Here is a 72,089-nt window from a genome sequence, read left to right on the forward strand (position 1 = left end):
TTCCCTCTTGCCCATAACCTGAAAGCATGATGAATATAATCTTTTCAAGGTAGAGGGGAAGTTATCGAGCATGTTACCACACAAGGGTTTGTCACCCTTACTCCGTTCTTAAACATCCCCATTAGCCTTGGGGCGTTTCATGTGGTGTCTCCTTGCTCGCTTCATCTTTTGGATCATCTTCTTCATGATCCCTGGGGTAGGTTGCACCTTGTCCTCTAGAATAAGCATCAAAACTTCTTCATCCTCCATTTCTTGGTTTAGTAACCCCTGCTACGGGTATGTACACATCATTTCCTGCACTTATTCATCTATTAGTTCATCGGTAGTGTCAAGAAAGTAAGAGTATCATCAAAGTCTAAAGAATGTCTCATAGCTTTGGCGAGGCGATTGTAAGCTTCTTCTCCCCAACCCGTAAAGTCAACTCCCTGACATCCATATCAATAAGAGCCTTGGAAGTGTGCAAGAATGGCCTCCCAAGTATTAAAGGAACATCAACATCCTCATAAACATCCAACACTGCAAAGTTTACCGGAAATATATACTTGTCAACTTTCATAAGTACATCCTTGATGATGCCCCTCGGATTTCTCACCGTTCAGCCCGCAAATTAAAGTGTCATCCGAGTGGGCCTAGGCTCTCCTAAGCCTAGCTTTTGCAAGAGTGAGTAAGGCATGACATTGATCCTAGCCCATGAATTCACCAACACTTTCTTTTCACCCAAATTACCAATGTTGCACGGAATGATGAAGCTTCCAGAGTCTTTCTTCTTATTCAGCATATTTTGTTGCAATATCATTGAACATGAAGCATCTAAGATCATAGATTCACACTCCTCCAACTTCCTCTTGTTGGTTAAAAGGTCCTTCAGAAACATTCCATAGCGATGCATTTGAGACAATGCCTCTACAAATGGAATGTTGATATGTAACTGCTTGAATAGACCCAAGATCTTCTTGTATTGATCATCATTTAGGTTGTTCTTCAATCTTGAAGGATAAGGGATTCTTGGCTTATAGGGTGGGGGTACCACCTCCTTCCCTTTGGCTCTCTCCTCAACCTCCACGACCTTGGGTACTTCAACATTGGTCTTCTCGCTTGGAAGTCTACCCTCAACTTCACGATCACTTCTCAAAGTGATTGCCTTCACATGTTCTCTCAGATTTATCTCTGTATTACTAGGCAAAGTTTCTTTAGGTCTCTCCAATAACAACTTCGCAATTTGCCCCACTTGATTCTCTAGATTGTGCAATGACGCGGTGTGGTTGCGAAGTGTAGCTTCGACCTACTGAAACCTTGTATCCGATAATTGGATGAACTTTGTCAAAGTTTCCTCTATATCGGTCATCCGGGTTTCCAAACCTTAAACTCGATTCTCCATATTTGGGACTTGTTGTTGTTGGTTGTGGAAACCCAGTGGTACCATGGCTTTTTGTTGCCCTTGATTATTCCATGAAAGATTCGGGTGGATCCTCGAATTCGGATTATAAGTGTTGCTATATGGATTACCTTGGCTTCTTATTGCATCACCCACAAAATCTAATTGTTCTACCGAGGATATACCACCAATAAAAGTCAGGCAATAAGACAAAGCATATCCTCCCCCACACCTAGTGCAACTAGTCAAGGCTACCATTCTAGGAGAAGTTAGAGTATCTAACTTCTTGCTCAATGACTCAACTTGGGTAGCCAATAAAGTGACTGCATTAATTTCATGAAGTCCAGCTACCTTTTCTCTGTCTCTTGTGTTCCACTAGTAGCTATTCATGGCTATTTCTTCAATGAGATGCCGGGTTTCTTCAGGGGTCTTGCTTCCTAAGGTACCTTCTGCTGCTGCATCAAGGAACTACCTTGTACTTGGGTTTAACCCATTTGATAAGTGCTTGTGCGTTAAGAATGTAAAGTGTTCTTTCCTTACAATGAGCATTACTTTTATCATGTTTAAGTGCTAATACATGTGTATTTGTGTTCTTTTGCGTATGTAGGGTTGTGAAGCTATGTTTTGAGAAAAAAAGCCAAAAGTAGATCATGAATGCACTATTTGGTGAAAATCTTGGAAGGAACAAACGAGAAGACACAAGTGGGGCTCTAAGATACGTGAATGTGTGCCAACCTCCATGAATTCAAGCCATTAAAATGAGTTGGAGGGGCACGAAGGCAGTCACATTTGCGTATCTCGACTTGTGCAATGATAGCAAGATCTTCACCAATGAGGCTTTTGATTGAAGAAGAGTTGTGATATACGGCATAAACGTGTGCCCGTTTATGCTGCCTCGATAAAAAGTATGCAATTTGGACTGTTTCGGTGGAGTACTGTAGCAGGCTACTATAGAAAATAATTGTAGCAAGACATTGTAGTAGTTAGTGTTCACAGTCTGCCGAAAATCAGATTTTCAGAGAATCTACACAGGCGTGTGGAAATTCCACAGGTCGTGTGGAAATTCCACAGGCCCATGTGGAAAAAACCACAGGGGCATGTGGATGCCCGATTCCATCCCAATTTATGCCGAGATTCAGCCTGATTTTGGGGATCTTCTTTCCCCCTTCTCTCAAACTTTCTCCATCTTTTGAGAGCCTGTCGGCTATTGTTATGAGAGGCTTTTTGCACGTCTTAGGAGTGGTTCTCCAGATTTTTCACTGTGCTTCACTTAGAAGAAGGTTATTGGGGGAGCTTTCGTCAGCAACGATCAGGCGAGGTGTGCCGTAGGCCGGACAAGGGGACCTTTTGAGAAGATGAGGCTACTCCACAAGACCATTGACATGAATACTGAGAGGGTTTACCTATGGATTGCTTATCTTTACTTTCGATTTCATTATTGATTGTATTGTTCTCCATCAAGAGCTAAACCCCCTAGTTGGTACTTGGATTTTGTAAACCCTGGGATGTTATTGTTTCATTGACCTTCCATTATGCTTTCCTTAATTGATGCTTTTAATTGAGTTCCAATCTTGAATGCTTGTTGAATGATTTCTCCCTTAGAGTGACACTAGTGTTAAGAGTCAATATTGGTAATTTGTGGATGGGTGACACGCCATGAGAGTTAGACAAAGCTACATTGGAGAGGGTTGAGAGGGTGAGTCGAGAGGTAGCGGAGAGTCCCCTTTCCCCTATTGTGTGATTTATCCTATCTCCATTTCCTAGAGTTCTTTGCAGCTACAATAGAGTGAAATGATAAGGGATAAGCTCCACTAGGGCTTAGTTACGCGAGCAATAGAGTGAAGCGTTGAAGTGACTTTAGTATCTGGGGCTTAATTGTAACTAGCGGTCTTTCGCCTTTACCAAAGGGTTAGATCTACACATAGTAATAGGGTTTATCACTTGGAATCCCTAGAACTCCATGCAACTTTGTGCAGTGTGAGTTATTGAGACTGAGCGATTTTTCCATAGGGACATAATATAGGGTTAGTCACAGTTGACCTTAGGTTCGGGACCGTGTACTTTAGGATTTCCACGACTCATTAAGCATTAATTAGGAAGTATAATGGTAGGTCTTGCACTTGAAGCATAAGTCCTAGGGGGAGCATTGTCCGAGTACCCCACTTCTATGGATTGCCTTACCTCTCACTTACTTGTGCCTCTAATTCTTGTTCATTTTATTTCTGTTTACATCACATCTTATCAACACAATCATTATTCATCTTCACTTGGTTTAGTAGCAATTTAGCTATTTTTTATTCCCTACTCTCTGTGGATATGATACCCCACCCACTTGGGATTTATTACTTCGATAAACCTATGCACTTGCGGGTCAGACACAATGGGCGTTGTCACCATTATAGAAAGTCTGAATGATCTTCCACTTGGGGAACCCATGTTGAGGACATTTCTGCAGGAGCTCTTTTAACCTATACCATGTCTCTAAAAGAGACTCCAATTCCATTTGCATAAAGGAGGATATATCATTATGGAGCTTCGCAGATTTTCCAGGAGGGAAATATAGGGCAAGAAAAGCTTCTACCATCACCTTCCAAGTAGTAATCGATGCTCTAGGTAATGAATGTAGCCATTGCTTTACTCTCCTTTTCAAGGAAAATGGGAAGGCCCTCAATCTGATAGAATCATCTGTAACACCATTAATCTTAAGCATGTCGCACACTTCTAACAAATTCTCAATGTGGTTGTTCGGATCCTCATCGGCCAAACCATTAAACTGTACCGACTGCCGTGTCATCTAGATGAATGCTGGCTTTAGCTCAAAATTCTAAGCTGTAATTAGTGGCTACACAATACTAGACTGTGTGCCCAGAACTGCAGAGCTGGCATAATCTGATAGTGTGCCAAGAACTGCAGTGCTTTAGCTCATTCTATTCTGCCACATTATCTGACCCTTCACCTTCTACCTCAGCTTGATTTAACTATTCTTACACGGGTTCTTTTCCTCTTCTACGAAGTGTTCGTTCAAGTTCAGTATTTCCTTCAACCAATGTCTAAGGGTTCTCTTGGGTCATAACCTAGAGCTGTAACCAAAGAAAGAAAAACAAATCAGAACGATGAGGAATAAGAAAGTGTAAAATAGAATAAATGGTGAATAGCTAAGATAGCAAAGTGCAAAGTGTTTCTAAAATACCTATTCCCCTGCAACGGCGCTAAAAACTTGACAAAATGCCTTTTACGTATGTACCGCAAGTGCACGGGATTGTCGAAGTAATAATACCTTGGCGAGTGGATAGTCATATCCATAGGGAATAGTGATCAGAAACACAAGGATTGCTATTTAAATAAAGTGAAGATGGATCGATAATAGTGTGAACAATATCAATATGGAAAGAAATAAAAAGAACAAGTAAGAGAGACGCTAAAAAAATTAGAGGAGAGGCAATCAATAGAAAGTGGGGCACCCGGACATTACTCCCACTAGGACTATTGCTTCATGTGGAAAACCAACTAATTTGTCTCGTAACTGATGCTTAATGATTCATAAAAATCGTAAAATACATGATCCCAAACCTAAGGTCAACCGTGACTAACCCTACACTATACCCCGGCAGAGAAATTGCTCAGTCTCAACACCTCACACTGTGTAAAGTTGCTTAAAGCTCTAGGAACTCCAACTGATAAACCCTACTCCCTAACATAGATCTAACCCTTTGGTCCAGGCGAAAGACCTCTAGTCACAATTAAGCCCTAGGTATTAAGCATTACTTCAATGCTTCTCTCTGTTGCTTGTGCAAGTAAGCCTCAGCGGAGTTTGTCTTTTTGTACTTCACTCTGTTATGACCGCAAGGAACTGTTGGAACATGGAGGTAGGATAAATCACACCGGAGGAGAAAAGGGACGTTCCGCTACCGCTCGACTCACCCTCTCGACCCTCACCAATCTTGCTTTGTCTAACCCTCATGGTGTGTCACTCACTCACAAGGATTACCAATGTAGGTTCTTAACCCTAGTATCACTCTAAGGGAAAACCCATTCAACAAGCATTCAAGATTAGAACTCAAATAAAGACATCAATTAAAGAAAAATAATAGAAAGGTCAAAGAAACAACATCATCCTAGGGTTTACAAGTCCAATTACCCACTAGGCATTTAGCTCTCCATGGAGCAAGATACAATCAATAATGAAATCCAAAGTAAGAACATACAATCCATAAGTAAAAGCCCCTTGGTATTCATGTCAATAGTCTTGTGGAGTGGCCGCATCTTCTCCAAAGGTTCCCTTGTCAAGCCTAGGGCATGCCTTCCCGATTCGATGCAAACGGAAACTCCCCCAATAACTATCTTCTAAAGGAACACAGTGTTGAAGGCTGTAGAACCACTCCAAAAACCTTACTAAAGCCTCTCCAAACCCTCGCCACAAGCGTCACCAAAGATGGAGAAAAGATGTGAAAAAGATAGGGCCCAAAAGATCCCAAAAGAGGTTGAAGTTGCGACTTTAAATAGGATGGAATTGGGCATCCACACGGACATGTTGTAATTCCACACGCCTGTGTGAATCTACAGGAATTGATTTTTTAGCGGCTTGTAAACAGTAACTACTATAATAATTTGCTACAGTAATCTGCTATAGCACTCTGCTAAAATACTCTTGAATCCACACTTTAATCGAGGCCACATGAATGGGCACACATCCATGCGGTAGATCGCATTGCATCTTCAATAAAATTAGATCTGACGACAATCTTCCTAGCATTACACAAGTTGGAACACATAAGTGTAACTGCCTTTGTGCCTCTCCAATTTACATGTTCACTCGAGCACAACGGAGGTTGGCACACACTCATATGTTTTTGAGCATAACTTGTGACTTCACATTTATTCACTCAAAGACTTCTTCAACAAAGTGCATTCACAATCTACTTTGGCTTCTTTCTTCCACACTTGTCTCCACAACCCTACATGCACAAAAGTAACACAAATACACATGTATGAGCGATAAAACCTGAGAAAAGTAATGCTCATTGCAATAAAAGAATACTTCGTATTACTAATACACAAGCACTTATCAAATATACATATTCATTCATAATTATATTTACTATAAAATAAAAACAAAAGGCCCAGACATTTTAATAAGAAAGGTTTGCTCAGGTTTGCTCACATTAATTAAGAATCTGTGGAAACCTTAACTAGTTTGGTTTTGAAAAAATAAATTACAGGCAAGGAGATTTGAACATAAACTGATGAATGTAGTCCACAAGCTAAGGATCCCTTGTTTTCAATTCCAACGATTCATGCAATATTGTCCAAACATCACAACAATTCATACTTATATATATGAAAAACAATATAAACACATCACAGGGTGGCAAGTATGTGACAAGGTCCCCTTGCGTATATCCCGCAAGTACACGGGTTTGTCGAAGTAATAACCCAAGGTGAGCGAGTATCGAATCAACAGGGAGTAGGGAATAAAAACACTTAATCCGCTTCTTAGCTATGTGAAAGATTAATAGTGATAAGTGTCACAATGATTCAATTCTCAAAAGTAAAATCAACAAGTAAGAGAGCACGAGTAAAGGAGAAGGTAAGGCAATCGATAAAGATGAGGTACTCGGATAATGCTCCGCCTAGGACTATCGCTTCAAGTGCAAGAACCCTCTATTATGCTTCCTAATGAATACAATAGTGAGTCATGGAAATCCTTCATTAAATAGTCCCAAATCTAAGGTCAACTATGCCTAACTCCATACATGTCCCGGAGGAGAAATCGAACAATCTCAACACCTCACACTCGCATAGAGTTGCAATGAGCTCTAGGGATTCCAAGTGATAAATCTCTTCCTAATTATAGACCTAACCGTTTGGTATAGGTGGAAGGTCCCTAACCATGACTAAGCCCTAGATACTAAGATCACCTCAACGCTTTACTCCGTTGTGCGCACAACTAAGCCCCAACGGATGTTCATCTCTTAGACCATTCACTTTATTATGGCCGCAAAGAACTCGAGGAACAGAGGTAGAATCTATCATGTCGGAGGGGAAAGGGGATGCTCCTGTACCTCTCGATTCACCCTCTAGACCCTCTCCAACCTACCTTTGTCTAACGCTCGTGGTGTGTCACTCACTCACAAGGTTACCAATGAGAACTCTCAACCCTAGTGTCACTCTAGGGGAAATGTTCATACAATCAAGCATTCAAGGTTGGAACTCACAATAAACAGCAATTAATTGAAAGCATAATAAAGAGATTCAATGAAACAAATACATCATAGGGTTCACAAATATCCAAGTACCCACTAGGGGTTTAGCTCTCCATGGAGCTAAGTACAATCAAAGAAATAGAATGTAAAAGCAATGAATCCATAGAAAACCCCATCGATGGTCGTGTCGATGGTCTTGTGGAGAGTCCTCTACTCATTATCCAAGGATTCCTTCATCCGGCATAGGATAAACCTCGACGGAAATACCCCTCAAAACCATATCCGAAGCCCTCTCCCAAGTTGGGGAAAAGATGGAGAAAAGAATACTAAAATCGGGGCTGAATCAGCTTTAAATAAGGCTAGAATCGGGCGACTACACGGGTGTCTACACAGGCGTGGATACTTCACACGCCCATGTGGAATTTCCACATGGGTGTGAATAATTTCCACATGCCCGTGTGGACTCTCTGAACTCCTGTTTTCTCGGCCGGCTATGAACAATGCTGCTACAGTACTTTACTACAGTGTCCTGCTACAGCACCCTGCAAGTCGGAATGCTCGAGTGTGACTGCCTTTGTGCCCCTCCAAATGAATGTGCCAACTAGAATATGCGGAGGTTGTCACACACTCTAGCATCTCACACCCGAGCTATGTCTTCTTGTTTGAACCTTAGCAAAATTTCCTCCAAAATCAGTGTATTGTGCTCCACATTGGCTTCTTTCCTTCATACTCGGCCTCACAACCCTGCCTGCACGAAAGTAACATAAAAACACGCATATTAGTGTAAAAAACCGAGAAAAGTAATACTCAACATAAGGAATGAATGCTTCGCATTCATATCGCACAAGCACTTATCAGTATGCAAACCCAAGATACAACTAAACATACATATATATAACCAATCTATAGTTTAGGCATGGAAAACTAACTAAAGCTTATGCATGCATCCTTGGTTTTAGAGGTAATGCTTGACATAAGATCATCAAGCTAGTTTTACATATGTTGATTAACCACAAGACCTACATCTCAACCTACCGATGAGCTGCCGGTGGAAAGTTTTCTTCTTCCGATACCAGGAGCTTCAAGAAAATGTTGAGCTATTGCCTGATAAGTGTCTAAATGTAGGTATTTTCTTATATGTATTTTATACACTTTACATGTATTTTATTGAGGATTGATGCCCGTTTTGTGCTTAATTATGTACTATTTACTTTGTAGGGTATGGGAAAGCTATGGAGAACAAGAGGATATCATTTAGGTGAAAAGAAGAAGAAAACAGTCCCAAAATTACCACAACATAGTTACTGTAGTAAACACTATAGCAGCACGATTGTTTGAAGCAGCCTGTCTAGAATTTCATGCGGCCCCCATATAGCCCGTATGGAGGCTGTATGAAGGCCATTTGAAGGCCGTATGCAAGCTGTATGCAGGCTGTATGCAGGCCGTATGCACCCTCGCATGAAACAAAATCTAGGTTTTGAGTGGCATACGACCCCCATACCATATGCTGTGAAGGGTATAAATCCAGATTTCTAGGGCAGAATAAAAAAAATGTTTTGGACAAATTTTGAGAGGGCTTCTTGGAGACTTATTGAGAGACCTTGGGCAACCTTGGGAGGAAGAAAAAGGGCAAGGAAATGAGGAGGTCAACCAAGGGCAAGGGCAAGGGCAAGGGCAAGGGCAAGTGCTCTCAAGGCAAGAACACATCATCATTCAAAGGGGAAATTGACAACTATTTGAAAGAAGGAGACCTGCGGCTTGAGGAAGCATCATTCGGCATTCTTTTGGTGGGGGAAGCATCATTCGACACATTTTCTACCTCCTCCTTCACCATTTCATTGAGGGAGTGTCATTTATGAGTTTGCTTTGTGTTTTACTTGACTTTGTTTCTTGTTGTAGTATGATGACACACTAGACCCCCAAGGTCACCGGATGTCTATGAACCTTGGGGGGTTTTATCATGTATTTTGGATGATTGTTTGTTAATTCCCTGCTTGGGTTATTTTTAGATTTAATCCATTGTTTTTATTCTAAGAGCTACACTAAGGAGAAATCCGTGGTTTTTTTATGAGTTATACATGTAAATGTGACCTATTCGCATTTAGGTCATGAATGGATTAGAAGGGGATACTTGTATTAACACGCCTAGAAATTGGGTGTTAGTAGCCCTCCGTGTTTTAGGGGTAAATTTAGGATGAGTTTGTCCCTATTTTGATATTTCCTAGTTCTTAATGCAATCGTAGGAATGTGGATTCCGAAGAAATTCCTATCAACATTCGTATGGGATTAGGGTTCAACACGCCGAGAAATTGGGGTTTGATAAGTGCTTGTGTGATAAGAATACAAAGTGTTCTTTCCTTATGATGAGCATTACTTTTATTGGGTTTTAACACTAATATGTGTGTATTTATGTTACTTTCATGCAGATAGGGTTGTGAAGCTGAATGTTAGAGAAAGAAGCCAATGTAGATCGTGAATGCACCATTTGGAGGAAATCTTGAGAAGGTTCAAACGCGAAGACATAAGTCGGGTTTAAGATGCGAGAATGTGTGCCAACCTTCTTGTATTCAAGTTAGCACAATGATTTGGATGGGCACAAGGGTAGTCACACTCAAGCATTTTGGCTTGTGCATGTATAGCAAGATCTCCACCAACGTGTCCGTTTATTGAAAAAGCAAAGCGATCTACGGCATAAATGTGTGCCCATTTATGTTACCTCAACGAAAACATGGATTCAATAATGTTTCAGGCCAGTACTGTAGCAGGATATTGTAATGAATACTGTCGTAAACACTATAGTAGTTATTGTTCATAGCCGGCCGAAGAAGGAGTAAAACAGAGAATCCACATAGACGGGTGAAAATTCCACACGCCCATGTGAAAAATCCACAGGGATGCACAGATGGGCGTGTGGATTCTCGATTCAAGCCCTTATTAAGGCCGATTTGAACCCCGATTTTAGAATTTTTTTCTCCATCTTTTTCCCAACTTGAGAGAGGGCTTCAGCTAGGGTTTGGAGATGTATTAGCTAGGGATTTGGAGAGGTTCTATGGCTCCAACATCACGTTCTATTTGGAAGAAGGTTAGTGGGAGAGCTTTCATCGGCACCGATCTGGTGGGTGTATCCTACGCCAGATAAAGGGATCCTTGGACGAGTAGAGGACTCTCCACAAGACCATCGCCATGACTATCGAGGGGGTTTTCTATGGATTCTTTGCTTTTACATTTGATTTCATTGATTGTAATTAGCTCCATGGAGAGCTAAATCCCCTAGTGGGTACTTGGGTATTTGTGAACCCTAGGATGTATTCATTTCATTAAACCTCTTTATTATGCTTTCAATTAATTGATGTTTTATTTGAGTTCCAATCTTGAATGCTTGATTATATGAATACTCCTTTAGAGTGACACTAGGGTTGAGAGTTCTTGTTGGTAACCCTTGTGAGTGAGTGACATATCACGAGAGTTAGACAAAGATAGATTGGAGAGGGTTGAGAGGGTGAGTCAAGAGCTAGCGGAGCATCCCCTTTCCCCTCCGGTGTGATTTATTCTACCTCCATTTCCTCAAGTTCTTTACGGTCATACTAGAGTGAATGGGATAAAGGATGACCTTCCGCTAGGGCTTAGTTGCGGGTGCAACGGAGTGAAGCGTTGAAGTGATTTTAGCACCTAGGGCTTAATTGTGGCTAGTGACCTTCCACCTGGACCAAAGGGTTAGGTCTACATCTAGAAAGAGGATTTATCACTTGGAATCCCTAGAACTCATTGCAATTCTATACGAGTGAGAGGTTGAGAGGTTATTCAATTTCTCCTCCAGGACATGTATAGAGTTATTCATGGTTGACCTTAGATTTGGGACCATGTATTTAAGGATCTCCACGACTCATTATTGCATCAGTTAGAAAGTATAATAGAGGGTTCTTGCACTTCAAATGATTGTCCTAGGCGGAACAATATCCGGGTACCCCATTTATATTGATTGCCTTACCTTCTCCTTTACTTGTGCTCCCTTTCTTGTTTTTTATTTTTGTTATTTCACATCTTGTCACACATATCACTATTCATCTTTCACTTAGTTAAGAAACAATTTAAGTGTTTTTATTCGCTACTCCCTATGGATACGATACGCCACTCATCTGGGATTTTATTACTTCGACAAACCCGTGCACTTGCGGGACATACGCAGGGGGCGTTGTCAAGTTTTTGTTGCCATTGCCGGATAGTAGGTGTTTAGAGATACTTTGCTCTTTGTTTTCTTAGCTATTCATTCATTCATTCTAGTTCATTTCTTAGCACCAGGTTATGACCCGAGGTAACCCCTCAATATTGATTGAAGGAGATTCCGAGCTTGAATGTAAACTTAGAAGAAAAGGGAAAGAACCTCTGCAAGAATCATCTAATCTAGCTGATTAGTAAGTAGAAGAATATGAAAACATGGCAGAATAGAATGAGTAACAACGGACATTATCCGATTATGCCAGACCTTCAGTATTAGGGACACAATCGAGTATTGTGCGTCCCCCGATTATAGCTCAGAACTTTGAGCTAAAGCCGGCATTCATCTACATGTTAAAGCAATCCATACAGTTCAATGGTTTAGCCAATGAGGATCCCAACAGTCATGTAGAGAACTTTCTCAAGGTGTGTGATATGCTTAAGATAAATGGGATGATGGATGATACCATCAAGTTCAAAGCCTTCCCATTTTCCTTAAAAGGGAGAGCGAAGCAGTGGCTACACTCATTACCTAGAGCATCGATTAGCATATGGGAGGAGATGGTAGAAGCTTTTCTGCCCGTTATTTCTCTCATGGATAATCTGCAAAGCTTAGAAATGAGATCTCATCCTTTGTACAGTCGAAATTGGAGTCTCTATTTGAGATGTGGGAAAGGTTCAAGGAGCTCCTGAGAAAGTACCCGCAACACGGATTCTCGGAGTGGATGATTGTTTAGACCTTTTACAACGGGTTGAATCCGAATACAAGGCAACTCTTGGATGTGGCCGCAGGAGGTACCTTAGGTAGCAAGACCCCCGGTGAGGCCCGTCAACTAATTGAAGAAATGGGGTTAAATAGCTACCGATAGAATACTAGGGAGAAGAAAAAGGTGGCCGGGCTCCATGAGATAAATGCAGTAACTTTATTGGCGGCTCAAGTGGAATCATTGAGTAAGAAGTTAGATCTTCTAACATCAAATAGAGTGGCGGCCGTGACTACTTGCACCGTGTGTGGTGGAGGACATGTTCTCTCTGATTGCCCTATCTCTATTGGTGATGCATCTTCGGTTGAGAATGTCGATTTTCTGGGTAATGCAATGAGGAACCAAGGGAATCCATATGGCAACACCTATAATCCGGGTTGGAACAATCATCCCAATTTTTCCTAGAGCAACCAAGGTGCACAAAAGGCCATGGGGGCACTGGGTTTACAACAACAACAAGCCCCAAACATGGAACACAGAGTTTCAGGTTTGGAGACCAGAATGACCGATTTGGAAAAGGCCTTGACTAGGTTTGTGCAATCATCAAATACAAGGTTTCAATCAGTCGAGGCTACACTTCACAACCACACCGCCTCTTTGCACAATCTTGACAATCAAGTGGGGCAGATTGCGAAGTCTATATTGGATAGGCCACAAGGAAGCTTGCCGAGTAATATCGAGACCAATCCTAGAGAGCATGTGAAGGCAATCACTTTGAGAATTGGTCATGAGGTTGAAGGTAGGCTTCTGAGTGAGAGGCCCAATGAATACGCACCCAAGGTTATAGAGGTTGAGGAGGAAGCAAGCAAAGAGAAGGAGTTGGCACCCCCACCTTTCAAGCCAAGAATCCCTTATCCCTCTAGATTGAAGAATGATCAAGGGGATGAATAGTACAAGAAGTTCCTGAGTTTGTTCAAGCAACTCCACATCAATATTCCTTTTGTTGAGGCATTGGCCCAAATGCCTAAGTATGCAAAATTCTTGAAGGACTTGTTGACTAATAAGAGAAAGTTAGAGGAGAGTGCTTCAGTGATCTTAGATGCGTCTTGCTCAACGGTGTTGCAAAAGAACATGCCGAACAAGAAGAAAGACCCGGGAAGCTTCATCATTCCGTGTAATATTGGCAATTTGGGTGAAGAAATGGCATTGGCAGACTCAGGGGTCATTATCAACGTCATGCCATACATCTTCTTTAAGAAGCTAGGCTTGGGCAAGCCTAGACCCACTCGGATGACTTTGCAATTCGTGGATCGAACGGTGAGACATTCGAAGGGTATCATCGAAGATATGCTTGTCAAGGTGGACAAGTACATTTTTCCTGTAGATTTTGTGGTGCTAGACGTCGATGAGGATGAGGATGTACCTTTCATACTTGGGAGACTATTCTTGCAGACTTCCAAGGCATTGATTGACATGGACGATGGGGAGCTAACATTGAGAGTTGGAGATGACAAGCTCACATACCGCCTTGGTGAAGCCATGCGACATTCTCTTGATTTTGATTATATTTTGTATTTTCTAGACACCATTGATGAGATTGTTGATGAATATATACAGGAAATGTTAAATCTAGACCTATACCACGGTTTGTTCGATCAAGAGGTGGAAAACGAACAAGTTATGATGCTTGGTCCAACTGAAGAAGTACCATCTACTCCGGGGATCCTGAAGAAGGTGCTCCGGAAGGTGAAGAGGGTGAGAATACACCACTGAAAATGCTCCAAGGCTGTTGGAGATGCGCGTGAACCGAACAAATTAGATGCAACATTGCTAGGTGGTCCCAAGCCCGATAACTCCCCTTCTACATTTAAGAGACTTTGCTCATCATGCTTTCAAGCTATGCGTAAGAGGGCAACCTTCATCTATAAACCCCTATGATGTAAGACAAGGTACGTCAAGCTTAGTGACATAAAACAAGCGCTTCTTGGGTGGCAACCCAAGTGTTACTGTTTTCTTGGTTAGAAGTCTAGTGTTTGCACGAATAAAGTGTTGAGTGTTGGTGTCTTGATTTTTAGATGCCTTTGATGTGCTTTTATTGTGGGTTTTAATTTCATTGTGTGTTTTTATGTGGATTTAGTGAAGTTTTGGTTGTTTGAGCTATCTCTCATGTTTTCCGCTAGTTTAGTTTGCATAATAGGGTAGGCTCTGAGTGTGTAAACATGTTCAGGAATTTTCGGCAGAGCCTGCAGAGTTTTTAAGGCATCCAGGGAAAACGCATGGGCGTGTGGAATTTCCATACGCCCGTGGATCTGTATTACGAGCTCATCAAGAGAAGGCACAGGTACATGGACTAGCCCCTGTGAGCGACCTCGTGACTTTCACACGCCTATGGGTAATTTCCACATAGGCATGCATTTTCCAGCAGAGACTTCTCAACTTATCCTAAGAGCACACAGGGGCGTGGACTCACCCTTGTGGGTGAACTTGTGAAAAACTCACAGTCCTAGGTAATTTCCGCACGCCCGTGCGAAACTCTGCAGAAGAGCTCTCTCCATCGCGAGAAGGCACAGGGCATGCACTTGCCCCTGTGAGTTGGGCTTGTGAATGTCCACGCCCGTGCGGAATTTCCACACAGGCGTGCGGAATACTTAGAGATTTTTCTAGCTTGGACAGAGAAGCCAAAAGGGAATGCGGCTGCCCCTTTGGGTCGGGCACACGGGCGTGGGTATTTTCAGCATAACCGTGTGGTTGTGTTCAGAGAGATTAAGTGTTATCTCGAGAGCGGACAGGGCGTGTGTCTGTGACAAGGTCCCCTTGCGTATATCGCGCAAGTGCACTGGTTTGTCAAAGTAATAATCCCGGGTGAGCGGGTATCGAATCCACAGGGAGTAGGGAATAAAAATAATTAATTCAATTCTTAGCTATGTAAAAGATCAATGATAATGAGTGTGACAATGATTCAATTCTCAACAGTAAAAGCAACAAGTAAGAGAGCAAAAGTAAAGAAGGGGGTAAGGCAATCGATAAAGATGGGGTACCCAGATAATGCTCAGCCTAGGATAATTGTTTCAAGTACAAGAACCCTCTATTATGCTTCCTAATCAATGTAGTGGTGAGTTGTGGAAATCCTTAATTACATAGTCCCAAATATAAGGTCAACTATGCCTAACTCTATACATGTCCCGGAGGAGAAATCGAACAATCTCAACACCTCGTACTCGCACAGAGTTGCAATAAGCTCTAGGGATTCCAACTGATAAATCTCTTCCTTATAATAGACCTAATCCTTTGGTTCATGTGGAAGGTCCCTAACCACAATTGAGCCCTAGATACTAAGATCACCTCAACGCTTTACTCCGTTGCACGTGCAACTAAGCCCCAATGGAAGTTCATCCCTTAGACCATTCACTCTATTAAGACCGTAAAGAACTCGAGGAATGGAGGTAGAATCTATCACGCCGGAGGGGAAAGGGGACGCTCCTGTACCTCTCGACTCACCCTCTCAACCCTCTCCAACCTAGCTTTGTCTAACGCTCATGGTGTGTCACTTGATAAGTGCTTGTGCGATATGAATGCGAAGCATTATTTCCTTATGTTGAGCATTACTTTCCTCGGGTTTTTACACTAATATATGTGTTTTTATGTTACTTTCGTGCATTTAGGGTTGTGAAACCAATTATGAAGGAAAAAAGCCAATGTGGATCACAATGCACCGATTTTGGACGAAATCTTGCTATAGTTCAAACGCGAAGATATAAGTCGGGTGCGAGATGCTAGAGTGTGTGCCAACCTCCCCGTAGTTGAGTTTACACAACCATTTGGAGGGGTACAAGGGCAGTCACACTCAAGCATTCCGACTTATGCACATAGAGCAAGATCTCCATCATCTTATCCGTCATTGAAGAAGCAAAGCGATTCACGGCATAAACGTAGCCCGCTTATGTTACCCTCAATGAAAAAGTGGATTCGGGAGTATTTTTTTGGCATAGTACTCGAAAGCGAGTTACTCGTAGCAAAATCACCGTATCTAGTTATTGACACCGACACTTAAGGCATCTTTTACCTTCTTTGTTCTTATTTTTTTCGCATTTTATTTTTCTTCATTTTATTTTTGGATTTGTATACTCGTAAAAGGATTTTTCCCTCCGAGTTTAGTTTCATTTTGTTGTCTCGAGTTGTATTCATTGCTCTATATTTTTGTATACTCGAGTTGTTTTTGTTTTATTGAGCTTCACTGAACCCCCTCGTGTATGCGTGCAGATGGTCTTGTCATCATGGGAATTAAGACTTTGTCATGGGCATGGTGTGTGAGCTTCACAACCCGTTGGAACATTACGCCCAAGTACTTAGCTCTATCAAACGCCACACTAGGAGTCAGGGGAGTATTGTTTTGATTGCTTCCCCCACATATATTCTTCATTGATATACATTATGAGTGGGCTTGCATGTGTACATTGAGGACAATGTACAACTTAAGTGTGGGGGGGGGGGGAGTTTCATAGTGCACACATCTTTTTTATTGTTCTTGATTGTTATATGCTCACATAGCCAATGGCGGTTCACCTTAGTTGCAATGATTGTATTCTTAAGTCTGGGAGAATTGTTAACATTGAATGGTTTCATTCTCTAGTTCTTGCTTGAATTTTTAGGAATTTTTGCCCGATTTACACTTAGTGCACTACTCATTTTTTTTTTAAACTCCTTTGGAAACTCAAGTTCGATGTTAAAGGGACTAGTTATAGTTGTTTCTTGTGTTAAATTCAAAAGCTACTCTCATAAGTCGGATACTAGTTATGCCCTAATGAGAGAAAGAACTATCTCATGGGATGAGTGAAAGCTACCACCCCGGTAGAAAGAGCTACCACCTCGAAAGTGTGAAAGCCACCTTAGCGGCCGCTTGGGAAAGGGCTACCTTAGAGGATGTGTGGAGCTACTACTGCTTTTGAAATGTTCGTTGTTTTCTTGTTGTAGATAAATAAGTCCCTTATACTTAGAGCTTTGAGGTGTATACTTTGGGTTGACTTGAGTGAGTTCACACACTTACACGATTTCGGGTTTGTTGTCCTTTTTTATTCAAGTTTTTTTAGCTAGAGCATTGATTTTTTTCGTATTTAGTGTTGAAATTTCCCTTTCTTGTAGAATGCTCTCTTTGTATGCTTTGGTGAACCTAAGGCCAAGCACTTCCAATATTTCCTTCTTCCATACGCATAACATTTTAATTTTTGCTTGAGGACAAGCAAAAGCTTAAGTGTGGGGGAGTTTGATAAGTGCTTGTGCGATATGAATGCGAAGCATTATTTCCTTATGTTGAGCATTACTTTCCTCGGGTTTTTACACTAATATGTGTGCTTTTATGTTACTTTCGTGCATGTAGGGTTGTGAAATCAATTATGAAGGAAAAAAGCCAATGTGGATCACAATGCAACGATTTTGGACAAAATCTTGCTAAAGTTCAAACGCGAAGATATAAGTCAGGTGCGAGATGCTAGAGTGTGTGCCAACCTCCTCGTATTTGAGTTTACACAACCATTTGGAGGGGTACAAGGGCAGTCACACTCAAGCATTCCGACTTATGCACATAGAACAAGATCTCCATCATCTTATCCGTCATTGAAGAAGCAAAGCGATCCATTGCATAAACGTGTGCCCGTTTATGTTACCTCGATGAAAAGTGGATTCGGGAGTATTTTTGGCATAGTACTGTAGCAGTTACTATTCACAGCCGGCCGAAAATCACAAAAACAGAGAATCCACACGGGCGTGTGGAAATTATCCACGGCCGTGTGGAAATTCCGCACGGGCGCGTGTTCCGTACACGCCCGTGGAGTCGCCCGATTCCAGCCCTATTTAAAGCCGATTTCAGCCCCTATTTCAGTATTCTTTTCTCCATCTTTTCCCCAACTTGTGAGAGGACTTCAGCTAGGGTTTCGAGGGGTATTGGCCAAGGTTTTGGAGAAGTTCTACGGCTCTGACATCGTGATTCCATTAGGAAGAAGGTTGGTAGGGGAGCTTCGATCGAGGCGTATCCTATACCGGACGAAGGAATCTTTGGACGACGAGTAGAAGACTCTCCACAAAACCATCGACACAACCATCGAGGGGGTTTCTTTATGGATTCATTGCTTTTACATTCGATTTCTTTGATTGTATTAAGCTCCATGGAGAGCTAAACCTCTAGTGGGTACTTGGATGATTGTGAACCCTAGGATGTATTTGTTTCATTGAACTTCTTTATTATGCTTTCAATAAATTAATGTTTATTATGAGTTCCAACCTTGAATGCTTGATTGTATGAACATTTCCCCTAGAGTGACACTAGGGTTGAGAGTTCTTGTTGGTAACCTTGTGAGTGAGTGACACACCACGAGCGTTAGACAAAGCTAGGTTGGAGAGGGTTGAGAGGGTGAGTCGAGAGGTACAGGAGCATCCCCTTTCTCCTCCGGCGTGATAGATTCTACCTCCGTTCCTTGAGTTCTTTGCAGCCATAATAGAGTAAGTGGTCTAAGGGATGAACCTCCGCTGGGGCCTAGTTGCACGTGCAATGGAGTGAAGCGTTGAGAGGATCTTAGTATCTAGGGCTTAATTGTGGCTAGGGACCTTCCGCCTGGACCAAAGGGTTAGGTCTATATTTAGGAAGAGATTTATCACTTGGAATCCCTAGAGTTCATTGCAACTCTATGCCAGTGCGAGGTGTTGACATTGTTCGATTTCTTCTCCGGTACTTGTATAGAGTTAGGCATAGTTGACCTTAGATTTGGGACTATGTATGTAAGGATTTCCACGACTCACCATTGCATTGATTAGGAAGCATAATAGAGAGTTCTTGCACTTGAAGCGATTATCGTAGGTGAAGCATTATCCGAGTACCCCATCTTTATCGATTGTCTTACCCTCTTCTTACTTTTGCTCTTTCACTGGTTGATTTTATTGTTAAGAATTGAATCAATTTCACACCTATCACAATTGATCTTCCACATAGCTAAGAATCAAATTAAGTATTTTCACTCCCTACTCCCTGTGGATTCGACCCCGCTCACCCGGGATTATTACTTCGACAAGCCCGTGCATTTGCGGGATATAAGCAAGGGGAATTTGTCATCACTCACTCACAAGGTTACCAACAAGGACTCTCAACCCTAGTGTCACTCTAGAGGAAATGTTCATACAATCAAGCATTCAAGGTTGGAACTCACAATAAACATCAATTTATTGAAAGCATAATAAAGAGGTTCAAAGAAACAAATACATCCTAGGGTTCACAATCCCCAAGTACCTACTAGGGGTTTTAGCTCTCCATGGAGCTAAGTACAATCAAAGAAATAGAATGTAAAAGTAATAAATTGATAAAGAAACCCCATCGATAGTCGTGTCGATGGTCTTGTGGAAAGTCCTCTACTCGTCGTCCAAGGATTCCCTAGTCCGGTATAGGATACGCCTTAAAGGAAGCTCCCCTACCAACCTTCTTCCTAAGGAATGACGATGTCAGAGCCGTAGAACCTCTCCAAAACCCTAGCCAATACCCCTCGAAACCCTAGCCGAAGCCCTCTCTCAAGTTGGGGAAAAGATGGAGAAAAGAATACAAAAATCGGGGCTGATTCGGCTTTAAATACGGCTAGAATCGGGCGACTACACGGGCGTGGATGCTTCACACGCCCGTGCGGAATTTCCCCACGGGCGTGGGTAATTTCCACACGCCCATGTGGATTCTCTGAAACTGCGATTTTTTGGCCGGCTGTGAACAGTAACTGCATAGGTCAGAATGCTCCAAATGGATGTGCCAAACTCGAATACGAGGAGGTTGGCACACACTCTAGCATCTCACATCGACCTATGTCTTCGCGTTTGAACCTTAGCAAGATTTCCTCCAAAATCGGTGCATTATGATCCACATTGGCTTCTTTTCTTCATACTTGGCCTCACAACCCTACCTGCACGAAAGTAACATAAAAACACACATATTAGTGTAAAAACCCGAGAAAAGTAATGCTCAACATAAGGAATGAACGCTTCACATTCATATCGCACAATCACTTATCAGTCTGCCCTGTGGTTCTCCCCTGTGGAGGCGCACGGGCGTGGGTAATTTCCGCACGCCCGTCCGAATGTACAGAATGCCAAGAGGCGTGAGTTCCTTTTAAAGGATCACCGTTCCTCTTCATCCTAACATTCTCCATTCTTCTGAGAGCACTCTCACATCGTTTCCCGACCTCGCATTGCCTATTTTTAAGGATTTTTACTTGGTTTTTGACCGATTCAAGGTTTTCAATCTCAACTCATCAGTAAGCCCTATCTTTTGTTTTGTTTTCTTTGCCAATTTTTGATCTTAATCAATGAAACTAGTTAATAATGCTTCGTTTCTACAATTAGAATGATTATGCATGTTAAGAACAAACTTAGAAGCGATTTAAAAGTGTATTTTTGGATTTTTGAGTCACGACCATGCGTTTTTCAAGCCCCGTGGATCCACACGGGCGTGCGGATCCACACAGGCGTCTGGAAATTCCTCACGACTGTGTGGATTTCTGCAGCATTACTTAATTAACTGATTTAATCGATTTTCTTTCAAATTTTTACAGATTATGGCAGCTCGGGATATCAAATTCAAGATCACCCGGGACCTCAGATTCGTTAATCTAGAACTGCTCATTCTCGGGCAAGCCCACTGCTAGAGATGCGTGGGAGACCACATGTGATAAAGAAATTAAAAAAACTGGGGCTCGCTCATATGGTCCAGCATCATACCCCCTAAATGGTATGTTGTACCATAGCTGATTGCCCACTAATGAAAACGTTAAGAGTATCTCCATGGCATCAAAATGCGACATATGTAACGGTAATGTGGAATCATCCAATCGATCAAAGAAGCAAGCCAAGAAATGGCCACGTGAGTCGTCCCCTGAGTCCTAGAGCAAGAGATTCACTATCCCCAGCATCAGGCTCATTTTGACGTCTGTGGAGATGAGTTCGTAGATGAGGTCGAGGATCTAGTTTCGGTGGATGGATGTAGGCAGTTATTGTCGACTAGGGAGCCAGCCATTCGTGAGCTTACACTTGAGGTCTTATCGTTATTCGAGTTCGATAGATTTTATGCCAGATTCGAAAGCCTCGATGCCATTCAGTTTAGAGCATTTTTACATTACCATAGCATGAGCATCACTCAGGTTTCAATTTGGCTTGGCTTGTACGAGGAGGCATTTACAGACAGATTACCGACAGATTACTTCGGAGCGTTGACCCCATAGAGAGCTTACCGAGTGTTGTGTGGTCAGGGCAAGTATGAGCCGGGGGTGTCCAAGGCCATGTGCCTTTCCTGACCTACGTACCGATATTTACATGCCATTTTGAGCAGGTCGGTGAATGGCCATGGTGATAGCACTGGCGTTCTGAGCCAGTAGGAGCTTCTGTACTTGTATTCGATGGTGCAGTGCATAACGATTCATCTACGACACATCATCGCAGAGTATATCCGATATTAGGGGCAGTATGCCAGATTGGAGCGATCTTCTCAAGTCCCTACATTGCAAGACTAGTTTTGGGCATGGGTCTCTTGGATGCGATTCGCGGGGCCGAGAAGACGAGTACACCTACGCCCCTAAGCCTGGAGACGATGAGATTGATGGGTATGGTCTGCAGGGTTCGGACGGGAGTTTATGCTTTGGTTCTACGAGCTCCAGAGATAGCTGAGGATGAGAGTGATGATGTCGAGGCTTCTTAGCCTGCTCCTAATCCTCAGCTAGGACCGATGGAGAACGAGGCACCTCTGGTGGCAGAGGACTCACCCCCAATACGCATGTTTTCACCATCTCGAGCACATGATCGCTTTGAGAGGCTCAAAAGTACTGTGGGGGTGATACGGATAGAGGTCACTGAGGTCCAAGCAGAGATTGCTGAGATTTGGGCTGCGCAGGCCGCACAGTATAAAGAGTTCATGGCACGTTTTGACATGTTACAGCATATTTTAGAGCAAGACGTCGCCTGGTTATTTATCTTGCAGCCAAGGACTCCTCAGGCCCCTCAGGCATCACCATCACCACCTCTTCCAGCACCCTTCGATCTAGTACCCGCAGTAGCAGAGGAGCCAGAGCGCGGTACTGACACTTGATTTATTTCCTTTCGTCTTATTACTTCTGCATTTTTATTCCGTACATGTATACTCAGAAAGGACTTTTCTTCTGAGTTTATTTTCATTTTATGTTCTCGAGTTGTATTCACTTCCTTATCTTTTATATACTCGAGTTGTTTTTGATTTATTAAGCTTCATTGAACCCCCTCGTATATGCGTGCAGATGGTCTTGTCATCATGGGAATTGAGACTTTGTCAGGGGCACGACCAATGGTGCTTCTGCACTTAGCCGTGTGTGCTTCACAACCCGATTGGAACATCACTCCCAAGGATTTAGCTCCATCAAATACAGCACTTGGAGTTAGGGGAGTATTGTTTTGATTCTTTCTTCCACATTTGTTCTTTATTGATATACGTTATGAGTGAGCTTGCATGTGTACATTAGGGACAATGTACAACTTATGTGTGTCTGTGTGGGGGGGTGAGGGAAGTTTCATAGTGCACACATCTCTTTTATATTAATTTTGATTGATATACATGCTCACATAGCCAATGGCGGTTCACCTTAGTTGCAATGATTGTATTCTTGAGTTTAGGAGAATTTTTAACATTGAATGTTCTCATGCTCTTGTTTTTGCTTGAATTTCTAGGAATTGTTGCCCGATTGACACTTGTTGCACTACTCACTCTTTAAACTCTTTTGGAAACTCAAGTTTGATGTAAAAGGGACTAGTTATATTTGTTTCTTTTGTTAATTCTTAAAAAAATGGTGAAATGAAAGAAAAGAACAAAATAGTTTTATTGTTTATTTGTGTTTGTTGGGTGGAAAGAGCTACCAGCTATGAAGTATGAAAATACTCTCATAAGTCGGATACCAGTTATGCCCTAATGAGATAAAGAGCTATCTTATAAGATGAGTGAAAGCTACCACTCTGGTAGAAAGAGCTACCACCTTGAAAGTGTGAAAGCCACCTTAACGGCCGCTTTAGAATGGTCTACCTTACAGGATGTGTGAAGCTACTACCATCTTTGAAATTTTGTTACTGTTTGTAGATAAATAAGTCCCTTGTACTTAGAACTTTGAGGAGTATACTTTGGGTTGTTTTGAGTGAGTTCACACACTTACACTATTTCGGGTTTGTTGTCTTTTTTGATTCATGTTTTTAGCTAGAGCATTGATTTTTCATATTTAGTGTTGAAATTCCCCTTACTTGTAGAATGCTCTCTTTGTAAGCTTTGGTGAACCTAAGGCCAAGCACTTCCAATATTTTCTGTCATCTATGCACATATGGTTTAATTTTTGGTTGAGGACAAGCAAAAGCTTAAATGTGGGGGAGTTTGATAAGTGCTTGTGTGATAAGAATACGAAGTGTTCTTTCCTTATGATGAGCATTACTTTTATCGAGTTTTAACGCTAATATGTGTGTATTTATGTTACTTTCATGCATATAGAGTTGTGAAGCTGAATATTAGAGAAAGAAGCCAATGTAGACCGTGAATGCACCATTTGTAGGAAATCTTGAGAAGGTTCAAACGCGAAGACATAAGTTGGATTTAAGATGTGAGAATGTGTGCCAACCTCCTTGTATTCAAGTTAGCACAATAATTTGGAGGGGCACAAGGATAGTCACATTCAAGTATTCCGGCTTATGCATGTATAGCAAGATCTCCACCAACGTGTTCGTTTATTGAAGAAGCAAAGTGATCTACGGTGTAAACGTGTGCCCGTTTATGTTACCTCGATGAAAACATGGATTCAGGAGTGTTTTAGGCCGGTACTGTAGCAGGATATTGGATCAAACACTATAGCAAACATTGTAGCTCTAAATACATCTCAAGAATTAATCCCAAGAAAAAAGTAAATTCATTAATCAATCTCTAAGATAGAATTAATTTCAAAACAAAAATCTGAAGCAAATGAATTAACCAGATAAAACAATATATATCTGACAACGCCCCTTGCGTATGTCCCGCAAGTGCACAGGTTTGTCGAAGTAATAAAATAGCAGGTGAGTGGGTATCGTATCCACAGGGAGTAGGGAGTAAAAATAATTAAATTGTTTCTTAACAAAGCGAAATATGAATAGTAATTTGTGTGACAAGTTGTAATGCAAACAAAAGTCAAAGAGACAAGAGAGAAAGCACAAGTAAAGGAGTGGTAAGGCAATCGATATAAATGGGGCACTCGGATATTGATCCGCCTAGGACAATCATTTCAAGTGCAAAAACCCTCTATTATGCTTCCTAACTAATGCATTAATGAGTCATGGAAATCCTTTAATACATGGTCCGAAATCTAAGGTCAACCATGCCTAACCCTATGCATGTCCCGGGGGAGAAATTGAACAATCTCTCAACCTTGCACTCATATAGAATTGCAACAAGTTCTAGAGATTCCAAGTGATAAATCCTCTTCCTATATGTAGACCTAACCCTTTGGTCCAAGCGGAAGGTCCCTAGCCACAATTAAGCCCTATATGCTAAAATCACTTCAACGCTTCACTCCCTTGCACTCGCAACTAAGCCCCAGCGGAAGGTCATCCCTTAGCCCATTCACTCTACTATGACCGCAAAGAACTCAAGGAATTAGAGGTAGAATAAATCACAACAGAGGAGAAAGGGGACGCTCCGCTACCTCTCGACTCACCCTCTCACAACTCTCCAATTTAGCTTTGTCTAACTCTCATGGTGTGTCACTCACACACAAGGGTTACCAACAAGAACTCTCAACCCTACTGTCACTCTAAGGAAGTATTCATACAATCAATGCATTCAAGATTGGAACTCAATAAAAATATCAATTAATGAAAACATAATAACAAGGTTCAATCAAACGAATACATTCTAGGGTTCACAATCCAAGTACCCACTAGGGGGTTTAGCTCTCCATGGAGCTAATTACAATCAATGAAATCCAATGTAAAAGCAATAAATCCATAGAAAACCCCCTCGATAGTCGTGACGATAGTCTTGTGGAGAGTCCTATAATCATCCAAAGGTCCCTTTGTCCAGCCTAGGATACACCTCGCCGGATCGGTGTCGACGAAACCTCTCCCACTAACCTTCTTCCAAACAGAGCACGATGTCGGAGCCGTAGAACCTCTCCCAATCCCTAGCCAATACTTCTCAAAAACCTAGCCGCAACCCTCTGTCAACTGGGTGAAAAGATGGAGAAACAAAATGTTGAAATCGAGGCTGAAATTGACTTTTAAAGGGCTGGAAACGGTAATCCACACGCCCCTGTAGATATTCCACACGGATTTCTGGAATTAACACATGGGCGTGTGGAATTTCCAGACGTCCGTGTGGCTTCTCTGGCCAACTCCTTCTTCGGTCGGCTGTGAACAGTATCTCTATAGTATTTTGCTACATTGTTGCTACAGTACCGGCCCAAAACACTCCCAAAACCATGCTTTCATCCAGGTACCATAAACGGGCACACGTTTACGTCGTAGATCACTTTACTTCTTCAATAAACAGCCACGTTGGTGGAGATCTTGTTATACATGCACAAGCCGGAATACTTAGAATGTGACTGCCTTTGTGCCCCTCCAAATCATTGTGCTAGCTTGAATACAAGGAGGTTGACACACATTCTAGCATCATGAATCCGACTTATGTCTTCGCGTTTAAACCTTCTTAAAGTTTCCTCCAAATGGTGCACTCACGATCTACATTGCCTTCTTTCTCTAAGATTCGTCTTCACAACCTTATATGCATGAAAGTAACATAAATACAAACATATTAGTGTTAAAACCCGATAAAAGTAATGCTCATCATAAGGAAAGAACACTTCGCGTTCTTATCACACAAGCACTCATCAATATCTAGAAAGGTCATCATGATGAGATAATAAAGAATCTCTTTAACCAAATTGATAAACTCATCATCCCATTTCTTGAGTGCAACAGGGTGGACATCTTCAATGTGCTTCTTACAGTATGCCACAACCTTGGAGAGCGTTTGCCATTAACCTCTGGAATCATCATCCCACCATCTCTGACTTTATAGGACATGGTCAAGAACTTCTTCGCCGTCTACTTCTCCAGTTCATACACCTCTCTGTCGAAGCTTTAAAGCTTGATTATCACCTTCTCCTGCTCCTCCTCAGCCATTACTAAACCCAGCTGAAGTGCGCTCCAATTGAATATTTTTTTTCCTTTAATGATTTGCCTAGATAGAAAAAATTTAAAAAATTATAAATTATAGTTGATATATTGAGTTATGAATAATATATATATAGATATACACACTACATATTAATGCTATCCCCTGAAATTCACTAATTTTGATAAACTTTTCTTTGATGGACATTTGGCTTCCTATGATAGGGGGTTTTTGATTTTTTAAAGAATTTGAGAAAACCAAAATATTACATCAACTCCTAATATGACTCGGACCGAAACCCTATCACCGAAACCCTAACTTTAAATCTCCAAATCCCTGACATTCCCCTTGCTTCTCCCACCTCTAATCGCTATCAGTACCTCTCTCTCCTCTCCTCCCTTCCAGTGACGTCCTCCTCCTCCTCTTCTTCCACTAATGCCCACATCACTGACTTTAAGAAGCTCTCCGTCCTTGGCAATGGCGGCACTATCTCCAAAGCTCGGCACCACCGCACCCTCGCTCTCTATGTCCTCAAGCTCCCATCCGCTTCCTCTTACTCCGCATCTCTCGGCTGCAAGCTCAACCTTCACCTCCGTGCCTTCCCTTGCCCACAGCGACGTGCTGCCGAATAGGAATCGTAGGCCGGAGCATGGTATCCTCCTTGGCAATGGCAAAGCCAAGCTCATCACAGATCATATCAAATGTAAGCAGGGAAAGAAGTAATAGCGTCCTGGAAGTAAGAGTATTAGAAGGAATACTCACTCCTCTTGCTCATCCTTCTCCTTCTTCTCAGCCTTCTCATCATCTTAGGGAATCCCTTCCTATGACTTTCAATTCTAATTATCTTCCTTTGAATCCAAGACATGATCCTTGCCATCCTCTTTCAAGCAATAATATCCCCAGATTCAATTCCTTGCATGATTTCTTAATTATTATTATCATTACATTCACTTCTAATGATCTTCCTTTATATCCAAGACCTGATCCTTGGTCTCCTCTTTCAAGAAATAATATCCCTAGGTCCAATTCCTTGCATGCTTTTTTAATTATTATTATCATTACACACATACACACACAATAGATCAAAAGATGTATTTTTCATGCATAGTTGGTTATGTATATGATCTATTTTATTGATTGGTTTTTTATAGGTCATGGGGAGAGGAAGAAGGAAGAGTGGGAAGAGAACAATCACAACAACAACAATAGCAATAATAATAGCAACAACAACATTAAGTGTGGAGAGGCAGCAGAATTAGAAGATGATGAATATTATTGGTGGGAATGGATTGTCAGTGGCTTACATAAGGATGAAGAAGGTGAAGCCGTGAAGGCAAGGAGAAAGGTGAGAGAACCAATGTTTTGTTTCAAAGCTATGAGTGAGATTGATGTTCTTGATGATGGCTATAAATGGAGAAAATATGACCAAAAAGCTGTCAAAAAAAACATAATTATTTATCTTCCTTCATCTCCTTCTTCTTTTTCATCTCTTTGATGATGTTTTTTGCATGGTAAGTAGGATTTGTTATGGTGTACTTGATTTACATGAGATCTTGATTATTGGTTTGGCCATTGTTTTATTAGTTAAACATGCATAGCTTGTGTATATATATGTGTGTGTATAAATGAGTTGTTTTGATAGATAAGAAGGATTGTACAGTTGTTGCAAGTGATTTTGTAGAAAGAGTCAATGAAACCTGAAAAGAACATTTATTGTGGAACTTTGAGCAACACTTGAGAATCCTAAGTCTACAGCTTATAAATGTAGATAATCATTTACTTAAAAAGATAGATTTGTGTGTGTGTGTGTGTGTGTGTGTGTGTGTGTGTGATGAGTTTAGTAAATCAAATGGGTAATAAATGTATGAGAAGAGATTATAGTTCAATTATTTCAGCAATCATGTATGTATTTGCTCTTCATTGTGTTTCTTACTCTTTTAACAGCAAAATTGAAGATCCAGAACAAGCATCAATAACTTTTGGAATTGGTAAATCAAATGGGTAATAAATGTATGAGATTATAGTTCAATTATTTTAGCAATCATGCATGTATTTGCTCTTCATAGTGTTTCTTAATCTTTGCAATTATATATTCCTGCACTTATATTCCTTCTTAATTTAATTGTACAGTTGTATTTTGGGCTGTTAATACATAATGATTTTGCAAGAGAATTCCATTATATCACTTCATTCACATGTATGTGTAGTCTATTAAACATTATTAATCCATGTAACTTAGAAAAGCAGTCCTCTTGATCCTTTTGTTAATTTTTCTTAAGGTTTTTATTTGGGAAAAAAAAACATACTAAAAAATCTCCTACAAGGTAAAAGGATTATTCTTCTTGCTAGATACCTTAGGCCCCATTATCGAGATAGTAATTTGCTCCAGTGATAAGAGACGAGTTAACTGATTTAACTGAACTCAAATTCAATGTACAGCAATGATACATAGGGACATTATTGGCCAGCAAAGGTTGTATTGCTCGTACTGGTTTACATACTTTCTCCATTCATTGGTAATGCTATTTTGTTTTCATAACCAAAGTAAGCCTTATGCCACCATTACATGTACTAATGCACAGTGAGCCTTTATTTTGAACGAGTATGAAGCTGAATAACATGTGCTGGAGAGAAGATGGTCGGACCTATACAATTAGGATGATTAATAGACACGTTAGTAGGTTAGTACTCTTTTGATAAGAAATCCGTTAAGAAATTAGTTAAGCATTTTGAAAATCCAGTCCTTTTCGATAGAGTTGATTGATTGAAATTTTATTTCCCAATTGAATTAATGTGTACATGTCCCACGTTTGGATGAAGATAAGCCACAATTGTTGACTTTGGCCATATATAATTGATGTTATCCTGCCACTCTATTAGCATCTTCACATCCATTGAATTTTTTTAACTTTTTATGTACTCTTATATAGGAAACTAGAGAAAAACCAATTATTGCTCCTTGGTTATAAAAGTATGTGATGCATTGTAACAAAGTATTAATTAGATTTGGTTCATTGTATGTAATACTTAAATATTATATATATTAGTCCTAATTTTCTATGTTGGGTAAAACTATTAATGATATATATATATATATATATATATATATATATATATATATATATATATATATATATATATATATATATATATATATATATATATGTTTCCTAAGAATATTTACTACATTATAACTTAAATATCAATTCATCATAGAAAGACAATGTAGAAATGTTAACATGTATGTATTCTATCTAAATAAATATAACTACTACAAAATTTAAGTTTCTAAATAAAATAACTAAACCATTATATGAAATATATATTTAAAAAACGAATTTTCTAAAAAAAATAAGTAAACCACAAATCCATTTTTTCCTAAAGAAATACTTAAACAAAATACATATTCCAATAATATATTTCACAATCCTTCATATCATACAAATATACTTCTCATACTGAAAATGATTTAAAAAAAATTGACATTAACAATGTTTTTTCCCTCAAAATTGATACTATTTTGAATATATTCGACTCGCGAGGTTCTTTAATCTAGTATATATATAAAAAGATTTCTAGACTTCCATGATATATATCTCTTAGTGCATCTTAAAATAAATATAGAATTATTTTTAAAATTATTTATTAATATAAATTTGCTTAATTTTAAAATTTAAATTTTGTAATTTTTTTATCCTATTTATTTAAAATTTATGTTTTTTTTTATTATAATCTTCATTTATACTATGATTATGACAATACAGAAGTATACATAGTATTTGAAGTCATATGAGGATTACACTGGAATGGAGATTCCCGTTGCCAGATCAGTATTGAACTAATATTTCACACTATCTAATTGTTTTGACATAATAAAATTATTGACAATCTAAATTATAATGTTGAATTGAATTAAGATTAAATTTATGGAGGCGTTTGAAATATACAGGACATGGACATCTCTCGTGTGAAAAAAATATTGTATAACATCATGTATTATTTTTATTTTATATTGTTTTATTTTATTTTATTTTTTTTTTGAGAAAGGCGACAAGCACCGGAACTCTGGGGGAGCACCGCTCACAACCAAACCGTGCTCTTACCTTGCGTGAGATAGAGATCAAACTTGGGAAGTCACGCTTGACACTCGAAGCAAACACCCTACGCAAGGGAGACCAAATGGTCGTTGGCTCAGGTATTATTTTTAGCTATATTAACAATTTCTAAATATCTCATCAAATAATTCAGAATTATGATGATAATTTTATGAAATTGTTTATATAGTTCGTTTTGAAGGATATAATAAATTTGAATTCTAGAAGAAGTTGGGTTTTATCTGATGCAAATAATAAAGGATAAAGAAGAAAAAAATAGAGAAAAAAAATATGATTGATGTAAAAAGGGATAATTTTAAGAAAAATAAAAAATAAAAATAAAAAAGTGATTGATAGGATAAACATGAAATGAAATACTCGAGATTTTTTTAAAAATAAATTCATATTAGACATCAGATATGTTTTCGGATTAAAAAAAGAAATAATTTAGATATCCGATGTATTTTCGGATTAAATTAAAAGATAAAAAAAACAATGATACATATATATAATAATTTAAAAAATAGATCTGATATATTTTTGGATAAAAAATATTAAATAAAAATAAATAATTAAAAAAATCAGTTAGCGATATGATATATATTGATGATGTCTTCTGAGTTATCATACATATAGTATTATATTACGGTATGCCAATTAGGTTTATTTTATTCTCTACTTTAATATAGATCTATTATCATGCTTTATTAGCAAATACTTTTTAACGAGTTCATGAGTTTTCGCGTTCATGAATGCGTTGCCATAGTTGATATCCGATAATTAATATAATCAAAGTAGAAACTCAAGTTAGCAAAGATTATGTTCTTTGGTTGTGCAAGGAAAAAAAATCAAAAAAGGTGAATTTGGGAAGGGATAAAAAAATATATAGGGTCTGATACGCAAAATTTTGAAGTACAACATAAATTTTTTTAATATTTCTATCCAAAAATTAAAAATTTAAATTATATAAAAAATAAATATAAATATCTTTATATCTTATATTGTTGAATCATAGATATGATTTTCATTAGCAATCTCATATAAAAAATAATATTATTTAACCGATTGATATATTTACCGAATTTATCATGTATTTTTTTAACAAAAAAATAATTTTACATATATTTTGAAAAATTTAAAAAAATATATATATAATTATGATTTACTAAATTGATTGATTATAAAAAAATTAATTAAAATATTGAACATGATAGAAGTTGTTTATTGTAAAACAAACATAAGATAATATAAAGAGTATTAAAAGTAATTTTATAATATTTTTGTCCAGAGAAGCTATCCATAAAATATCAAATATCGAACAAGACAAATAGTTATGCTGTACCACAACTACTTGTTCTGTTTTATAATGCTTGTGATGTACTTAGCTGCGTATCAAATGCACCCATAGTTTTCACAGAATTTATTTAAAAAAGATGGAGAGTCAAATGAGAATGTTTGCCGATTTGCATGAAAGAATTCATGAAAAATTGTGAGAAATGAAGGTTCTAGAGGCTATTTGCCAAATAAATAAATAAAAAATAAATAAATAAAATGAAATTTCGGGTTTGTTGGCAAAATCCTTATAAAAATGTAAGAACCATGAAACATTTTGGGTATATTGGTGAAAAATATGAAAAATAAATGTCTCGGGGTTCATTTGTGAAAATTAAATAATAATAATAATAATAATAATATTAAATGGGAAGAGCAAGAATTTCATAAACTTATTTGCAAAATTGTGTGAAAGTGTAGAAAATATGAAAAAATGGGTTTATATGCAAAATTGTGAGAAACAAGGACAAAATAATTAAAATTAAGGAGTCTACGGAAAATCTGTCAAAGGAGAAGAATTTAGGATATAACACGAAAAAAAGAAGATTTAAAGGGAAAAAAAATGTAAAAGAAAAAGAAATGCAGAGGAAAGGGATAGAATGGGGGTTTTAATAAAGATAGACAGTATTTTGGTAAATTTATAGAGATTTAGCCCAAAGTTTAATGCCTAATAGATTTCCATTTTTGAGATAGCTCGTCACTACTTATTGACGCTCACATAAGGGTATCAAGAGTCTCATGTATCTTGATGCTCACAGAAGGCTATCAAGACTCATGTTGAAGACAAAGACTCCATGTGATGTACAATGCATGGGAGCTCTCAATAAGAGTCTCATCATGTCTATTGTTGCTCACAAAAGGGTCTCAAGTAAAACAAAGACTCCCTGTGATGTATAATGCATGTGATCCATCAATTAGAGTCTCTCTCTTGATGCTCAGAGAAGGGTCTCAAGACTCATGTTGAAGACAAAGGCTCCCTATAAGATACAATGCATGGAAACTCTTAATGAGAGTCTCATCATCCCTCTTGATGCTCATAAAAAGTTCTCAAGAATATGTTTAAGACACACTCCTATAAGGTACAATGCAGGAGAGCTCTCAATGAAAGTCTTATCATGCCTCTTGATGCTCACAGAAGAGTCTCTAGACTCATGTTGATGTTCAAAACACATGTTATGTCAGAATTAATTATACTCTATTTAAATTGTTTGTACATAGTCTACAAGCTATTATGCAAAGTAAGCTAAAGAGTAAAAGTTTACCTCAGAATGATTTCTTTTAATTAGACTTACCTAACTAACCCTCTGGTTGTCCTACATTAAACGCTTCCAAGTACTAGCTGCACTGAAACCTCTCTTATCAAGTTTCCAAAAAATGCAACCCCTTATCCCCTTATTAATTACAATATTACTTGCAACAAAATCCCATAATTTGCTCAAATGCCAACTCCATGCATTTATTTTATTCATACATATGAAGTGAAAGGAGACGAAGGAGTTATGAATATTTTTTATGCAAGTTCGAATTTGCAACTGGTACAAATGGAAATGAGTTGATAAAACATTCCAAAAAAATATTTTTGGTCTTCTAATATCAAGATTTTGAATTTGGGAAAGTTCGGAAAAAAACGGATTATTTGACCTTTTTTTATTCATTCAAAGCAATTGTATTTTTCCACAAATCTCTTACTATATCAATCCTTTTAACATAGGATTCTTTAAAATTAATTCCAGGGAATTTATCAACCAATGAATGTCTCTGGCACCATGGATCAAACAAAGAAGAAAACCTTTATCCATGAAAAACATTTCTTAATATAAATACAGAAGACATTTTTAATGCATTTAGTACTTTTCTTAAAATCAAAGCTTCCAAAAAGTGTGTCCACATAACTTATTAGTAAAACCTGAAGTGAAGATAATTACAAGAGAAACTGCATATGTATGGATGAATTATCATTGTTTGGGTGAAGGGTGTCATATCAATGATATAATATAAATAAATATACTAATTTAATATATGAGAACTCAAATATAATATAAATATGCAATATATTACATGACTATGTTGGAACATAGGGAAGATATTTAGGCCCTGTTTGGATTAGCTCAAAAAAAAAAAAAAATCAATTTGATAGAAAAAATTTAAAAAAAAAGGGCTTATCAAGTGAGTTAAGTGCATGCCCGTATTTTATGTTTGGATAAATTAATGGAGAAGTAATTTAATATGTGTGAAGTTGTTTGAATGAGCATTTTTAAAAGGACTTTTCTAACATCAAATTATTAATATGGGCATTTATTGAGCTATTATATTATCTCAACTATTATGCATTCAGAACATAGTAATGTTATTGATAATGATAATAACAACAACACTGATAATAACAATGATGATGATGATGATGATGATGATGATGATGTTGTTATTATTGTTATTGTTATTGTTTAATAAGAAACAAAACATAAGACTAAATTTTAAACCCCAAGCATGAGAATAAGAACAATAATATTTTCAACATCACAACAACAACAAAAGCAACATTGTCATGACTATTACCACAACAATTTACAACAACAATTTACAACAACAACAACAACAACAACAACAACAACAACAACAACAACAACAACAACAACAATAATAATAATAGGGCTAAAGGCAGAGAAAACAATTAGGGGTATGAAAAGATTGGGAGAAAAATTTATGAACACCGTCAATTATTTATTTCATAAGGCTAATTTAGTAATCTCATAACCTAAAAACAGCTTTTGAAAAGTATTTTTCCTAGAAGCACCACATGGCCAGCTTTTAAAAAAAAACAGTTATTCAATTTTTTTATCAACTTTTACTTCTGCAAAAAAGGCAATACAAATAAATTTTTCTGAATCCAGAAGTGCTTAACATATAAAAAAAATATTTTTGGGCTTTCCAAAAGCTATTCCAAACGATCTCTCAAAGTAAGTGCTAATAGTTGTAGTGGTGTCAAGTAGGCTGGCCCGGCCCGGCACGATCCCACCACAACACGAGAACTATGCATCATACCACTAAGGTAGGCCCCGCTTGTGGCCTAGCTTGGTTATATTTTATTTATATTTTTTTTATTTTAAACCCAAAAATATAAAAAAACTTTTAAAATTGCTAACAAATTGTTAGAATAAAGGGAAAATTTTACAAACATTAAAGTGAAGGTCTCATTAAATAAATTGAAAATATACCAAAAAATAAAATAAAATAAAATAAAATAAACCTTGTGGGATGTGCCGACCTGCATAGACCATGTACCGGGCATGGTCCGCAAACTGCAAACCCCCACCCAGCACGACCCAGGGGTCTATGAACTGTCTGACCTGGGCATATTACTGTAGCACCATGCTTGGGCGAAGCACGGCCCATCTTGTGCCAGGCTGTGTTGGGCCCGGGCCTATTTGACACCTCTAAATAGTTGATATAGAATAATTTCTTCAAATATTAAATTAAATTGTTAAATAACTATGGTGCTAAGGCCAAAAATACGAGGAAAAAAGACATAAAAAAGATCAAATCTCAACTTGTCTTGAATTAAACATTTAATAAATTATTTACAAGGTTTTATTCCACTATCTAAATGAATTTACTGACATGAAACAATAGTCTTTGGGTCAATTGTTATTGGGTCCTTTGATTTGTGCGTTCGTTTTGGGGAGAAACAGAGATCGAATCTCATGTCTACTCAAGGTGAGGGCATTTGTGGTATTGAGCTTGTGGTTGCGCTCCACACAACTGGACGTCCCTTATAGATGCTTGTCGCACTTTTCAAAAAAAAAAAATACTGACATGACTTATTTACAAACACTGAAGACGATATGAAAAGGCTCTCACATATATATAAGTTTGGGATTCAATCAACAGAACGTAAAGCCAATGAAGAGTGATTTTTTTTGTTTGTTTGCGGTATTTCTATTCAAATTGGAAATAGTTGTGTTGCAAGTTTTTATTTGGTTATATCTTAATTAGCTGATTAACAATAATGTATTACATTTGCCACATTATGATTGCTTCATATTTATATTTTGTATAATACCTGAATTAGTCTCTCTAGTTTTCTTTCTCTTCCCTTTTGGTATCTCTACTTAGAAATGCGCCCCAGTAATCCCTCTAATCTTGAAAATGCCCAATTTAGTCCCTCTACCTTTAATCCCTTTCCATCTAATCCTCTACCCTTAAAAATACAGTCAATAATTGGCCTATTTTAGAGTAGAAGGGACTAAGTAGAACTATTTTTAAGAGTAAAGTGACTACTTGGGAGCATTTCTAAGTAGAGGGACGAAAAAAGAAAGAAAAATAAAAGGGCCAATTTGGTTATTATACCTTTATATTTTCATTTCTTAATTTCTTTAAAAATTAAAAATTTTAGTTAAATTCAATCAATTTAATTAGAGAGCAAAATTCCAGTGATTTGATTAATTAAGAATCTTTAATTCATACTTAGACATAAGCAAGATGGTCAAATGATTCAACAACCTCAATGCAGGCCATGCGTACTTGCCATGAAATCATTTGGAACTATTCATTTAACAAGTTATTTATTAAATAAACAAATTATTATTATTATTATTATTATTCTTATTATTCTTATTATTATGAATAACTGAACCCAAATTTATACCAAAAATATATCAGATTTTTCTCATATGAAAAATACGAACATTGCATTTTTCTAGTGGCTAACACTGTATTTCTTTTATAATAGTATTTATACTTGTATATTTTTATAATACAAAATAAATTTTAAAAATGCATCCTAACTTTCTGATTGTTTTCTCATCATCAGTCTACGGGTTTTTTTTAATTATTGTAAAAAACAATACGGAATTATGTAGTTTGTGGATTATTTATGAAAATTCTTGGGCGAAAACGAGAAACTTTCTGATTGTTTTTTTCATATATTTTTTTATTTTTTTATTAAAAAAATTGAAAAATGAGATTCTTTCCAGTTTTCCTTTTGTTTAAAAAAACATTTTACCGGCAGCTAAGCAATTACAGTTAAGAATTTTTAAATTTTTTTAAAACTTAACTTTTAAAATTTTCTAAAAATTTATACTATAAACTAATAGTCCAATTATATTTTTTTACATTTTATTTCTAAAAAAAATATGAATCCCAAAAATATGAGGAAATTGGATGGTCAAACCTGCAACGATCAGAAATTATTATGAAGTTGGACTGTTCAATCTGTACTAGTCAGTAATTATTACGAAGTTGGGCGATCGAATCGGCGTCGGTCAGACGGTCAAACTTGCACCAGTAATTAGTACAAAATAGGACAGTCAAACCTGCACCGGTTAGTATTTAGTATAAAGTATTGCGGTCAAACTTGCACTAGTCAATACTTAGTACAAAATATGACGGTTAAATCTACACCGGTATGTAATTAGTACATGCGTCGGTGAGTATTTAGCACAAAATAGAACAGTAAAACATGGACCGGTCAATAATTAGAAAGGTCAAATTTGCACCAATCATTAATTAGCACAAAGTAGGATGGTCAAACTTGCATCGTCCTAAGAGTTCCCAAAGAGTTTCTAAGGGTATTAGCATCAATCCAAACCAAGGAGGCAAGAAAATGAAGGAAATTTATTGGTGTTATAGTAACAAAGTTTCCTGCTAAAGATGGGTTCAAGGTTGTTCATATAATAATAATAATAATAATAATAATAATAATAATAATAATAATAATAATAATAAAATAAATAAATAAATAAATAAACTAAATGCATCTCCTGATTTAAATAATAAAAATTATTATTACAAAATACTCAAATCTTAGGATCAGCCGAGAGCACCAATCTCGAGGCGCTCTAAAGTACTAAAATCTTAGGATCAGCTGAGAGCATCGATCTCGAGGCGATCCAAAATATTCAAGATACACAAAATCTCAAGATCAACCAAAAGCACCAATCTCGAGGCGCTCTAAAATACTCAAATCTAAGGATCAGCCGAGAGCACTGATCTTGAGGCAATCTAAAATATTCAAAATACACAAATTTTTTGATCAGCCTAGAGCACCGATCTCGAGGCGGTCTAAAATACTCAAATCATAGGATCAGGCAAGAGCACCGATCTCAAGGCGATCCAAAACATTTAAAATACACAAATATCAAGATCAGTTCGAGCGCCCCGATCTCAAGGCGATCCAAAATATTTAAAATACACAAATCTCAAGATCAGCTGAGAGCACCGATCTCGAGGTAGTCTAAAATACTCATATCTCAGGATCAGCCGATAGCACCGATCTTAAGGCGATAGAAAATATTCAAGATACACAAAGCTCAAGACCAGCCCAGAGCACTGATCTAGAGGCGGTCTAAAGTACTCACAATCAGCCGAGAGCACCGATCTCGTTGTGATCCAAAATATTCAAATCATAGGATCATCCGGGAGCATATATCTCGAGCCGATCCAAAATATACAATTCCCAAGATGAGCCAAGAAATATCGATCTCAACGCAATCTAAAATATCCAAATTTCGACATTACCTGTTAATGCAAATCACGAGGTAAAATAATATAATAAGATAAAAAATAATCATAATGATGATGAAATAAAATAATTTAAAAAAAAATCAGTCAAATCCGACCATATATATATATATATAATAAACTCAAATCAAACCAAATCAAATATAATAATACTAAATAAAAATTAAATTATATTAAACCAAATAAAAAAAACCATATATGTATAAATCGAATCGTATAAAATAATATATATATATATATGCATATATATATATATATATATATTAAATTAAAATTAAAAAAAATCAAAAAGAAATAAAAAAAATCAAAAGAGATAAAAAATATAAATATAATAAATCAATTAAAATTAAATTAAAATAAAATAAAATCAAATCAAATAAAAATAAATAAGTATATAATAATAAAATCAAATCAGATAAAGAAATATCATAAAATTAAAATATATATATACATAAAAGAAAATCAAATCAAGATAAAATAATAATAATAATAATAATAATAATAATAATAATAATAATAATAATAATAATAATAAACAAATAATAATAATAATAATAATAAACAAATAATAATAATAATAATAAAACAAATAAAAATATAAAATATAAACTATATAAAATATAAATAGAAAAGTGGAAATTGTCAAAAAGACCCCTAAGTTTGCAATATTACCTAAAACACCCCCTTAATTTGGGAATCCCTAAAACCCCTTCCTTTTAAACTGAATGTTTTTCAAACCCCCAAAGCATCTAACGGTGGTTAACGGAGTGATTTTTAAATTTTATGGACAAAATTTTATGTAACTGTAATCATTTTGCCGGTTTGAGAGGAAGTGGGGGATTTTTCTTAGGATAATTCCTAGAGACAACTTTACTGGAGCCATATGCTTGTTTTTTCTCAACTCGCTTCTTTAGTTTTTCCCTTTCCAAAGTTGTCTCTCCGGCACATCCTCTGTAATTTCAGCTTTTCAATTTCCACCATTGTCTCGAAGGACAAGTCCCGCGCAAGTATTCGGCATTTCATCAGTTTGCAATCTAAGGTATTGAAGAAGTTGTGATTATGGTTTTATGTTAACTATTATGGTACAAATAAACATTTTTCGGTTTTGTTTTTTGGTTCTGTTTTTATTGGAAAATATTGAAGGCTGCAGTGGATTTCTCGGTTGGGGTTTGATAAGTGCTTGTGTGATATGAATGCGAAGCATTCTTTCCTTATGTTGAGCATTACTTTTCTCGGGTTTTTACACTAATATGTGTGTTTTTATGTTACTTTCATGTAGGTAGGGTTGTGAGGCCGAGTATGAAGGAAAGAAGCCAATGTGGATCACAATGCACCGATTTTGGAGGAAATCTTGCTAAGGTTCAAACGCGAATACATAGGTCTGGTGCGAGATGCTAGAGTGTGTGCCAAAATCATTGTATTTCAGTTAGCACAACCATTTGGAGGGGTACAAGGGCATTCACACTTAAGCATTCCGACTTTTGCACATAGAACAAGATCTCCACCAACTTGTCCGTCATTAAAGAAGCAAAGCGATCCACGACGTGAACGTGTGCTATTTTGCGTCACCTCGATAAAAGTATGGACTCGGGAAGTATTTTAGGCCGAGAAAATAGGAATTCAGAGAATCCACACGGGTGTGTGGAAATTAAATACGCCCGTGTGGAAATTCCACATGGGCGTGTGAAAAATCCACACGCCCGTGTGGTCACCCGATTCCAGCCCTATTTAAAGCCGATTCAGCCCCGATTTCAGCATTCTTTTCTCCATCTTTCCGCAACTTGAGAGAGGGTTTCGGCTAGGGTTTTGAAAGGTATTGGCTATGGTTTTGGAGAGGTTCTACAGCTCCAACATCGTCATTCCTGAGGAAGAAGCTTGGTAGGAGAGCTTCGGTCGAGGCGTATCCTATACCGGACAAAGGAATCCTTGGACGACTAGTAGAGGACTTTCCACAAGACCATCGACATGACTATCGACGGGGTTTTTCTATGGATTCATTGCTTTTACATTTTATTTCTTTGATTGTACTTAGCTTCATGGAGAGCTAAACCCCTAGTGGGTACTTGGGTATTTGTGAACCCTTTGATGTATTTGTTTCATTGAATCTCTTTATTATGCTTTCAATTAATTGATGTTTGTTGTGAGTTCAAACCTTGAATGCTTTATTGGATGAACATTTCCCCTATAGTGACATTAGGGTTGAGAGTTCTTGTTGGTCACCTTGTGAGTGAGTGACACACCACGAGCGTTAGACAAAGCTAGGTTGGAGATGGTTGAGAGGGTGAGTCGAAAGGTACAGGAGCGTCCGCTTTCCCCTCCGACGTGATAGATTCTACCTCCGTTCCTTGAGTTCTTTGCGGCCATAATAGGGCAAATGGTCTAAGGGATGACCCTCCGCTGGGGCTTAGTTGCGCGTGCAATGGAGTGAAGCGTTGAGGTGATCTTATTATCTAGGGCTTAATCGTGGTTAGGGACCTTCCACCTGGACCAAAGGGTCAGGTCTATAATTAGGAAGAGATTTATCATTTGGACTCCCTAGAGCTCTTTGCAACTCTATTCGAGTGCGAGGTTGAGAGGTTATCTAATCTCTCCTCCGGGACATGTATAGAGTTAGGAATAGTTAACTTTAGATTTGGGACTATGTAATTAAGAATTTCCACGACTCACCATTGCATTGATTAGGAAGCATAATAGACGGTTCTTGCACTTGAAACAATTGTCCTAGGCGGAGCATTATCCGAGTACCCCATCTTTATCGATTGCCTTACCTCCTACTTTACTCGTGCTCTCTTACTTGTTGCTTTTACTTTTGAGAATTGAATCATTGTCACACTTATCACTATTGATCTTTCACATAGGTAAGAAGTGGATTAAGTGTTTTTACTCCCTAGTCCCTATGGATTCGATACCCGCTCATCTGGGATTATTACCTCAATAAACCCGTGCACTTGTAGGACATACGCAAGGGGACCTTATCAAGTTTTTGGCGGTATTGCCGTGGAGTAGGTGTTTGGAGATACTTTGCACTTTATTTTTTTAGCTATTTCACCATACATTCTATGTCATATCTTCTTATTCTATCATCGTTCTGATTTCTTTTACTTTCTTTTTGGGTTCAGCTCTAGGTTATGACCCGAGTGAATCTCTCAATATTGATTGAAGGAGATCCTAAGCTTGAACGTACACTTAGAAGAAAAGGGAAAGAGCCTGTGCAAGAACAGTCTAATTTGGCTGATTTGGAAGTGGAAGGATCTGAAAACATGGCAGAACAGAACGAGCAACAATGGACATTATCTGATTATGCCAGACCTTCAGTGTTAGGGACACAATTGAGCATTGTGCATCCCCCGATTACAACTCAGAACTTTGAGTTGAAGCCGGCATTCAACCACATGTTGCAGCATCTGCACAGTTCAACAGTTTGGTCGATCAGGATCCAAACAGTCATATAGAGAGTTTTCTCGAGGTGTGTGATATGCTGAAGATAAACGGAGTGACGGATGATGCCATCAAGTTGAGAGCCTTCCCATTTTCCCTAAAGGGGAGAGCGAAGCAGTGGCTACACTCATTACATAGAGCATTGATTACCACATGGGAGGAGATGGTAGAAGCTTTTCTTGCTCGTTATTTCCCTCCAGGAAAATCTGCAAAGTTGAGGAATGAGATCTTATCCTTTGTTCAGTTGGAATTGGAGTCTCTATTTGAGACATGGGAAAGGTTCAAGGAACTCCTGAGAAAGTGCCCGCAACACGGATTTCCGAAGTGGATGATTGTTCAGACCTTTTATAACGGTTTGAATCCGAGTACAAGGTAACTCTTGGATATGGCAGCATGAGGTACTTTAGGTAGCAAGACCCCAGATGAGGCCCATCAGTTAATTGAAGAAATGGGGCCAAACAGCTACCAATGGAATGCTAGGGAGAAAAAAAAGGTGGCCGGTCTCCATGAAATAGATGCGGTATCTTTATTGGCGGCTCAAGTGGAAAATTTGAGTAAGAAGTTAGATCTTCTAACTTCAAATAGAGTGGCAGCCGTGACTAATTGCACCTGGTGTGGTGGAGGACATGCTCCCTCCGATTGCCCGATCTCTATCAGTGATGTTTCTTCGGTGGAGAACGTTGATTTTGTAGGTAATGGCATGAGACCTCAAGGAAACCCATATAGCAATACCTACAATTCTGGTTGGAAGAATCATCCCAATTTCTCATGGAGTAATCAAGGTCCACAAAAGGCCATGGGGCCACCGGGTTTCCAACAATAACAACAAGCCTTTAAGTGGAAAACAGAGTCTCAGGTGTGGAAACTCGAATGAATGACTTAGAGAAGCACTTGACTAGATTTGTGCAATCTGCAAATACAAGGTTTGAATCAGTCGAGGCTACACTTCGCAACCACACCACCTCTTTGCATAACCTTGAAAATCAGGTGGGGAAAATTGTGAAGTCTCTCTCTGAAAGGCCACATGGAAGCTTGCCAAGCAATACAAAGACCAACCCTAGAGAGCACATGAAGGCCATCACTTTGACAAGTGGTCGTGAGGTTGAAGGTAGGCTTCCGAGTGAGAAGCCAAAGGAACACACACCCGAGATTATAGATGTAGAAGAGGGAACAAGCAAGGAGAAAGAGGTGGCACCCCCACCATTCAAGCCAAGAATCCCTTATCCCTCTAGATTAAAAAATGACCAAGGGGATGAACAGTACAAGAAGTTCCTGAGTTTGTTCAAGAAACTCCATATCAATATTCCTTTTGTTGAGGCATTGGCCCAAATGCCTAAGTATGCGAAGTTCTTTAAAGACTTGTTGACTAACAAGAGGAAGTTGGAGGAAAGTGCTTCAGTGATTTTAGATGCTTCATGCTCGGCGGTATTGCAAAAGAACATGCCGAACAAGAAGAAAGACCCGAGAAGCTTCATCATTCCGTGTAATATTGGCAATCTAGGTGAGGAAATGGCATTGGTGGACTCAGGGGCCAGTATCAACGTTATGCCATACACCTTCTTTCAAAAGCTAGGCTTGGGTGAGCGTAGGCCTACTCGAATGACTTTGCAACTAGCGGACCGAACAGTGCGACATCCGAGAGGCATCATTGAAGACGTGCTTGTCAAGGTGGACAAGTACATTTTTTCGGTTGACTTTGTAGTGCTAGACGTCGACGAGGATGTAGATGTACCTTTGATACTTGGGAGACCGTTCTTGCGGACTTCCAAGGCAATGATTGACATGGACGGCGGAGAGCTAACTTTGAGGCTTGGAGATAACAAGCTCACATACCGCCTTGTTGAAGCCATGCGGCATTCTCTTGATGTCGATGATACTTTATACTTTCAAGACACTACTAATGAGATTGTTGATGAATACATGCAGGAAATGTTCAATCCGGACCCATACGAGGGTTTGTTCGACCAACAGGAGGATTATGAAGAAGTAATGATGCTTGGTTCGACGGAAGAAGTGCCATCTACCCCGGGGATCGTGAAGAAGGTGCTACGGAAAATGAAGAGGGCTAGGAGACGCCACCGGAAACACTCCAAGGCTGTTGGAGACGTACGTGAACCGAAGAAGTTGGACGAACCATTGTTAGGTGGTCCGAAGCCCGATAATTCACCTTCTACCCTCAAGAGGCTTTGCACATCATGCTTTCGAGCCATGGGTAAGAGGGAAACCTTCATTCATAATCTCCCATGAGGTAAGACAAGGTACGTCAAGCTTAGTGACGTTAAACAAGCGCTTCTTGGGAGGCAACCCAAGTGTTTACTGTTTTCTTATCTTCTAGTTTAGTTTGTTTGCATGAATAATTTGTTAAGTGTTGGTGTCTTGATTTTTAGATGCTTGTGCTGAGATTTTCTTGTGGGCTTTGAATATTCATCGAGTGTTTTCATGTGGAATTGGCGAAGTTATGTCGTTTGAGCTTTATTCCATGTTTTTCGCTTGTAAAACTTGCATACTAGGGCAGACTCTGAGTGTGTAAACATGTTCAGAAACTTTCTGCAGAGCCTGCAGGTTTTTCTAAGGCATTCAGTGAAGACGCAAGGGCGTCTGGAATTTCCGCACGCCAGTGGATTTGTATTGCAAGCTTATACAGAGAAGGCACAAGGGCGTGTGGCTGCCCTTGTGAACGACCATGCGAATATCGCACGCCCGTGGGTAATTTCCGCGCGGGCGCGTGAATTCCTGCATAGCTTGGCCGATTATCCCGAGAGCACACAGGGGTGTGAACTCGCCCCTGTGGGCGACCTTGTGACAAGTGCACGGGCATGGGTAATTTCCGCACGCTCGTGTGAAACTCTGCAGAGGAGCCTTATTCATCCCGAGAAACACAGGGGCATGTGGGTGCTCTTGTGGGTTGGGCATGTGAATGTCCACGGGCGTGTGGAATTTTCGTACGGGCGTGTGGAACACTTAGCGACTTTTCTTGGATGTCCAGAGAAGCCACAGGGGTGTGCGGCTACCCCTGTGGCAAGGGTGCACAGGCGTGGGTATTTTTTGCACGCCCGTGGGAGAGTGTTCAGAGACATTGAGGTGTTTTCCCGAGAGCGCACAGGGGCGTGTGTACGCCCCTGTGGCTCTCTCGTAATGAGGCACACGGGCGTGGGTAATTTCCGCACGCCCGTGTGGATGCACAGAACGCTAAGGGGCGCGATTTCTTTTTAAAGAAGAATTGTTTCTCTCCTTCTTCACGTCTTCCAATCGTTTGAAAACACTCTCACATCATTTCCCGACTTCATAGTGCCAATTTTGTGGGATTTTTTGCGAGGTTTTCCGGCCGGTTCTTGATTTTCTCATTCCATATCATCGGTAAGCCCTATTTATGATTTTCTTCGCAAATTCATGGTTTCCATCTATGAATTTAGAGAAAAATGCTTCGTTTCTCCAATTAGAAAGATTATTTGTGTTTTAGAACGAAGAAGAGGTAATTTCACGGTGTATTTTTGGAGTTTTATGGCCCGGCCGTGCGGCTTTCACGCCCGTGGATCCACATGAGCGTGCAGAAATTCCACACGACTGTGTGGATTTCTGCAGCGTTAGTTTATCAACTTGTTTGATCGATTTTGTTTCAAATTTTGCAGATTATGGTACCTCGGTCGAAGAAGAAGCTGATAAGAGGCTACGTGAGTCATCCCCTGAGCCTGAGGGCATGAGTTTTGCTATTCCAGAGCATCAGGTTCGCTATGAGCGCTTGTCGAGACTCCGGTTCCGACAGACTCGATTCCTGGACATGAGTATACTGAGAGATCTGCAGCAGGGAGATGAGCTCACTGATGAGGTTGAGGATCTCATTTTAGCAGGTGGTTGGAGGCAGTTATTGACGATTACAGAGCCAGCCATCCGAGAGTTTGCACTAGAGGTGCTATTATCATTCGAGTTTGATAGATCTTACGCGAGTTTCGATAGTTTGGACACCATTCAGTTTAGAGCACTTGGATACAACAATAGCTTGAGCATCACTCAGTTTTCAGTTCTGCTTGGCTTGTATGAGGAGTCATTCACTGACACTAAGGAGTACACTCAGTTACCGACTGATTACCCTGGAGCCTTGACCCCGCAGAGAGCTTACAGAGTACTATGTGGTCAGGGTCAGTATGAGCCGGGGGTGTCCAAGTCCACGTGCTTTTCCCGACCTGCATACAGATATTTACATGCCATCATGAGTAGGTCGGTGAATGGCCGTGGTGATAGCACTGGTGTTCTGAGCCGGCAGAAGCATCTATACTTGTACTCGATGGTGCAGCTCGTACCGATTCACTTAGGACACATCATGGTAGAGTACATCAAACATCAGGGGCATTATACTAGACTGGGAGCGATCTTCTCGGGCCCCTACATTACAAGATTAGTGCTGGGCATGGGTCTCATGGATTCTATTCAGGGGGCTGAGAAGACGAGTATACCTACCCCCATGAAGTTAGAGACACTGAGATTGATGGGCATGGTCCGCAGAGTTCGGACAGGGGTTTATACTTTGGTGCTACCAGCACCAGAGATAGCTGAGGATGAGGATGATCAAGCTGAGGCTTCCCAGCCTATCCCCGAGCCTCAGCCAGCACTTATGGAGACTGAGGCACCTCCGACGGCAGTGGATGCACCCCCAGTGCGTATGTTTTCACCATCTCGAGCCCATGATCACTTTGAGAGGCTCGAGAATACGGTGGGAAAGATACGGGCAGAGGTTCGAGCAGAGATTGCCGAGATTAGGGTTACGTAGGTCACTCATCACACAGAGTTCATGGCACGTTTTGACGTATTACAGCAGATCTTAGAGCGAGACGTCGCCTCATCATTTATCTTACGTCCGAGGACTCCTCAGGCTCCCTCGGCACCTCCAGCATCCCCATCACCTATTCTAGAACCACTTGATCCACCATATGCCTCTCCACCACCATCAGCAGCAGAGGAGCCGACAGAGCGTGACACCGATATTTGACTTTATTTTTCTGCATTTTCTTTATTTTAGACTTGTTCACTCAGAAAGGATTCTCCTTCTGAGTTTATTTTCATTTTGAAGTTCGAGTTGTATTCATTGCTTTATCTTTTATATACTCGAGTTGTATTTTTGCTTGAGGACAAGCAAAAGCTTATGTGTGGGGAGTTAGATAAGTGCTTGTGTGATATGAATGCGAAGCATTCTTTCCTTATGTTGAGCATTACTTTTCTCGGGTTTTTACACTAATATGTGTGTTTTTATGTTACTTTCGTGCAGGTAGGGTTGTGAGGCCGAGTATGAAGGAAAGAAGCCAATGTGGATCATAATGCACCGATTTTGGAGGAAATCTTGCTAAGGTTCAAACGCGAATACATAGGTCGGGTGCGAGATGCTAGAGTGTGTGCCAACCTCATCGTATTTGAGTTAGCAGAACCATTTGGAGGGGCACAAGGGCATTCACACTCAAGCATTCCGACTTATGCACATAGAACAAGATCTCCACCAACTTGTCCATCATTAAAGAAGCAAACCGATCCACAACGTGAACATGTGCCCGTTTGCTTCACCTCGATAAAAGTATGGACTCGGGAAGTATTTTAGGCCAGGTACTATAGCGGAACACGGTAGCAAAAGTACTGTAGCATTGTTGTTCACAGCCGGCTGAGAAAACAGGAATTCAGAAAATCCACATGGGCGTGTGGAAATTATACACGCCCGTGTGGAAATTCCACATGGGCTTGTGAAAAATCCACAGGACCGTGTGGTCGTCCGATTCCAGACCTATTTAAAGACGATTTAGCCCCGATTTCAACATTCTTTTCTCCATCTTTTCCCCAACTTAAGAGATGGTTTCGGCTATGGTTTTGAGAGGTATTGGCTAAGGATTTTGAGAGGTTCTACAGCTCCGACATCGTCATTCCTGAGGAAGAAGGTTGGTAGGGGAGCTTCCGTCGAGGCGTATCCTATACCGGGCAATGGAGTCCTTCGATGACGAGTAGAGGACTTTCCACAAGACCATCGACACGACTATCGAGGGGGTTTCTCTATGGATTAATTGCTTTTACATTCTATTCCTTTGATTGTACTTAGCTCCATGGAGAGCTAAACCCCTAGTTGTGAACCCTAGGATGTATTTGCTTCATTGAATCTCTTTATTATACTTTCAATTAATTAATGTTTGTTGTGAGTTCCAACCTTGAATGCTTGATTGGATGAACATTTCCCCTAGAGTGACACTAGTGTTGAGAGCTCTTGTTGGTAACCTTGTGAGTGAGTGACATACCACGAGCGTTAAACAAAGCTAGGTTGGAGATGGTTGAGAGGGTGAGTCGAGAGGTACAGGACCGTCCCCTTTCCCCTCCGATGTGATAGATTCTACCTCCATTCCTCGAGTTCTTTGCGGCCATAATAGAGCCAATGGTCTAAGGGATGACCCTCCGCTGGGGCTTAGTTGCGCGTGTAATGGAGTGAAGTGTTGAGGTGATCTTAGTATCTAGGGCTTAATCGTGGTTAGGGACCTTCCACCTGGACCAAAGGGTTAGGTCTATAATTAGGAAGAGATTTATCACTTTGAATCCCTAGAGCTCTTTGTAACTCTATTCGAGTGCGAGGTTGAGAGGTTATCTAATCTCTCCTCCGCGACATGTATAGAGTTAGGCATAGTTGACCTTTGATTTGGGACTATGTAATTAAGGATTTCCACGACTCACCATTGCATTGATTAGGAAGTATAATAGAGGGTTCTTCCACTTGAAACAATTATCCTAGGCGGAGCATTATCCGAGTACCCCATCTTCATCGATTGCCTTACCTCCTCCTTTACTCGTGCTCTCTTACTTGTTGCTTTTACTTTTCAGAATTGAATCATTGTCACACTTATCACTATTGATCTTTCACGTAGCTAAGAAGCGAATTAAGTGTTTTTACTCCCTACTCCCTGTGGATTCGATACCCGTTCATCCGGGAATATTACTTCGACAAACCCGTGCACTTGCGGGATATACGCAAGGGGACCTTGTCAGGGTTTTGTTAGTCTGTTGGGAGATTTCTCGGCCAGGGTTTTGATTTATTTTACATTTTTGTCTGTGTACACGATCGAAATAGTTTTTCGATTATTATGATTTGTGTAATGTTTATAATGTACGCTTCCCCTTTAATTTGATATGGTTGCAGTTTTACAAATGATCTTTCTGTTTAAAATATGAGTTTTAGTTAAAAGGGATGTCTCCATTTAAATATTGTGGTTACCGTTTAAGAAACTAGATCACTGTTTACAATATTATATCTATGTTTAATAATTTAGGCTTCCATTTAAAATCTTTTATTTCAGCTTAAAACTTTGTGAATACTGCTGAATGTATTTTTATTGTCATAGGCTTGTGATTATGGCGGTCAACCTAGTTAATGGGCGATGTTACTTAACACTGGTAGTGGAGACCTTCGCTGAATTGAAAGTTCACATGACCCTGAACAGTGGGAGATCTAGAAGGACACCATTTGCAGTATTTACCGAGTTGGAAGCTGTATTACAAGAAATGGCCCTTCTTGATTCTCTATTGCAAAGGTACGATGGCCGCACCAATAAATTCAGCATCGGGGAAAGCCTACTGAGTTTCAGGCCGAAAGATGTGTCCTTCGTTCTTGGTCTGTGTTGCGATGGAGATGCAGTCCTGTTTGAGAGGAAGTAAATACGCTCAGCTTTCAAAGAGAGGTATTTATCGAAAACCTACGAGAGACACAGAGACTCCATCAAGAGAACTCTTGAACAACTTGTTCGACAGAGGTGAGAAGAAGAAAATTTTGTCAAACTTCTGATGGTGTACCTCATGGGTACAATCCTCTTCCCAAATACCACATGCTCGGTTTTGAACTGGATCGTTCATTATGTTGATGATTTACCTGGTATGGGGCGATACGCATGGGCGCAGGCGACGCACAAATGGCTTATGGCGGACATTCCACAAGCAGCCGCTCGAGTGCAAGCTAGATGCACGGGGAAGAAGATCAACACAGGGTATATTAAGGGTTGCTCGGTTGCGCTTAACATCTGGTTTTATGAGCTGACCGAAACCGGAGAAAAAGTCCGTTTCGGCAAGATCCCAATGATGCTATGCTACGGTGAAAATACTTACAGGAATCAAGTGACGATAGAAACTAGTTTGTCATCGCTCGAAGGAAAATAGGTAATAAATCATGAGCAATATCTTTAACAGTAGTTGTTAATATATTTTAATATAGTATTTAGTGTTTGATGGTGTTTATTTTGTGTTTAAAAGTATTTTTTAAAGTTTAAACATTTTGTTTTCTGTTTAAGTACATTCGATACCGTTTAAATGCATAAGTAAAATATTTAAATATATTTGTTATTGTTTAAACTAAATGATTTTGTTGATATTGTTTGGTTTAGAAATGTTAGTTTCCTAATATGGTCCCGTTGAATGCTGATGAAGATATATTTGTTTGGGCCAACCGCCGGGTGGATGCTATTGCTCCGGAACCACTTGCTCGAAGGCCAGATGAGAGTCCAACCTCTTCCGTGTACGCTCGATGTCGTTTTCCTACTTCCAGCCCAACACGCGCACGTATTCCTTGACCCCAGAGAAGCCTTCCTCTACCCCACCCGATTACAACACCCCCTCCGACCATGACAATAACGTCCCCCCGATCGCCACAACCCCCCGAATTGGGCAGTCCCCCGACAGCACTAGGCGATGATGTCACTATAAATTTTTTGCAGGCGTGCTAGATTTTGATGACCAAATTCCATCAGTTTGTCGCTCAGGTTGAGGCATTGAAAGGATGGTCACAATCGACTGTGCTGTCTTTTCGAAACAAATGAAGCACCCGGGACGGACAAGGCGTCGGAATTTGACGACGAGGACTTCATCGGGATGGCCATTCCAAGATAGCCACGTTTGAAGAGACTTGCAAATAAAAGGAAAACATTAATGCCTATGTATCCACCACCGGCTGATGACCAAACAATAGCAGCACCATTAGAGGCTGAATATGTTATTGAGTCTGTTGCCATTGATGACATGCCTGATAAGTGCCTGTGCGGTATGAATGTGAAGCGTTCATTCCTTATGTTGAGCATTACTCTTCTCGGGTTTTTACACTAATATGTGTTTTTTTATGTTACTTTCGTGCTGGTAGGGTTGTGAGGCTGAGTATGAAGGAAAGAAGCCAGTGTAGATTGCAATGCACCGATTTTGGAGGAAATCTTGCTAAGGTTCAAACGCGAAGACATAGGTCGATGTGAGATGCTAGAGCGTGTGCCAACCTCCTCATATTCGAGTTTGGCACATCCATTTGGAGGGGCACAAAGGCAGTTACACTCGAGCATTCCGACTTATGCACATAGAACAAGAGCTCCACTAACTTGCCTATCATTGAAGAAGCAGGTGATCCACGACTTGAACGTGTGCCCGTTTGCATTACTCCAATGAAAGTATGGATTCGGGAAGCTATTCAGGCTGGATACTGTAGCAGAACACTGCAGCAAGCACGACAGCAGCACTGTTAACAGCCGGCCGAGAGAACAAGAGTGCAGAGAATCAGCCCCGATTTTAGTATTCTTTTCTCCATCTTTTCCACAACTTGAGAGGGGGCTTCGGCTAGGGTTTTGAAGGGTATTGGCCAAGGTTTTTGGAGAGGTTCTTTGGCTCCGACATCATCATTCCTTAGGAAGAAGGTTGGTAGGGGAGCTTCCGTCGAGGTGTATCATATACCGGACGAGGGAATCCTTGGACGACGAGTAGAGGACTCTCCGCAAGACCATCGACACGACCATCGAGGTGGTTTTCTATGGATTTATTGCTTTTACATTCTATTTCTTTGATTGTAGTTAGCTCCATGGAGAGCTAAACCCCTAGTGGGTACTTGGGTATTTGTGAACCCTAGGATGTATTTGTTTCATTGAATCTCTTTATTATGCTTTCAATTAATTGCTGTTTATTGTGAGTTCCAACCTTGAATGCTTGATTGTATGAACATTTCCCCTAGAGTGACACTAGGGTTGAGAGTTCTCGATGGTAACCTTGTGAGTGAGTGACACACCACAAGCGTTAGACAAAGCTAGGTTGGAGAGGGTTGAGAGGGTGAGTCGAGGAGGTGCAGAGGGCGTCCCCTTTTCCCCTCCGGCGTGATAGATTCTACCTCCATTCCTCGAGTTGTTTGCGACCATAATAGAGTGAATGGTCTAAGGGATGAACTTCAGCTCGGGGGCTTAGTTGCGCGTGCAATGGAGTGAAGCGTTGAGGTGATCTTGGTATCTAGGGCTTAATCGTGGTTAGGGACCTTCCACCGGACCAAAGCAGTTGGGTCTATAATTAGGAAGAGATTTATCACTTGGAATCCCTAGAGCTCATTGCAACTCTATACGAGTGTGAGGTTGAGAGGTTATCTAATCTCTCCTCCGGGACATGTATAAAGTTAGGCATAGTTGACCTCAGATTTGGGACTATGTAATTCAAGATTTCCACGACTCACCATTGCATTGATTAGGATGCATAATAGAGCGTTCTTGTACTTGAAACAATTATCCTAGGCGGAGCATTATCCGAGTACCCCATCTTTATCGATTGCCTTACCCCCTTCTTTACTTTTGCTTTCTTATTTGTTGTTTTTATTGTTGAGAATTGAATCATTGTGACACTTATCATCATTGATCTTTCACATAGCTAAGAATCAAATTAAGTATTTTTATTCCCTATTCCCTGTGGATTCGATACTCGCTCATCCGGGATTATTACTTTGAGAAACCCATACACTTGCGGGATATACGTAAGGGGAGAACAAGAACCAGCTAAGGGTGTGTCTGATATTGATGTTGTTATCGTGGCTGCGGTTGAGAAGATTATTAACTTTGTTGTCAATAAAATCATGGTCGCGGTGGAACCAATGGCCGACAGTGTTGCATTGAAGGCAGACACAATCCCACAACAACAAGAAGCATGTAAGGATATGTCTCTAATTGATGCTGTCAGCATGCCTGCATCGAAGGAAGATGCTTCTGGTGCTGCACACCAACAATCATCAACAACAGTGCCGCATGATGATCCCAATACAGCTGTTAATGAGGGGCAAGGGAACGTCACCAAAAAAGCAATGAGAGATATGATCCTTGCCAACCAACAATATGAAGAACTTCGGATGAATGACTTTCTCAGGACTGTCGTGTGGATGAATGACTCTCTCAGCATCACACGGTCCAGACTATTTATGCTGATTGAGGGGAAGGAGATGGTCTCAGACGATGTGATGTACGCTTTCGTATGAATAATAAAAAAATCGTTGAGCAAAGTACCATATCCTTATAAGAAACGTGCCTCCATCACACGACCACTTGCGTTGTTAATGTCAAAGCAGGACGACGCAGCTAATACGACTTTCGATATTATCAGAGATGCGAAAGCTGCATGATGTTGACATTGTCATCCTCTCGATAATCATGAATGACCACTTCCATGTCGTGGTCCTTGATAATAACAAGCATGAATACAAGCATTATTCTTCATCCCAAAGTGAGGAGTACGATAAAGACGCTTTAAAAATGGTAAGTTCATTGATAAATAGTGTTTGATTAATAGTGTTTGGTAAATAATCGGTATTCTAATATCAACTCGTATACCTTGGTAGCGGAGGCTATTCGACACTTGTATCGATATGGAGTTTGGAGAGATGGTGACCACAAAGTACTCACTAGTTCACGACATTGAAACCCCACGACAAAAAAAAAGGAAGTGTCGACTGAGCTGTTTATGTCATGCGGTTTATCGAGCAATTACTCGACGATAAAAAGCTACGGCTACTGCAAACAGACGTCCTTTATCTGAGATTAATGTATGTTGCCGGTATACTTAAGGAAGGGAGCGCAACCGGCATCACTGAGAAAAGCGGGTCATCTTCGACTGTGGGGAAATAGAATTGACATGATATTGTTTGTATTCAAATGTAAAACAGTTTTGCCATAACAAATTTAAATTTAATTCATTGTTTTCGAAGATAATGAAAATTTTTTCAATGTATATTTACTAGTTTGTATCCTTACATACTTAACTTTCTTTGTTTAACTTTCAATTTTATTGTTTGAATATCAGTGTTTGTGTTTAAAATAAAGTAGTCTCTGTATAAACAAACAACGTAGGATAATAAGTTAAAATAAAGTAGTCTCTGTTTAAACAAACAATGTCTCTATTTAAATATATGTGTTACCGGTGAAAAATAAGAGTTTCTCTGTTTACATATCAAAAGTTGGCACTCAATTAAGTTAGTTTCTTTTTAAAAATTTGTATATTTACAATACCTTGTCGGTGACAGTTTCAATACAATATCTACGATTGTGACCAAAGCCGTGGTAGTGGCTGCAATGTAACTCGCGGATCTCAAACACTTGTGACTCGACCTCTTTCGTCTAGGACGCCTAGATCACCTTCTCATCACATGCGATCGCAAACGAAGTTCAAGATTACTATCCGTAGGCTTGTCATCATTGGGTATGGGAAATATAGCTTCCTTATATGCCAGCTTGTAATTGTCGATGGTGAAGTAGCCGCTAATAAATCGATGAATGTTGGTGTCTTTCGGCATTATTGCAACGTAAGCGTGTTTGCATAGGATACCATAAACTTTCCACATGCAACATGAGCAAGTTCTGATGGCAAGATCTACAGAGTTGTTGCACTGGTCAATTACTTCATAACAATCATCGACACAACGACCAACACGAAGATTTTGGCTCTCCTGAACAAGTATCTCTATCTCCGAATGTATGTCCAGGCATTAGAAGGTCTCCCATTTGTTCACTTGCTCACAATGGTTGCATAACATGCGCATCAACTTTAACCTAAACAGCATAGAACACAAATCTCAAGCAAAGTTAAGCAAAGACATTGATAGTTAAACAGAAACATATTTCTTTATACTGTAAGATAATAAGTTAAACGATGGGGCAGATAGATAAACACAGAAAATGATATTTGAACAGTGCTGAAATGTTTTAAAGGATAAGACCAATTCTTTAGTGTAAATAAAATCAACATTTGAATACTTTATGGAGTAGACCATTTTTGTAACCGGTAAATAGCGAGCTTCTTTGATCCAAGCATTGAACGACTCCGCGACATTTAAATACTTCTCACCCCAACGTTCACCTCTGAACAGATAATTCGACCAATGTGACATATATGATTTATTAATCAACCAGTGACGGGCTTCGGGTAATGTGACATGCAGTTCATTTATGGGATCATCGAATTCTTTAGCCGTGGATGCCCACGCAATACGAAAGTATATAGACCAACACTCCTCCCTCAATGTCTTCCCAAGTCTGATGTTGGCTTTCATAAAATTGGCCTCCAAGTGTGGAAGACAGTATGCATGTGGGGAAGAAAGAAAAACACTAGCAATAGCGTTCACAAGGCCCTCGGACTTGTCTGACATGAATTTAATTATCTCATGATAATCTCCTTCATCGTATAAAGCATCACCTAACTTGGAAATGAACCAAGTCCAATTGGCATCGGTCTCATTGTCGACAATACCAAAGGCGACTTGGGAAAAACCATTGTTTCCATCTTTTCCTGTGGCACCCAATAGAGTACCCCAATACTTTCCAAGGAGGTGGGTACCATTGAGAAATAGCAACGGCCTGCAAGCCCTTTTGAATCCCACAATACACGCCTGCAACCCCTCTTTTTCCACAATCGCAATGCTGTCGGGGTTTGTCTCAACCGCCTTATCCACGTATCAAAGCAACAAATTGTATGATAAGTTCTTGTGTATTAGTAATATGAAGTATTCTTTTCTTACGATGAACATAATTTTTATCAAATTTTAGCGCTAATACATTTGTATTTGTGAACTTTCATGCATGAAGGGTTGTGAAGCCAAATATGAAAGAAAGAAGAAAAAGTGAATTGCAATTGTACTTTGATGATGAAGTCTTGGAGTGAACAACTATGAAGACACAAGTTATGATCGAAGATACATGAATGTGTGCCAACCTCCATGCGCTCACACAATTACATGGTTTGGAGGGGCACAAAGATAGTCACATTTGTGTATTCCAACTTGTGCAATATCAGCAAGATCTTCACCAATATGGCATTTTATTAAAGAAGCGATGCGTTCTATGGCATAGAAGTTTGCCCGTTTTGTTGCCTCGATGAAAAGTGTGGATTCGGGAGTATTTTGGCGGAGTACAATAGAAGTTACTATTCACAGCCCGCAGAAAATAAGATTTCCAGAAATCCACACCTTGCTCGATTCCATCCCTTCATAAAGTCGCGACTTGTACCGATATAGGGATCCATCTTTCATCCTTTCTTCCATCTTTTCTCCAACCTTTGGTAGGCCAACGACTAGGGTTTAGAGGGTTTTTGGAAAGGCTTTTAGAGTGGTTCTATGGCTTCAACACTGCCTTTCTCTTGGAAGATAGTTATTGGGGAGCTTTCGACAGTACCGATCCGGCGAGGTGTGTCCTAGGCTTGACAAGAGGACCTCTAGAGAGGACAAGGCTACTCCACAAGACTATCGACATAAATACCGAGGGGGTTTCCTTATGGATGACATGTTTTTACTTTTGATTTTATTATTGATTGTATCTTGCTCCATGGAGAGCTAAATCCCCCTAATGGGTACTTGGACTTGTAAACCCTAGGATATTATTATTTCATTGACATTTTATTATGCTTTTTTTAATTGATGTTTTTAATTGAGTTCCAATCTTGAATGCTTGTTGAATTATTTCTCCCTTAGAGTGACACTAGGGTTGAGAGTCCTTCTTGGTAGCCTTTATGGATGAGTGACACACCATGAGGGTTAGATAATGCAAGTTGGAGAGTGTTGAGAGGGTGAGTCGAGAGGTAGTGGAGTGTCCCCTTCCTCCTTCAGTGTGATTTATCCTACCTCCATGTTCCTATAGTTCTTTGTGGTTACAATAGAGTAAAGTGCGAAGAGAGGAACTCCGGTGGGGCTTAGTTATGCGAGCAACAGAGTGAAGCGTTGAAGTAGTCCTTAGTATCTGGAGCTTAATCGTGACTAGGGGTCTTTCGCCTAGACCAAAGGGTTAGATCTATATATAGAAATAGGATTTGTCACTTGGAATCCTTAGAGCTTCTTGCAACTGTACATAGTGTGAGGTGTTGAGATTGAGCGATTTCTCCACCAGGGCCTAGTGTAGAGTTAGTCACAGTTAAAATTAGGTTTGGGACCGTGTATTTTTGGATTTCCACAACTCATTAAGCATCAGTTAGGAGACATAATAGTTTGTCTTGCACTTGAAGCAATAGTCCTAGTGGGAGCAATGTCTGAGTGCCCCACTTTCTATCGATTGCCTTTCCACACTTTCTTATTTTCTTTAGTCTTGTTCACTTTGATTTTATCCACACTATTATTGTGTCATCTTCACTTAGTTAAGTAGCAATCGTTGTGTTTTTATTCACTATTCCATGTGGATATGATAACCCACTCACTTGGGATTTATTACTTTGACAAACCCGTGCACTTGCGGGCCACACGCAAGGGCATTGTCATCATAGTTGGAGATGTCGCTGCTGTTGAGGACCACCCGGGCATGTTCTTTTCCCAACCAAGCCTGCTTGTATGGAATGTGGACACCATGTTCCCGTAACATGTCCTTCTGAATATCGATGGCTTTGTATAAGGGCCGGTCCTTGAGCTTTTGAATCACTCATGCGCTTACCCATTTTTTGGACATTTTCGGATGTGACGCCGATCCTATTCCACTACCGCAACTGTATGACGGGTTGATTGTCTTGATTCTGAAAGTATTTTTATTATATTTTTTCGATGCATGAAGGCGCCATTGACAACCTCGGCATCGCATTCCACAGTCACCCTGTGTTTTTTGTTCTTTATGAATTTGAAGTCCAAATTTCGTTTGATTGCAAAATTTCGAAATACATCCCTGAAATGTTCAACACCTTCAAAATGTTATCCGATATCCAATGAAAACACTTCAGAATTATCTAATGAGGAAGGAAGGCATCCCACACCGTCAAGGTCGCCATGGGGTGGAGCGGGAGCGCTCGCAAAATCCAAATTCCTGCCAACACTTCAGTTTAAATGAAAAAGATCAACATTTTAAGCAGAGACATAAAGTGTTTAAATGATAAATTAAAAATATAAACTTTAATTGAAATATTTAAATAGTGACAACATAAATTAAACGGAGAAGACAATGATTAAATGGAAACGTAATATATTTAAACATAGACTTGCACAGTTAAACAATAATTAACTTATACCGCAAAATAAACATAAAAGAGAAGAATCTTACAACGAGAAAAACTTATTTTCAATAGGATTCGACAATGCCACATCGTCTATCTCGACAACAAGATCGATTACAGCGCATTTGAAGATGGAGTACACGTGACACATCAGCTGGAAGTCAACATCGTTTTCTATTGGACAAACCATTCTATATCCATAGGGTGTGATATACTTCACCCTGACATGGGAAACATTGAGACCCCATCGCTCATATATCTAAGCTAACACAGATTCTCAAAAGTCAGTGCCGTGAACATTAGCACTTGTCCCTACCCGTTGTATGTAGCAATACCATTAAAACTCTCCATAATAAACATGTAGAACTCAAATCGAACATACCAAATTAGGAGGAGAAGAAGAAGAAGAAGAAGAAGAACATACCAAATATTTAAACAGAGACAGAATAAATTAAACTGAGAAGATAATGTTTAAATTTAAATGTAATATATTTAAACATAGACTTACACAATTAAATAATAATTAACTTATACCAGTAGATAAAACATAAAAGAGAAAAACTTTACAACGAAAGGAACTTATTTTCAATAGGATTCAACAATGGCACATCGTCTGTTTCAACAACAAGATCGACTATAACACATTTGAAGATGGAGTATGCATGACACATCCGTTTGGAAATCAACCTCGTTTTCTATTGGACAAACCATTTTATATCCATCGGATGTGATAAACTTCACCTTGACACGGGAAACATTGAGACCCCTCGGTCACATATCTCATCTAATACCGATTCTCAAGAAGTCAGGGCCATCAACATTAGCACTCGAATCGAAGAAATTCTCACCATATCAGGAAACCAGCAGAACTCAAATCGAATAAACTAAATGAGGAGAAGAAGAAGAAGAGGTGATGAGCCTTCTAAACTTTATTTGACAAAAAGCAAGCAGAAAGGCCAAAAACAAATGCTAAATTGTATGTATAAACGTCGAAAATGATGTGATTGGGCGATTTTTTCCCAACATTTTCAAGGGCAAAAATGGAATTTCATAACATGTACCCATTTGACGTGAACGATAAGGGGGTAAAAGGGGACTTAAACAATAACGGAAGGGTTGTTCGGGGTTTGCCAAAGTTGGAGGAGCTGTTTAGGAATATTTGAAATTTATGAGGGGTAAACAGTAATTTTCCCAAAAGAAAATAATATAATAATAAAAAAAAAGAGAAAGTGGGACATGTGTTGGTTGTGGTCAATAAAACGTGTGGGGTGCTTGTCGTGGTGACTCCGAGATCACAACAATCCCCACGATTGATCATCCACGACGAGGGCAGCTTCATGTTTTAAAAGGAAGGATAGGCAAACGAATACGAAAAAAAAGAGAAGATGGAGGACGAACAAAGAAAAAGAAGAAAGCGAAGGAGAAGAAAGAAAAAGAAGGTGCTCTCTCTACCAAATGTATGTTTATATATAAGCTTGCTGCAGTCGCCTACACCGCTACTGCCTATTGACTTACCGCCATCGTCTGTTACACGATCTCGTTGTTGTCACCTGTCTTTGCATGATGCCATCGTTCTTTCGCTTCCACCAAATGCCTTCTGCATCATCTGCCATCTGGATGATGCCGCCATTGCTTTATGTTGTTGCTAATGTTACTGCTGTTGCTGTAACCATCATCGCTGCTGTCGCCATTACTTCCGTCATTGCCTGTTGCCGATAATGTATGTTGTCATTGCTTCTACTGATGTTGCTCCTCACTATCATCATTGCTGATATCATGTTTCCCAACCACCGTAAATGGATAAAGAAGTGAAGATTATGGTCGTCCCGCCACTGCAGGTGCTCGTTGATGTTGACATGGATAATGATTGGAGAAAGAAGGAAGAAGATTGACAATGCCCCTTGTGTGTAACCCGCAAGTGCACGGGTTTTTCAAAGTAATAAATCCCATGTGAGTGGGGTATAATATCCACAACGAGTAGGGAATAAAAATAATAAGATTGCTACTTAACCAAGTGCAGATGAACAATGATTATGTTGATGAAATGTAATGTAAAAAGAAATAAAAGAAACAAGAATGAGAGGCACAAATAAGTGAGAGGAAAGGCAATCGTTAGAATTGGGGTACTTGAACAATGCTCCCCCTAGGACTAACGTTTCAAGTGCAAGATCAACTATTATGTCTCCTAATTGATGCTTAATGAGTCATGGGCATCCTTAAATACACGGTCCCAAACCTAAGGTCAACTATGACTAACTCTACATTATGCCCCAGTGGAGAAATCAAATAGTCTCAACACCTCACAATGTGTAAAGTTGCAAGACACTCTAAAGATTCCAGGTGATAAACCCTATTTCTATCTGTAGACCTAACCCTTTGGTCTAGCGAAAGATCCCTAGTCACAATTAAGCCCCAGTAGCTAAAGTTACTTCAATGCTTCACTCTGTTGCTCGCATAACTAAGCCCCAGCGGAGTTCATCCCTTAGCCCTTCACTCTACTATGACTGCAAAAAACTCTTGAAATGTGGTGGTAGGATAAATCACATCGGAAGGAAAAGGGGACGCTCCGCTACCTCTCGATTCACCCTCTCGACCTTCTCGAACCTTGGTTTGTCTAACCCTCATGGTGTGTCACTCATCCACAAAGGTTACCAAGATGGTCTCTCAACCCTAGTCATCCACAAAGGTTACCAAGATGGTCTCTCAACCCTAGTCATCCACAAAGGTTACCAAGATGGTCTCTCAACCCTAGTGTCACTCTAAGGGAGAAATTATTCAATAAGCATTCAAGATTAGAACTCAATTAGAGACATCAATTAAGGAAATCATAAAAAAAGATCAATGAAACAAAAACATCCTAGAGTTTACAAAATCCAAGTACCGACTAGGGGTTTAGCTCTCAATGGAGCAAGATACAATCAATAATGAAATTGAAAGTAAAACAAGTAATCCATAGAAACACCCCCTCGGTATTCATGTCAATGGTCTTGTGGAGTAGCCTCTTCTTCTCCAAAGGTCCCCTTATCTGGCCTAGGGCACACCTCGCCGGATAGGTGTCGACGAAAGCTACCCCAATAGCCTTCATCCAAGAGAAGCGCGGTGTCAAATCCGTAGGACCACTCCAAAGACTTACCGAAAACCTCTCTAAACCCTAGCCAACGACCTCCCAAAAGATCGAGAAAAATTGGAGAGAAGGATGAAAGATAACCCCCAAAATCGGGCTGAATCGCGACATAAATAGAGCTGGAATCAGGCATCTACACGGGCCTGTGGATTTTTCACACGCCCGTGTGGATTCTTTGGAATCTTGATTTTTGGCCGGCTATGAATAGTAACTGCTACAGTCGTTACTATAGTGATTTGCTACATCACCTGCTACAGTGCTCTCTGCCAAAACACTACCGATTCCACACTTTTCATCGAGGCAATATAAACGGGCACACGTCTATGCCGTAGATCGTGACACTTCTTGAATAAAAAGCCTCACAAGTAAAGATCTTACTATCCATGCATAAGTTGGGATACGCAAATACGACTGCCTTCATGCCCTCCAACTCATTTTAATTGCTTGAATACATGGAGGTTGGCACACATTCACATATCTTCGAACCTAACTTGTGTCTTCACATTTGTTCCTTCCAAGATTCCACCAAATAGTGCATTCATGATCTACTTGGGCTTTTTTTCTTAATATTTAGCTTCACAAACCTACATGCACGAAAGTATCACAAATACACATGTATTAGCGCTAAAAACTGATAAAAGTAATGCTCATCGTAAGAAAAGAATACTTCGTATTACTAATACACAAGCACTTATCAAAGATGCTACACCAGAAGACCATAATGTTGCTGGTCGTCGATAATTAAGCAACTCAATAACTAGACATTTTGGCAAGTCATACTTGCTCCGATAGTGTAGCCAGCTTTCGCCGGATGTGGAGCACTGGCTGTTCACTCCCAATGAGCATACCATCATCATCGGCGCACATGCTCTATTCGACAATCGATAGGCAATGATCACATGAATGTTCTCTAGCCGAACCAACAATATGATTAAGAATCAATAAAACTCCATGCTGAAATGAATGAATGGCAGTGAAATTCCTGGCAGCCCATCTGAGTCAAATCTCAGCGTTTTGGATAACAAGACGGGTGGGTCTAAGATCTATTGCCCAGTGGTGCTGTTATAACTCATCTTTTCTTCATTACCGGATGATGATCCAGAGACTTCTTTCACTCTTTCCTCACCAATTACAGACTAATCTGATCCATTCGATAAATATCATAAGGCTGAAGATGTTGATGATAAGAACAATACAGTGTTTACGCATGAAGTCTTTGTGATGATGCAAGAGGTCATGTGTAAGGAAGTGAATGATTAATGCACTATGGCACCGATAACGGTACCAGCGAGATGATAATGGGCATGTCTCTGCTGCCACCAAAGATGACATCGTTGTAAAGTATGAAGAACACTGTTGATCCGCATTCAAGACAGTTACTAAAAAAATCATTTTCCTTTGAGGAAACCAGAGCAACTAAAGATGATGACTTATGGTGGCATTTCACAGTCCATTCCTATTGGTGTATTGGCATCGGCACTTGCAAATGCATGCAAACACTGGCATGCGTGTGAATGATGCTTGGCAAAACTCTAACGTGATCAAGCAGTAAAAGTTAAAGGCATGTCTTTGAAGGTGAACCAAATTGAAGGATTGCATATGCTGGAATCTCCTGATGGCCTAAAAGTAAAAGTTGCCAAAGCTATGGAAGTCCTGAGGAGCGTTTCACAGTAGCAGACAAACACTGCCTCAAATAAGTTGGTTGAATGTCTATGAATGATGGCATCGTTTCTTAATTTTAAAACATGAATGTTCTAGACAGTATGCAAGGAGTAATAGATATGACAGTGATTATGGTAAAGATTCAAAATCACAAATTTAGGTGACATTGATTCATGCAGTTCACTCAAAGATGGTAACCAAACAAAGTAGGGGATGTTGATAGTTTTCAATTGATACATTGTCAGAGGGGTATCAATCTTCTATGTTTAAGGAATTTGTGCTCCACTTTTGTCTTCCTATATAGTTTTCATAAAAGCACTTATTTATTTTTTGTGCCCAACCAATTAATCCATGAATCTTAATTAAAGAGTTTATAATTGACAATTTAGGAAACTCATACAATGATTGAGATAAACAAGGTTTAATGTACATTGGGTCTTCAGCCAGCAAGAGTCGATACACCCAGCAACAATATGGTACAACAAGGGACATTAGAAGATAATACATGTGCTGGCTCAAATGTCTTAATAGTTGCTGCTTTGATTAATATTTCCATCTAGGGATGTTTGTATAGTAGTTTTGTTGGATGAACGCTGGTTGTGTTTAATTTTTTACTATTCACAGTTGAGTGCTAATGTTCCCACTATATAAAATAAAAAAAAGGTGGGACTTTGAGAATGTTAGTATGAAAGATAAAACAATCATTCAAAGCTTATTGACTTTACTATTATTGATTCAACTATCAACCTGAAAGAAGCCATCAATGACACAATAGCATGTTTGGGACTCCATTCTTTGTGGCTGGTGGAAGCCGTGGTATAATTCATGTTATTAATGCTGGCGATGATAATATTGACAAGAATTTGTTGGCCATGGATACTCAATAAATGAGATGAGGACTCAAGCATTAAAAGCTTCACTTGTGGTGTCTGTAAGAAAGGATGAATTTGTTCGGTTATGGAATGTTCATACGGGGATTCACATTCTTATATTTGATGGAGAAGGTGGTCATCGCAATGAAGTTTTTAGTGTTGATTTCCATCCTTTTGATCTTTACCGGATAGCAAGTTATGGTATGGATACTACTGTAAAGATTTTTTTAATGAAAGAGTTTTGGACATATGTGGAGAAATCTTTTACATGAACGGATCTCCCATCAAAATTCCCCACCAAAAATGTGCAGTTTCCTATGTTCATGGCTTATGTTCATTACGACTATGTCGACTGCAATAGATGGCTTGGTGATTTTATTTTATCAAAAAGTGTGGATCGATTTAAAGATTTTTTTATTTTAACAACAGCTACAGGTCCTATCCACTTGCACAACAGTACATTGGAATCACAGTGAAGAAACCCTTGCAGCAATCCATGAATGGATTTAGATAGTTGTTGAATTTTTAAAAAATTGTTTCCATATATAATCAAGGAACATGGGACCCACCATTGTCCATGTATGCATATACACTCATGTGAGAACAATTGTATATATGAAATGATGAAAGCCCCTTAATTTTAAATATATATATATATATATAATATAATATAATAAACTAAAAAAAATTAAAAACAAAAGAGAAAAAAAATGAGAAGCATGCTATTGTGTGCATGCATATGGGATAAGCATGGATATATATATATATGTATATATGTATTAATATATATATATATATATATGAAATGATATATTAGAGTGATCATGTGTGAGATGGGTACTTATAATTAACACATATATACGTTTGAGGATGTATGGACATGTTGATTCCTTCATTTATATTCCTTGACTATATTTAATGATGTACTGTTGCACATGCTTTGTAACTTTTGAGCTTACTATATATTAACCCAACTTAAGATGTCTCAAATTCAAGCGATGTGAAATTGATGCATCAGCAATCCAATGAGGTGAACTCATTCCGAAACAATGATAAAAATATCCATTCGGAAACAGTGATAAAGTGCTTATCTCGAGGCAGTGGTAATTTCTAAAAATAAATATGAAAATTCGAAGGTAGTAATGAGATGTATATCTCAAACAGTAGCGAGGCATATAACGCAGCTACAAGGCACAGGCAATGGCAGCAATATATGATATATATAAATATATAAGTTATTTGTCCACATATAAATGATGTAATAAATATATATATAATAAAATTTATAATTTGCAAATTTTCTTGCCTTTACCTGTACTCGTGCCCTTAATCGGAGGTTCCCAAGATTTCAGTCTAGGGTAATTAATAATAGAGGCTTGCCTCTATGAAGAATGGAAGAGCCTATAAAGATAAAAATAAAATAACATATATAACATTTATGATTCGATATATCGTTTGGTGTCTCTTTACCGACACGACGCCAGGGTGTTTATTTTCATTGAGAGACAATTAAAAGTGGAAGACACAAACAATATAGTTTCATAAATATTTTTGTAAAAATATTTTTTATGCTATATTTATGTTAATTTATTGAAACTCAAAAGCCAAATAATAAATTTTTGTAAATAAAACCTTTTGCCGTATAACTCAATTTATAATTTCAAGAAGCAAAGAATAAAATTTTATAAATATTTTGTTCTAAAATTATAATTTTTTTAGAATTATATATACTAATTTGTAAGAAAAATGACTAAATAATATTATTTTCAAAGAAAAAAATCCAAAGAATCAAACATTAAATTTTCATAAATAGTTCCAAAATTATAAGTTTTTTAAGATTATTTGAATCAATTTGTAAAAAATAATATGCAGATGCTTAAATATAGTGAAAATCATGTTCCAAAACATTAAACAAAAGTGTTTACATACTCAAAAATTAAGGTTTAATTTTCTGCATAGTCCCTCTACTTTTTGAAATGTGCCTTTTGGGTCCTTATACTTAAAACCGTAACCTTTTAGTCCCACTACTGCTTATATTGAGCCATATTAGTCCTTCTAAACCCTAAACCCTAACATTACCAGGGACTAACATGTCTCAATTTAATTAGTAGTTGGACTAAAAGGTTACTGTTTTAAGTATAGGTACCCAAAGGGCATGTTTGAAAAAGTAGAAGGACTATTCAGAGAATTGTTCCAAAAATAAAAAAATAAATTTCCCACAAAGCGCAATCATCATCAATGATAAAAGTATCTTTATTTGTCTCATATTCATCTTCTTCTTCTTTAGCTCCCATAATGCTAATGTTTAATGGATTTACATCAATAGTTGTACCTTCTAAATGAAATCTATCCAAAGATATGACATCATTGTCATTGTCTGAAGTAGCTCTATGAAGTGCAAAGCCAAAATTTTCATTTTCATGGCATGCCTCATCTCCAATATCATCATCAGGAAGATCATTCAAATCATGAAGTTTTGTTTTGACAACAACCTGCCAATTAGGCTCCTTAATATCTCTTACATAGTAAACTTGTTCAGCTTGAGAAGCCAAAACATACAGTTCATTAGTTTTCAACTCACATGTGAAGTTGACCATAGGAAACCCAAACTTATCCACATTGAATCCTCCATTATGATATACATCCCACTAGCCAGCCTTAAATAAAATGATAATTGACACACCCCTTCCGAGTGCATACCGTAAGTCCACGGGTTGTCGAAGTAATAAAGTACCCTGGTGAGTTGGTAGTGGTATCCATAGTGAATAGTGATCAGAAACACAAGAATTGATATTTAACTATGATGAAGATGATTCAAGAGTGGTGTGAACAATATCAATGTAAACAGAAATAAAAGAAAATAAGAAAAAGACGCAAGAGAATAATAGGAAAGGCAATAGATAGAAATAGGGCACCCAGACATTGCTCTCCCTAGGACTATTGTTTCAAGTGCAAGCAAGACCAATCATTATGTCTCCTAACTAAATATTTAATGAGTCATGGAAATCCTATAACACACGGTCCTAAACCTAAGGTCAACCATAACTAACCCCACAATATGCCCTGGTGGAAAGGAATACTCTCGACGCCTCACACTTTGTGGGGTTGCAAGAAGCTCTAGGGACCCCAAGTGATAAACCTTATTGCCTAATATAGATATAACCCTTTGGTCTAGGTGAAAGACCCCTAGTTACAATTAAGTCCCAAAGCACTAATGATTACTTCAACGCTTCACTCGATTGCTTGTGCAACTAAGCCCAGTGGAGTTCCTCTCATAGCACTTCACTCTATTGTAACCGCAAAGAACTCTTGGAATGCGGAGGTAGGATAAATCACATTGAAAGGGAAAGGGGACGTTCCGCTACCTCTCGACTCATCCACTCGATCCTCTCCAACCTTACTTTGTCTAACCCTTATGGCGTGTCACTCATCCACAAAGATGACCAAGATAGTTTACCAATTCTAGTGTCACTCTAAGGGAAAATCAACTCTACAAGCATTTAAGATTAGAACTCAATTAAAAACATCAAGTAAAGAAACATAATAAAAGGTTAATGAAACAATATCATCCTAGGTTTACAAGTCCAAGCACCCACTAGGGTCTATCTCTCCATGGAGCAAGATATAATAAATAATGAAATCGAATGTAAAAGCATGTAATCCATAAGTAAAACCCCCTTGTAGTCCATATCGATGGTCTTGTGGAGTAGCCTTGTCTTCTCCAAAGATTCCCTCATCAAGCCTAGGGTACACCTCACCGAATCGACGCTGATGAAAGCTTCCCCAATAACTATCTTCTGAAGGAACGCGATGTTGAAGGCCATAGAACCACTCCAAAAACCTAGCCAAAGCCTCTCCAAACTCTAGCCACAAGCGCCTCCAAAGTTGGGGAAAAAATGAGAAAATAATTCTTCAAAACGTTTCAAGTCACGGCTTAAATATGGCTGGAATCAGGCATCCACACGCCCCTGTGAATCTCTAGAAATTGAGTTTTCGTGAGCTGTTAATGGTAACTACTACAGTAATTTTGCTACATTGATTTGCTACAGTGACTGCTACAATACTTCGCCAAAATACTCTCGAAGCCACACTTATCATCGAGTCCACATGAACAGACAGACATCCATGTCGTAGATCATGTTACATCTTCAATAAAATCACATTGACGAAGATCTTGCTAGCATTGCACAAGTCAGAACACATGAGTGTGACTGCCTTTGTGCCCCGCCAATATATGTATGCGCTTGAGCCCAATGGAGGTTGGCATACACTTACATGTCTTTGAACACAACTTGTGTCTTCATAGTTGTTCACTCCAAGATCTCATCAACAAAATGCATGCACAATCTACTTTGGTTCATTTCTTCCATACTTGTCTCCACAAACCTAAATGCATAAAAGAATATAAATACACATGCATGAGTGATAAAATCTGAGAAAAGTAATGCTCAATACAAAAAAAGAATACTTAGTATTGCTAATACACAAGCTATTGCCATTCACAGGGTTATCCACAGGGGCATTCACATGTGCCTATGTCTTCTCGGGATGGAGTTTGAGAACTCTGCAGAGAAACACACGCATGTGTGAAAATTACCCGTGGGCTTGTGACTGTCACAAGGCCATTCACAGGGACAGACACATGCCCCTGTGTCCTCTTAGGATGAGCTCTGAACGGAGACACACGCCCGTGTGAAAATTTCACACGGCCATGTGTCTTCTCTAGATGACTTAGAAAAATCACAGACTCTGTAGAAAATTTCTGCACACTTATACACATACAGAGCCTGTATATATTATGAACAACTAGCCAGAGAATCATGGATAAAATGCTCAAACAACCAAGAAACTTTGCCAATCATAGTTAAGCACATGAAAACACCAATAATCCATGAGAAAAACACAACAAAAGCATGTAAAATATTAAGACACCAACACTAAATCTCTGATTCATGCAAGTATTAAACTAAAACCTAGAAAAATAGTAAAGACTTGGGTTGCCTCCCAAGAAGCGCTTGTTTAACGTCACTAAGCTTGACTTACCTCTTCTTACCTCACGGGGGCTCATAAATGATGGTTTCCCTCTTACCGACAACTTGAAAGCATGATGAACATAATCTTTTCAAGGTAGAGGGGGAGTTATCGAGCTTGTTACCACACATGGGTTCGTCACCCTTATTCCGTCCTTACACATCCCCATTAGCCTAGGAGCACTTCTTGTGGTATCTCCTTGCTCGCTTTATCTTTTGGATCATCTTCTTTATGATCCCCGTGGTTGGTTGTATCTTGTCCTCTAGACCAAGTGATATGACTTCTTCGTTCTCAACTTCTTGATCTAGCACCCATTCATATGGGTTTGGAAACATAATTTCCTACATGTATTCTTCAATTAACTCATCAATAGTGTCAAGAAAGTAAAGAGTATCATCAAAATCAAGAGAATATCACATGGCTTTGGTGAGGCAGTATGTCAACTTGTCATCACCAACTCGTAAAGTAAACTCTCCGCCGTCCATATCAATAAGAGCCTTGGAAGTGCACAAGAAAGGCCTCCCAAATATTGGTAGAACATCGACATCCTCATCAACATCCAACACTATAAATTCTACAGAAAATATGTACTTGTCAACTTTCACAAGTACGTCTTCAATGATGCCCCTCGGATGCCTAACTGTTCGATTCGCCAATTAAAATGTTATCCGAGTGAGCCTAGGTTCTCTCAAGCCTAGCTTATGAAAGAAAGTATAAGTCATGACGTTGATGCTAGCCCTTGAATCCGTCAATGTCTTTTCTTCACCCAAATTACCAATGTTACATGGAATGATAAAGCTTCTGGGGTCCTTCTTCTTGTTCAAAAATATTTTTTGCAACACCACCGAACATGAAGCATCTAGAATCACAAATGTACTCTCCTTCAACTTCCTCTTATTGGTCAAGAGGTCCTTGAGAAACTTTGCATAATGAGGCATTTGAGACAACGCCTCTACAAATGGAATGTTAATGTGCAACTGCTTGAATAGACCCAAGAACTTTTTTTATTGCTCATCATTTTGGTCGTTCTTCAACCATGAAGGGTAAGGTATTCTTGGCTTGTGAGATGTGGGTGCCACCTTCTTCTCTTTTACTATTTCTTCAGCCGACATGACATCGGGTGACTCAACATTAGTCTTCTTACTCGGGAGCCTATCCTCAACTTCACAACCACTTCTCAAAGTGATCACCTTCACATGTTCTCTTGGGTTTGTCTCCGTGTTGCTAGGTAAACTCCCTTGAGGTCTTTCCGAAAGTGACTTCACAATTTGGCCCATTTGAATTTCCAAGTTGTGTAATGAAGTGGTGTGCTTGCGAAAGTGTGGCTTCAACCGATTGAAATCTTGTATCCGATGATGAAATGAACTTAGTCAAAGCCTTCTCTAAATTAGTCATCCAGTTTTCCAATCCTGAAACTCTATTCTCCATGTTCGGGGCTTGTTGTTGTTGTTGGAAACTAGGTGGTGCCATAGTCTTCTCTTTCCCTTAATTACTCGCAAGAAAGGTTTGGGTGGCTCCTCCACCATGGATTATAGGTGTTGCTATATGGATTTCCTTGCCCACTCATTGCATTGCCTACAAAATCCACCTATTCTACTGAGGATATACCACCACTCTAGGAGAAGTTAGGGTGTCTAACCTCTTGCTCAATGACTCGACTTGAGCCGCCAATGATGTGACTGCATCAATCTCATAAAGTCTCGTTACCTTATTTTCTGTCCTCTATGTTCCACTGATAACTGTTCATAGCCATTTCTTCGATGAGATGTCAGGCTTCTTCGGGGGTTTTACTTCCTAAGGTACCTCCTACTGCAGCATCAAGTAACTACTTCATGTTGGGTTCAACCAACTATAGAAAGTCAGAATAATCATACACTCGGGGAACCCATATTGAGGACATTTCCGCAGGAGCTCCTTGAACCTATCCCATGTCTCAAAAAGAGACTCCAATTTCGTTTGCACAAAAGAAGAAATTTCATTCCCAAGCTTCGCAGATTTTCTGGGAGGGAAATATCAGGTAAGAAAAGCTTCTACGATCTCCTCCCATGTGGTAATCGATGCTCTAGGTAATGAATGTAGCCATTACTTTGCTCTTCCTTTTAAGGAAAATGGGAAGTCCCTTTACTTGATGGCATCATCCGTAACACCATTAATCTTCAACATGTTGCACACTTCCAAAAAGTTCTCAATGTGATTGTTTGGATACTCATCGGCCAAACCATTAAACTATGTTAACTGCTGTAACATCTGGATGAAGCCCGGCTTAAGCTCAAAATTCTGAGCTATAATCGGTGGCCGTACAATACTAGACTACGTGCCAAGAACTGCAAGTCTGGCATAATCCGAGAGTGTCCTCTGCTGCTCATTTTGTTCTCCCATATTATCAGACCCTTCAACTTCTTTTTCAGCTTGATTAGACTATTCTTACACAGGTTCTTTTCCCCTTCTATGAATTCTTCTTCCAATGTCCGGATCACCTTCAACCAATGTCAAAGGATTTCTTCGGGTCATAACCTAGAGCTGTAACCAAAGAAAGGAAAACAAATCAGAACGATGGAAGAATAAGAAAGTGTGAAATAGAACAAGTGATGAATAGCTAAAATAGCAAAGTGCAAAGTGTTTCCAAAACACATATTCCCCAGTAACGGCGCCAAAAACTTGACACACCCCTTGCGAGTGTGTACCACAACTGGACAGGTTGTCGAAGTAATAAAGTACCCTGGTTAGTGGGTAGTTGAATCCATAGGGAATAGTGATAAAAAACACAAGGATTGTTATTTAACTATAATGAAGATGATTCAAGGATGGTGTGAACAATATCAATGCAAACAAAAATAAAAGAAAATAAGAAAGAGACACAAGAGAATAATAGGAGAGACAATGGATAGAAAGTGGGGCACCCAGATATTGCTCTCCCTAGGACTATTGTTTCTAGTACAAGACCAATAATTATGTCTCCTAACTGATGTTTAATGAGTCATGGAAATCCTATAACACACTGTCCTAAACCTAAGGTAAATTGTGACTAACCCTACACTATGCCCGGAAAAAAAAATACTCTTGGTGCCTCAGACTGTGTGGCGTTGCAAGAAGCTCTAGTGACCTCAAGTG

The 72,089-nt window shown here is 39.2% G+C and overlaps 4 non-coding genes across 4 annotated transcripts; 2 read left to right on the forward strand and 2 right to left on the reverse strand.

Annotated features, from left to right (window-relative positions):
* Window positions 1-3,804: 3,804 nt before the first annotated feature.
* On the forward strand, window positions 3,805-3,911 carry LOC120268299. The gene has a single exon (XR_005538900.1). It is a non-coding gene; the product is annotated as a small nucleolar RNA R71 (small nucleolar RNA).
* An 8,490-nt stretch (window positions 3,912-12,401) lies between these two features.
* LOC120266344 lies at window positions 12,402-12,508 on the reverse strand. Its single transcript, XR_005538144.1, has one exon. It is a non-coding gene; the product is annotated as a small nucleolar RNA R71 (small nucleolar RNA).
* Window positions 12,509-42,261: 29,753 nt separating this feature from the next.
* LOC120268141 lies at window positions 42,262-42,368 on the reverse strand. The gene has a single exon (XR_005538816.1). It is a non-coding gene; the product is annotated as a small nucleolar RNA R71 (small nucleolar RNA).
* Window positions 42,369-70,860: 28,492 nt separating this feature from the next.
* On the forward strand, window positions 70,861-70,967 carry LOC120266613. The gene has a single exon (XR_005538211.1). It is a non-coding gene; the product is annotated as a small nucleolar RNA R71 (small nucleolar RNA).
* Window positions 70,968-72,089: the final 1,122 nt, after the last annotated feature.

This window comes from Dioscorea cayenensis, chromosome 1 (assembly GCF_009730915.1).
Source record: "Dioscorea cayenensis subsp. rotundata cultivar TDr96_F1 chromosome 1, TDr96_F1_v2_PseudoChromosome.rev07_lg8_w22 25.fasta, whole genome shotgun sequence".
NCBI lineage: Eukaryota > Viridiplantae > Streptophyta > Magnoliopsida > Dioscoreales > Dioscoreaceae > Dioscorea > Dioscorea cayenensis.